At 37.5% G+C, this 72,089-nt stretch overlaps 1 protein-coding gene across 4 annotated transcripts; it reads right to left on the bottom strand.

Moving 5' to 3' along the window:
• Positions 1–40,389: 40,389 nt before the first annotated feature.
• LOC123640014 (NKG2-D type II integral membrane protein-like) lies at positions 40,390–58,071 on the bottom strand. 4 transcript variants are annotated; one of them, XM_045554333.1, is made up of 8 exons: positions 57,934–58,071; positions 56,358–56,457; positions 54,935–55,042; positions 48,201–48,293; positions 47,951–47,986; positions 47,368–47,519; positions 46,945–47,048; positions 40,390–40,837 (listed from the first exon to the last, which is right to left on the bottom strand). In XM_045554333.1, exons 3-8 carry the CDS (start codon positions 55,038–55,040, stop codon positions 40,720–40,722), a joined length of 609 nt encoding a protein of 202 aa, XP_045410289.1. In that variant the 5' UTR covers positions 55,041–55,042; positions 56,358–56,457; positions 57,934–58,071; the 3' UTR covers positions 40,390–40,719. The 4 variants fall into 4 exon arrangements, with proteins under 4 accessions (XP_045410289.1, XP_045410293.1, XP_045410290.1 ...); XM_045554337.1 differs by lacking the exon at positions 48,201–48,293; XM_045554334.1 differs by lacking the exon at positions 56,358–56,457.
• Between the last annotated feature and the right edge of the window lie 14,018 nt (positions 58,072–72,089).

The following is a 72,089-nucleotide window of genomic DNA, read 5'->3' as shown; positions in this document are numbered from 1 at the left end:
TGTATCATTTGGCACTGTGCTTAGCTCATGATAGGTGCTCAAGAAATATTTGTTCAATCAATATGTAATATACTCCCCAAAGTGTATAAAGCTTAGGTGTTTGTGGTCATTACTAATTCACACAAGCAAATATAGACTTAAATGGTTTTATTCACAGAATAACTAGGATAAAAATATGCATTTTACAAAATTTGGAATGCTTCAGCTAAAATGCTTAGAAGGGAAGAAAGATGTGAGCTGTAGATATGGTCCATGGTAGAATTAAAGCTATGATGTTGGTTTCCCTGGCACTGTGCCTTCATAAACTGACTTCTTAGCTCTAGGGGTCTAAAGGGAATTACTCAGGGACACAAGCTATACGGTCTTTACACTACTAAGCAAGTGCAGTCAGTGCACTCTGGACATGTAAATCCAGATGTGGACGGAAGGAAGCCGGCCCAGGCAGGGCCAAGGGAAACCACTGCCTCATCATCTGCACTTTGCGCTTCCTGCCAGGAGAGGGCGCCAGTGAGGATCGCAGTCACCTTTGCCCTGGGCCCCGTGCTGAGACGGGTCATCGAATATAAGCTGGGAGCCACCATGAAGAAAGAAGTCTATAAATTTTTGATCCCACTCCTATTAAGCATTTCAGGACAATACAGAGGTGGTCAAGGTACACTGGTTGTCTCTGTCCTGCCAACCCCAGGCCGGATTCATGCCCGTTTGTGCCAGAGCAGAGCCCTTTCCCTCTGGCTCTCTGTTCATGAGCCGGGCCGTGCACGTTCACTCTACAGCCACCTCTTTGGCATCCTCTTCTGGCTGACTCTGAGCACTCTCACCCTCTCTTTGTGCTGCAGCCCCTGGCCTGGACAGCCACAGGAGTGGGGTTTGAGGGATTCCCTTCTCTCCACCCATAGGCCTGTGGCGGGGCCCTGACTGTGGGCCAAGGTCACTGACTGGTCATCCCTCACCCACACCTTCCAGCACACCACCCCCAGTGAGGACCTTCAGATACTGGATGAAACCTGCTAAGTGAGAGTTTCTGAGGAATCTAGGTCTCAATGTTCAACCTGAGGACACAACAGCGGGCTCAGTGGCAGAGGGGGCAGCTGACAGATACTTTCCTTCAGCTCCCTGATTGTCATTCTTTAGCATCAGCAAACTCAGTTTCAGTATCAAAAATACATACCATCATATATTCTTCAACATTATTTTTGATAAATACATAATATTAATTTCATCGTATCAATGGACTTATGAAACAATGTATTTAATCACATCATTACTTTGAATATAGGGATTATGTCATCTCTTATTTTTATGAGCAAGGTCACAGTGGTTAAATCTCTGCATGCCATGTTGATTATTTTGTAGAGATAAGTAGAATTGCTGGACCCAAAGGGTATGCAAACTTTTAAGGATTTTGATGGTTATCCCCAAACTGCTCCCTAAGGTTGAATCATTTTCTACTCCCACCAGTACTGTATGTGAGTATCTATTTCTAAAGACATTTGCCATCCCTAGGTAATATTTGTTAAATCATGACCAATTTCATAGGTGAAAAATAGTGTCTTATTGTTTTGATCAATAATATTTATCAGCAGCAAGGTTAAATCTTTTTTCGGTTTGTTGGCAATGCATATTTCCTTTTTGTTAATTGCCTTGTGTCCTCTGTCCATTTTCCTATTGATGTCGGAGCCCCATTCAGGTTAACAACCTGGGCTCATGCTCCCCTTGTTGCCTGTCAACAATTTTTGAGTCTCAGTAACTCTGAGGGGTTTTGTTGTTGTTGTTGTTGTTGTTTTTTACCAAGACACTGCTATCTAGGCTGCAAGTCATTTCTTAGATGTATTCCTTGTTATAACTCATTGACAAATTATCTCGTTCCCTACTGATCCTGGGGAAAGTGGTGTCCCAAAGGTCTAGAATTTCTGGAATGACTTTACATCTGTCCGATCTTTAGGATTCACAATTAAGTGGATAAACATGAATTACATACGTGAGGATGATATGCAGGTAATAAGACTCTGGGCTCACGCTCTACTTGTCACATGCTGATGATAATTTTTGAGTCACAGCCCCTCTGAGGGTTGATTGTTTTACTAAGACACTGCTATCTAGGCTGCAAGTCATCTTTTAAGTATACTTCTTGCTTGAACTTGTTCACAAATTTTCTTGTTTACTACTGAACATGGAGAAAGGGGAGGCCCCCAAATCCAGGAATTCTGGAATGATTTTATAACCATCCTGTGTTTAGAATTCACAGTTTAAAAAATAAATATGAAAGAAATACACTAGGAGGACATGCAGCTGATATGGAATGGTAAGTCCAGGCCTTGTATCTGGGTTCTGGGTGAGGGGATGAAGTGGGATAGAATGGAGGATGGGGACATTTCTTAAGGGAATATTTCATTTTATTTTTATCATTATCATTACAATGTAGAAAAGTAGAAAATAGCAAAAGGTAAGAGGACGAAAACAATTTTTTGTTGTCCTACTGTGAGACAAAACACTGCTAATCTTTTGGGGACATATCCTTCCAGTCAATGAACACTGATGATATGGTGTATGTAGGTGCTAGGTGCTTATACTACAATGGTGTTCAAGACAGACACAGTTCCTGCCTCTAAAAATCTTGCAGATTTTTGTTCTATTTTATTGTATTAAATTCCTTTAAACATTAATTTATATTTAGAGAAGAAATACACACATATAGCCTCTGTAAAAAAAAAATGTTATCGGTAAGGGCAAAGTCCAATGTATACTCCCCACCCCTCCCCGTTTCACCCCTAGCCCTGCCCCCTGCCTATTTTCTGTAGAGTCTTCTATTCTTTTTCTGTGCATATATATATATGTAAAAGAGAACAGTTTCTGCAAGTTGATTTTTTTCTTTACTACAATGTGAGTATTAAGTTATTAAGTATGGAATATCCGATTTCCTTAAATACTAAGTTTGGCATTTGATATCTCCAACATTTCACTTTGACACTTCTTTTTTTTTTATTGTAAAGGTAAATAAAACACATTCTTTCAAACACATGTTTGGGCTTGTGACTATCTTTTCTTTTCCATTTTTTAAATTTCAGAATATTAGGTTGGTGCTAAAGTAAGTGCAGTTTTAGCATTGTTGAAATTTGCCATTTGATATTGGAATACATCCTTAAATAAATGTAGTTATGTTATACATCATTTTAATGCACATTTCTCTCTTTATGTTTTTTTGCTAATTGTTTATTATTTACTGTTTATTTTATAGTTATTTAAGACTATGGAAATGCTGTTAGACAAAAAGCAAATTCGAGCAATTTTCTTATTCAAGTTCAAAATGGGTCGAAAGGCAGCAGAGACAACTCGCAAAATCAACAACGCATTTGGCCCAGGAACTGCTAATGAATGTACAGCGCAGTGGTGGTTCAAGAAGTTTTGCAAAGGAGACGAGAGCCTTGAAGATGAGGCACACAGTAGCTGGCCATTGGAAGTTGACAATGACCAACTGAGAGCAATCATGGAAGCTGATCCTCTTATAACTATATGAAAAATTGCCAAAGAGCTCAAGGTCCACCATTCTACAGTTGTTGAGCATTTGAAGAAAATTGGAAAGATAAAAGAGCTCGATAAGTGGGTACCTCATGAGATGACTGAAAATAAAAAAAAATCGTCATTTTGAAGTGTCATCTTCTCTTCTTGTATGCAACAACAGTGAACCATTTCTTGATCATATAGTGATGTGTGATGAAAAGTGGATTGTATATGATAACCAGCAATGACCAGCTCAGTGGTTGGACCAAGAAGAAGCTCCAAAGCATTTCCCAAAGCCAAACTTGCACCAAAAAAAGGTCATGGTCACTATTTGGTGGTCTGCTGCCGGCCTGATCCACTACAACTTTCTGAATCCTGGCGAAGCCATTACATCTGAGAAGCACTGAAAACTGCAATGCCTGCAGTTGGCACTGGTCAACAAAAAGGGCCCAATTCTTCTCCATCACAACACCTGACAGCATGCACATTGCACAACCAATGCTTCAAAAGTTGAATGAATTGGACTACAAAGTTTTGCCTCATCCGCCGTATTCACCTGCCCTCACGCCAATTACTACCACTTCTTCAAGCATCTCAACCACATTTTTGCAGGGAAAATGCCTCCACAAACAGCAGGAAGCAGAAAATGCTTTCCAAGAGCTTGTTGAATCCCGAAGCATGGATTGTTATGCTACAGGAATAAACAAACTTATTTCTCATTGGCAAAAATGTGTTGATTGTAATGGTTCCTATTTTGATTAATAAAGATGTGTTTGAGCCTAGTTATAATGATTTAAAATTCCTGGTCCAAAACTGCATTTACTTTTGCATCAACCTAATATTATTGCATTTGCACCACCACCCGAGTCAGAGCTACAAGTGTGCCCCTCCCCTAGGCAGCCTGCGCTGCACACATAAATAGGTGGAAGACCATATCATGCTCATAGATTGGCAGAATCAATCTTGTTAAAATGTCTATACTATCCAAAGTGATCTACAGATTCAATGTAATCCCTATGAAAATATCAACATCATTTTTTGCAGATTTAGAAAAAATAATTCTGTGCTTCATATGGATCCAGAGAAGACCCTGTACAACCAAAGCAACCTTAAACAAAAAGAACAAGTTGAGAGGCATCAATTTACTAGACTTCAAGCTATACTACAAAGCTATAGTAACCAAAATAGGATGGTGCTTGCACAAGAACAGAGACATTGACCCATGGAACAGGACTGAGAACCCAGATATAAAACCATCCTCATACTGTCATCTGATCTTTGACAAAGCAGACAAAAACGTACATATCAAATGGTAGTTCTACTTTTAGTTCTTTGAGGTATCTCCATGTTACTTTCAATAGAGGTTGTACTAGTTTGCAGTGCCACCAGCAGTACATGAGTGTTCCTATCTCTCTGCATTCACGCCAATATTTATTGTTTTGACACTTTTTGATAAAAGCCATTCTCACTGGAGTTAAGTGATATCTCATTGTGGTTTTGATGATCAGAGATGCTGAGCATTTTTTTCATGTTTTTTGGCCATTAGTCTATATTCTTTTGAAAAACTTAAGTTTCTGTTCATGTCATTTGCCCACTTTTTAATGGGTTTTTTTTTTCTTCCTTGTTGATTTTCCCGAGTTCTATATAGATTCTAGTTATCAGTCCTTCATTGGATGTATAGCATACAAATATTTTCTCCCATTCTGTAGACTATTTGCTCTAATGATAGTTTCCTTGGCTTGCAGAAGCTTTTTAATTTGATCAGGTCTCATTTGTTTGTTTTTGTTTTTTCTGTGATTGCTATGGGGTCTTCTCCATAAATTCTTTGTATGGGCCGATGTCTATAAGAGTTTTTCCAACATGTTCTTCTAGAATTCTTATGGTTTCATGCCTTAGGTTTAGGTCTGTTATCCATCGTGAGTTGATTTCTGTGAGAGGTGAGAGATGTGGATCCTGTTTCAGGCTTCTATATGTGGCTATCCAATTTTCCCAACACCACTGATTGAACGGGGATTCTTTTCCCCATCTCTAATCATCAGGAAGATGCAAATCAAAACCACAGTGAGATACCACTTAACTCCAGTGAGACAGATTCCTCACCCTCGAGAGGTTAATAGTCTCATGGGGGAAAAAAAATAAGTAGACACAGATTCAGTCTAGTAAAGGAAGCTGAATAGACTAATGAGAGAGAATAAGTGGGAAGGACCCCTTCAGACAGGCCAGTAAGGGAATGACTCTCTGAGAAGGTGACATTTGAGCTAAGATCCAAAGCCTGAGAGCCAGTCATGTGTAGGGCCAGGGCAGAAGCATTCCCAGTGGGAGAGGGGTTTATTCATGCTGTGGAAAGTTCCAGTATGGGTGCAGCTTCTGGGGAGGGGGAAGTATGCAGCCACCATTCACGATGTAGATCACCCTGGGAGAACCAACTCCTTCCTGTGCAATGCTGGAAGTGAGATGGCCATTTTGTACAATGACATTGTTATTCTGGAGAGCCACCACGCAGCCTTGGCCTTCCAGCTGACCACTGGAGATGATAAATGCAATATCTTTGAAAACATGGAGAGGAATGACTACCGGACACTGTGCCAGGGCATTACTGGCATTGACCTAGTCACAGAAATGACAAAGCACTTCGAACATATTAACAAATTTGTCAACACTTTGTCAAAGTCTCTGGCATGAAAGCCCAGGAAAGAAGGAAGCACCTTTTCAAGTTTATAAAACAGGAAGGAGATAATGAAATTGGAAAAAGAAAATTGGCAACTGTTTCCAAAGACTTCTAAATGCATCGCACAAGTGGCACAATAGAAAAGTGAAAAGTGCTATACTTTAAGAGGCTATATAAATAGCCAAGACACAAGCACAACATCTCGAAGTCCACCTAAGGCTGGGCATGGTGGCTCATGACTATAATCCCAGCTCTTTGTGAGGCCAAGGCAGGAGGATCCCTTGAGGCCAGGAATTCAAGTCTAGCTTAGGCAATACAGTGAGACCCCAACACTACAGAGAATTTTAAAAAGTCAGTCATGGTGGCACATGCCTGGAGTCCTAGCTACTCTCGGGAGGCTGAGGTGGGAGGATCACTTGAGACCAGGAGTTTGAGGTTGAAGTCAGCTGTGACCACACCACTGCATTACAGCCTGGATGACAGAGTGAGACCCTGACTTAAAAAAAAAATAAATCTGTCTACATTGGGTATTTAAAAAATACTTCAGTTAGGTACAAAACTATTAGTATTGTTATCTCTGGGGCTGAATGATTCTTCTTCCTTTCTTTTGGGAAAAATTGTATTTTAAATGTTTCATATAATGAAACATGTATGGCTTTGAGCATGACAAAAATTATTATCCTAAATGGAATAATGTCATAATGACCTAGCACACAGGGTGGAAAAGAACGGGGTTTGGGTCAACAGTCCTTAAGAACCTGGAGTCTGAGTTGACCTCTTTCTTGTTTCAGATCTTGAAAGTCTAGAAAGTGATGGGGAGCAACCCATGAAGTCTTTGGCCCAAGCTGTTTTGGAAGAAGTTGAGAGCAATCCTGCCTCCCAATTCCCCCCTACTTCCAGAATAGCAGAATGAGTAGCAACTTTGTCAAAGCCTCTGGCATGAAAGCCCAGGAAAGAAGGAAGCACCTTTTCACATTTATAAAACAGGAAAGAGATAATGAATTTGGAACAAGAAAGTAGCCAAGTGTTCCCAAAGACTTCTGAATTCATTGCACAAGTGGCACAATAGGAAGGTGAAAAGTGCTCCACTAATAATAGGCAACTTATACAACTGAGGCACAAACATCAATGTCTAAAAGTCCACCTAAAAAAGGTGAGTCTGGCTAAAAGCTAGTTGTGAGTCACTGTAAATATTTAGAGCTGGGGACTAAAGCTTTTTCCAGTTGTTTGTCAGATGTCAGGGAGACTACTCCACAGTAGGCTCCCCCACCTGTGGTCCAATGGGATGGGCTGCTCAAAGGTAAACCTGAAAGGGTGGATTTGATCTGGGGAGATATATTACGTTTGCTGTTGGCTAGGAGACTGTTGTCTTTCTAAGAGACTGTTGGCTATCGGCATGGATATTTGCCAATAAAACTTACTTTCTCATTCTACAAGATGGCTTCCATCCCAGTTCTTGGAGACTGGGGATAAGACCGAGTGACAGGAACAGCTCTGGATGCATCTCCTCGTTCAACTTTCAGGAAAGGTTTCACATGAGGAGTAGGTTGGCAGGACAGCATGATACTTAGTTTTCAATTGCCTTTTCTACCTCCACACGTGTTGGATGACATTGACATACTCGACGCATTTCCATGGGTATATTCAGGTTGCAGGAGAGAGGATAAGCAGTTGGGCTGTGGGTTATACACAGTGGAGTGCCCAGAACTCCAGCCCTCCCTCTCTCACACCAGAAAGCACATCAGTTTGCTGTAGAGCAAGTGACATTATTGTTGGGATATCTGGCGTCCATTCTAATTTATAGTCAAAAATCATTCTGAAACTTGGGTTTGAAGCTGTGTTCCCTCTACCAAGAGTCGTAGGGTATCCCAGTGTCTCTTACTTTTGCTCTGTCCTGACTGAGAAACACAGAATGCCTCAACTGCTCTGTGACCTGACCGGCTGCATGCTCTCCTAGGGCCTTGAATATTCCCAGACATGGATAAAGGTGTTGAGTTTGTTGCCCAAAACACTGAAAGAAACTGGCCCCTGCCCCTGAGCCCAATTCCTTAAAGCCTCCTTTAAACTCCATACCAGGAGCCCGTGGCAGTGGACATACCTAGTGGAACACCTGTCCCTCTCCTGTCTACTGCAGGGAGGGCTGCAGCCCACTCTTTATGTAACTTCCCCTAATAAATGCGCTGGACTTGTCCCCCTGGTGTCTAGTGCTTCTTCTTTGGAATCCCAACCAGCCTCATGTCTGGATGGTTTTGGAAATGCACTTGCAAGAATTCTGCCAACATTTTGTGGTGACTTAGCCACTGGTTTGGCCAGCCAGAACTCAATTATTACTGACTAGTTCTTTCATGCTACTTCAGAGCACTGTGGTTAACTTCCTTGTGCCTGACATCTCTTCTAAAAAGTGGTATTTATGCTGGGTGCAGAGGTTCATGCCTATAATCCCAGCACTTTGGGAAGCTGAGGTGGGAAAATTGCTTGAGACCTGGAGACCAAGACCAACTTGAGCAACATACCAAGGCCTCATCTCTGCAAAAAAATTAGCCAAGTGTAGTGGCGCATGCCTGTATTTTCAGGTCCTTGGGAGGCTGAAGTGGGAGGAGCAGTTGAGTCCAGGAATTCGAGGTTGCAGTGAGCTATAATCATGACAAATTACTCCGGCGTGGTTGACAAAGTGGAATCTTGTCTCTAAAAAAAAATAATAATAATAATAATTATATTTATAATACCTTCTGTGTTTATTGTTCCTCCATACCCTTCTTCCTTTTTCTTAAAATTATGCATTACGGTACCCAGAATAGAGAATATCTTCCCCATCTTTCCTTACAGGTGGGTGTAGCCATGTAACTGAGTTCTGAGTTTAATTGGTATGTATTTATGCCTTCCAAGAAGTATTTTTTTTCTCTATTTTTATTTATTTATTTTTTAAAGTAAGAGACAGGGTCTCACTCTTTTGCTCAGGCTGGTCTCAAACTCCTGGGCTGAAGCAATCCTCCAGCCTTGGCCTCCCAAAGTGCTGGAATTACAGGTGTGAGCAACTCTACCCATACCCAAGAATTATACTTAAAGAGAAAGGGCTCATTCACTTTTGTCCTGTCTGTCTTCTCGACGACTAGAATGTGAACATTATGGAGGGAGCTAAATCTCTGTCTTGCACCATCAGGAGGAAGTGATATATTAAAGATGGTAGAGCCAAAAGAAAAATGGAACCTAGATCACTTATGAGAGTAGAGCTGTTTATCAATTTTGATAGCTTACCTTCAGATTTTGTTCATGAGAAGGCCATTTGTTTGAGGTTTCTATCACAGGCAAACCAGATCCTCATGGGTTTACTCAACCGTTCAGTATTGCTGCAAGGATGAAAGGAGATAATAAATATAAAGTGCTTAGCAGTTTTTCTCACACGAAGTCAGAGGGCAACAATTTTTTTTGTCAAAAGTAATGAAACATTTAGGCTATTGGGACTTGGATCTGATAACTTTGAAAGATATGGAGAGAATGAAGACCTACTTTATACTTTGGCCGGAATGGACTGTTTCACCTTTTTGAAGTTGGCCATGATCAGAATGGTTTGACTGCTTCTTCTAAGTTTTATGCACTTTGGGATACAAACATTCTGAGACTTGGTTTCCTCATATTTATAAATGAAAATATTTAAACTTACTTTACAGGCTTTGCGAAATTAAATGAACTAGCGCTGAGTACTTGGAATATAAAACATGCTTAATAAATGGCTGTAATTATTACCCAGGTGCTATCGTTAATTTTATGTGTCAACTTGGCTGGGCCATAGTGTCCAGATATTGGGCCAACATTATTCTGGATATTTCTCTGAAGGTATTCTTGGATGAGACTGACATTTAAATCTGTGGACTATAAAGAAAGCAGCTTGTGGGTGGGTTTCATCCAATCAGCTGAAGGCCTGAACAGAGCAAAACTGACCTTCCCTGAGCAAGAAAGAATTTTGCTTGTAGAAGGACTTCAGGCTTGAACGAAAATATCACCTCTTCCCTGGGATCTCCAGTCTGATGGACTGCCCTATAGATTTTGGACTTTCCAGCCTCCATAACTGTGTGAGCCAATTCTTAAAATAAATCTCACTGTACACAAACACATACACATACACAACCCCCCCCCCCAATTGGTACTATTTCTCTGGAGAACTCAGACCAATAAATAAAGTGCAACAAACAATATTTGTGACTACCCAAAGTTCACATGTTGAAATTCTAATCCCCAAGGTGATGGCATTAAGAGGTGGGACCTTTGGAAGTGCATAGGTCACGAGGATAGAGCCCACATGAATGGGATTGGTGCCCTTATAAAACAGGCCCTAGAGACACCCCTTGCCTTGACACCATATAAAAACATAGTGAGAAGGTGGTATCTCTGAACTAGGAAGAAGGCCCTCACCAGACACCAAATCTTCCTTGATGTTGGACTTACCAGCCTTTATAACTGCGAGAAATAAATTTCTGTTGTTTATAAGCCATCCAGCTTAGGGTATTTTATTATAGCAGCCTGAACAGACTAAGATGCCAGGCATGTGGCATTACCCTGTGAATCAGTAGAGAGGTGACAACTTTTTAGGATGAAAGAGATGTAGTTAGTGGGGTTTGTTAGATAGCTGGAACATGAAAGCTGGAACATGTAGTTAGTGGGGTTGGTGAGATAGCTGGAACACTACCCTGATTTTAGCTTCTGAACAAAGAATTGAGACTTCCATTGCTTTATACAGTCATGCATCAATTAACAACAAGAACATCATCTTAGAAATGCATCATTACACTGTGTGAAGGTTACAAAGGATACTTACAGAAAAATAATGATGTAGCCTATTAGACACATAGGCCATATGGTATAGCCTTATGAGGGTGAGCGCAAGCTTCCCTATCACCCTGGAGGGTTTGTTGAAAGATCAACTCACAATAAGGCAGATTAATAAGAGAAAGAGATTTATTTACCATCCACAGGAAGAATCACAGAGTGATTACCCAATATCCCAGTGGGGTCCAGAAATATATATACCCTCGTTTTAGAGTGAAGGGGAAGATGAGGAATATAGGTAATTCAGTTTAGGGGCAATAAATGGTTGCTAGGGAGGATAAATAGATACTTGGGAGAATGAATGGGTAGGGGAAAACAGATTGACTTTTAAATGATTCTCTTTCCAAATTAAATTAGATGGTATTATATTTAAAATGAGTTGGGCCAGGTCTGGTTGCATTCTTGATCTTCTAATTCTATAACATATTGAGATAACAGGGGAAGGGAAGTCAATTTTTCTTTATGATGGGTCCAGGTGGCTTATGCAGATAGAGGAAAGCCCCTTCCAAAGCCTGCTGATCACTAAAAGCCTTTAATTTAAAATACTCTTTATACCAAGGAATCATATTCTGAGGTGAAATTTCCTGAGCTCCTTAAGCCTATTACTACTAGGTTACAACCAGCATATGTTCCTGTACTGAATCCTGTAGGCACTGGAACACAATGGTAAGTATTTGTGTATCTAAACATATCTAAACATAGAAAAGGTAGAGTAAAAATATGGTATGAAGATAAAAAAGTTATACCTGTACAGGGCACTGCGATATTATAATGTATATATATTGGTTTTTGTCTATGGTCCTGGCTCATAACTGCCATAGTTCTTGTTCCAGTCTTTTGTTATAGTGTTGGGGTGCGTTGGGCCCAAGAAGCAGGCCTCAGGATGCTGAATCTGTCTCTCTGGCTTTCTCCTGCCTTCCCTTCACCTGCCCAAGCCTGGACTCTAATCTGCTTGTGGGTCACACAACCCTCATTCCAGAGAAGTTCCTGCCCCATGCCCTAGAAGAAGGAATACTGCACAGAGAGGCCAAGAAGAGTCTATGGACAGACCTAGCTGGGTTTCCACACTCAGTTCATTAGTATTAGACCATGCCCTTTCTATCCAATCACATTTCTACATGGTTGTCAATCATGTATATCCAATAAAGTCTCCATAAAAAGCCCAAGAACACAAGGTTCAGGGAGCTTCCAGATAGTTAAACTCTTCTTGGAGGCTTGCAGGCACTTGGCACACCCCAGCTCCACGGGGACAGAAGCTCCTGTGCTCTGGATGCCCTCTGTATCTCTTCATCTGTTTATTTTTTTGTGTCATTTAAAATATCCTTTGCAACAAACCAGTAAATTTATTTTCCTGAGTCCTATGAACCATTCTAGCAAATTAACTGAAGCCAAAGAGGGAATTGTAGGAACCCCAACTTGAAGCTGGTTGGCCAGATGTTCTGAAGGCCCAGGCTTGTGACTGGTGGGAAGGAGGGGGCAATCTTGGGGACTGAGCCCCCAACCTGTGGTTTCTGACCCTGTGTCCAGGTAGACAGTGTTGCAATTGAATTAGAGGACACTCAGATGGTATCTGCTGCAGAACTGATTGCTTTCTTGGTGTGTGGGGACAAACCCCCTCACATTTGGTCACAGAAGTCTTCTGTGCTGACTGTTGTGGTGTGAGAGCAGAGGGAAAAACGTTTTGTAACAGAGTAGGTGCTCCCCCTCCTCCCATAGATATGAAAGGGAAATACTGACAGTGGGGAATATGTAACAGAGGGAATGACCTGAAAAATAAAATGGCAAAAATGTTTTCTGTCTCTTTAAACATTCTCACTCTTTTAGAGAACTAGGACCTGCATCCCTGCCTCAGGTCAGCCATCAGAGGGGCAGGGCAATGTCTGTTGTTCTTTGTGCTACAGGAGATGGCTCAACCCAGAGCTGGTGGAGGGAGATCTTTGGCAGAGGTCAAGGGATTGTCTTCAGCCTGAGATGGGATGATCAGGATCATCCACTGTAGTTGAACAGCAGTTGCCTGAAGCTGAAAACCCACCCTTTTAAAACTCTGTATTTATGCTTATTAGGACAATGGCATTTCACACAGGAGCCTCCATGCTCCTCATTTGCTGGTAAATTAATAAATCTTTATCTGTTTATTTTTTGTGTGTCATTTAAAATATCCTTTGCAATAAACCAGTAAATGTATTTTCCTGAGTCCCATGAACCACTCTAGCAAATTAACTGAGCCAAAGAGGGAGTCGTAGGAACCATTTATCCTTCAGTGGACACGTGAGTACTTCCACCTTTTGGCTGTTGTGATTAATGATGCTAAAAATCATAGGTGTTCAAAAATCTTTTGAAACTCTGCTTTTATTTCTTTTGGTTATATACTCAGAAGTAGAATTGCTGGATCATAGGGTAATTCTATTTTTAATTGTTTTAAGGAACCACTATGTTGTTTTCTATAGTGGCTGAACCATTTTACAATTCTACCAGCAGTGAACAAGAGTTCTACTTTCTCCATTTTTTTGCCAGCATTTTCTCCTTTGTTTCTTTGTTGTTTTAAATAGTGGCCATTATAATGGGTTGAGGTGGTATCTGATTGTGGTTTTGATTTGTATTTCCCTAATGATTAAGATGTTGTTCTCCTTTTCAAGTGCTTGTAGGCTACTTGTCCATCTTTGTGAAACGATGTATTCCACATCCACTACAGGGTAGCTTAATGAGTGAAAGTAATATATCTGAATAGACATAGTAATTCAAATGTTGACCTAAAAGAAAAGAAGCTGAGGCAAAATTAATACAGAGTGCTTAGTAGGGTCAAGGTTGAGGACTACAGCCTGGGACACCCTTCCAAGTTGCTTTGGGCAGTACTCTGGAGAACAAAATAGAGGCTCAAGTTTTTCAAACAAAAAGGACAAATCAAGAGAAGAGGTGATTACAAAAGTTGTCCACTAGGAATGCTCACTGGTTTACAGAAATAACATCGGTTAGTGATTGGCAGTACATTGTTGAACTACAATACAGGGTGTATGGCATTTTATAGCTACCTGGTATCAGTTCATCTAGAGCCTCTGTCATACCAAGTGGCTTCAGGATGTAATCATTTAGCTCAAAGGAGAGTGAGTCCTGACTGCTATTACATTTTAAATGCCTTTTCTGGGCCTGATAATTTAAAGGGGCTCCCACAGTTCAGGTAAAATGTGTTTTTTTCTTAAAAACAACAACAACAACAAAAAACTAGGGTTCGGAGAAACTAATATTATTAGGGTGTTTCTTGAACTGTTCCAGGATGAGGCACATGGGGTCTTGGGGGCAAGAGCAATCTGGCCTTTAAAGAGATATTTTCTCTTATAAGGCAGGACTATTTCATGGGACTTTCCCAGTACTTAGGTGGTAGAGTTTGGATATGGTTTGGATATGGTTTGTCTGGCCTGCCAAGAATCACACTGAAATTTGGTCCTCAGCATTGGAGGTGGGGTCTGGTGGAAGACCTCTGGATCCTGGAGGCAGATCCCTCATGAATGGCTTGCTGATTCCTTGTCCTCATTCTTGCATGAGTGATTGAATTCTTGCTCTTAGTTCCCTAGAGAACTGGTTGTAGAAAAAAGCCTGAAACCTCCTGCAGTTTCTCTGTCTCTCTCCCTACTTTCTGGAGTGGGACTCCTTTTCTCCTTCTGTCCCTGGACATCAGAACCCAGGTTCTTTGGCCTTTACACTCCGGGACTTGCACCTATGCCCTCCTGGGTGGCTTTCAGGCCTTTGGGGCGGGGGGCGGCGCTGTACAGTCAGCATCACTGGTTTTGAGGCTTCCAGACTTGTGACTTGGACTGAGACATGCTACTAGCTTTTCTCATTTTCTAGCTTGTAGACAGCCTCTGTCATGGGAGTTTGTCTTTGTAATCATATGAGTCAATTCTCCATGATAAACTCCTATATATATGTCTTATTGGTTCTGTCCCCCTGAGTAATACACTAGGATATGTGTCTCACTCGAGAGCCTATGTTTTCTTTGTTCTGATCCTATGCTCACCAAGCCATCTTCTAATTCACATTTGGCTTCCCAAATAGGAAGAGAGAAATGAGCTTATGCTCACTGGAGACAACTCCTTTATAAATGAATCCATTGGCATGAATGTAAATTTAGTGATCATGCATTTGTAATGAGTCTGATAGTTTCTGAGTTTACTAAGATAATTCAGGTCTGGACTGATAATCAGTTCAGATCTTCTGAATGAATGAATGCCAAGGCTAGGCAAGACCCTGAAATAAGCTGCCCTTGAGAGGTCCTGGTCCTGCCCATAATACGGCTGACTCTCTCACCCAGCTACTTGCCCACTAAGGTACAATCATTAAAGTGTATAGCCTTAAATATCTCAAAAATAGAATATTCATATTCCCCCTCAAAACACATTAGCCCTCTTGACCTCCTTATTTTTGCTATTCCAATTGCCAAAGACCTAAATCTCAGTGTTTGATTCATTCAAAGGCAGGACCCAACTTATTCAAATTTATTTAGTTTCAGATCTATATCACCACTATTTCTAAAATGAGATTTAAAGAAATTTATAATAAAAGCAGAGGGACACCAAAACAAAACCCAAATAGTAATAGCTAACATTTGTTGTGCTTTTACAATGTGGCATATGAGCGGAAAAAAAAAAAGCTCAGAGCAGCACCTCCAGAACCCCTGCCCATGCACTGGGGCAACTGTTTAAATGCATTTTGTTCCTGGCTATCCACTTCGCCCATTATCTTCATGTTCCTGGAATTTGCAATGCAAAGAACAATGTATAGCCAATCAATAGCTTATGCTCATGTAAATTCCTGGTAACAATTTAGGAACTGCCTCTTTTTTCCTTAATGACCCAGTTATGACTGCTGCTAATCAGAGTATATATTCAGGGAAACTTGAATCTATTCTCTGGGTGGTCATTTTCAATGTCTGGGCTAGAATAAATTCTATACTTAACGATGTTTTCTGATTCTCAGCAGTTAAGGTTCACACAGGCAAGGTGTTGAGTCCTGTATGTTACCAGGATTATCTGATTTATCTCCAAAGTGACAACTCAAAATAAGTGATTGAGGCAAAGATCTCAATCAATACAGGTTTATTAAACCAAACCTTGAGGACCCTCCTGGGAAAAACACAAGCCACAGATGCATCTTTGACTGATTTTTTTCAAAGAGAGATTTGGGAACTTCAGTATTTAAGAGAGGGCATATGGAAGAAAAATGAAGAGGGGATGGGTAATGGGTAGTGAGTTGAATGGTTACATTCTTGTGAGTACCAGGAAATCTACATTTTCCATAAGATAATGTAAATATTTGAAGAAACAAAGGGACTGAAGGAAGAATCAATTATGTAGATGTTACTGGGAGGTGGAAGAATGATTGCTCTTGTCTCTGTCCTGCCCTGGGAAGATAAACTTGTAATCAACATTATTAGTATGGAATCTAACAGACTTTAGTTTGCTAGATTACAAACCTAAAGTTACAATTTGCATGTCCTTGTTTATGAGAGGCCAAAAAGGAATTCCTTTATGAACAATCTCTGGGGGCAGTTCTTATAGATGCCTGAGGCCTTTTATATCAATGTTCCTGTGGGGATCTAGCTAATGCATAATGTTTGCAACAGCTATTAATTTGGAATAGGGTATTGCATGACTCAGTCTCCAGGCTTGACTTACCCTTTTGCATAAGAAGTTGTGGGTGGTACTGAGATTTTTATTTTCCCTTGCATTTCTCCCCTCCCCTTGTTCTTCAAAATTTTTCTGAGAAAGCATGTAGAAGACATGAGTTCAAGGTCGTGTGTTTAATCTAATCTCACTGCGCTAAGAAAACTCATTTTTAGGATATCCTGTCCCACAGAAAGGAGTGATTTCTTTTTTTTTTTTTTTTTGCCTGTAGAGACAGGCTCTCACTATGTTGCTCAGGCTGGTCTCCAAACCCTAAAAGCTTCATGTCTTTAACCAATTACAAGTCAAAGAATCTTTAAACCCACCTATAACTAGTAAGCCCACCTCTCTTCAAAATAAACCTCTTTAGGTTATTTTAAAGAGTTTGTCTTCTCTTCTGTTGACATTGCATTAGTGTATTACTAATATTAATGGTAACCTTATAAACAAATTCATCTAATTTTAATTAGTTTGACCACAAAGTAAGATTTTTTTGAAATGTTTATAATCTTTTACAATTAAAAAAATTTTTTAAAGTCTCTAATCATTTAGTGTAATCATTTTTTTGCTACTCAACAGAATTCCTCCTCTCCCCCCTCCTATAACCTGTTTTGTCATGATCCCAACCTCTATTCTTTCTGTTACCTCAAGAACGTATATACTCCCTCATTGGGGGTTTGGGACTTTATTTTGAAGGCTCCTATATATGAACTTTAAATAAATTTGTATGCCTTTTCTTCTATTAATCAATCTGCCTCCTGTCAGTTTTAGCAAATCTCCAGTGGAGCCAAAGGTTTTGGCCCCAAAAGACAAAGCCCAGGGTTTAATGTTAGGAGTGTAGCTCTCTAAATATTAGGAGAGACTAGATAGACAGGTGAAGATTCACAGGCTACTATTAACTGCCTCTGTCATCTCCATTCCTATTGTCACTCTTGAAGTCTGAGTCCCTATGGCATTGTCAGGATCACTGCACGGTCTAACTTGGTTGCTTGCTTCTAGTCTCTTCCTGCCAAACCATCATTCACACTGCTTCTGGCTTTATATTTCCAAGGCAATGCTTTTGCAATTTTATTTCTCTGTTTAAAAATGCTTCAGTGATTTACAAATTGCTTACAGTATAAACTTAGAATTTACCAGTGTAAAAGAACCTAAAAATCTCAGGAACACCTCCCCAATTCCTTATGCAAAAGGGAAGGTCAAGCCTGACATTATGCTTTAGCCAGAGCCCCAGGGAAATGTAAAAGGCCTCAGGCATCTACAGGAGCTTCCTGCCCAAGTCATTCACAAGGAAATTCTTTGCTGGCCTCCCAGAAACAAGGACATGCAAATTGTAGCTTTAGGTCTGTAGTCTAAAAAAATAAAATCTGTTGGATTCCACACTGATAATGTTGATTCCAAGCTTAATTTCCCAGGTGCAGAACAGAGACAACAGGGGATCAATCATTCCTCCACCCACCCACAGACATCTGCACAATTGATTCTTCCTTCACTCCTTTTGTTTCTTCAACATTCACCTTACCTTAGGTAAAATGTAGATTTCCTTGGCACTAACTAAAGTCTTGCAAGAATGTAACCATTTGTCTTTCCTCCAACCTGCCACTCTCCCCACATGCCAACCTTCTCTAAGGAAATCTATAAAATGTACAAATATATAAAAAATGGGAAAAAAAACCCAGTCATACATGTCTATAGCTTGTGTTTTTCCTGGGTGTGGTCTAAAACTGATTTAATAAACCTACATTGACATCTTTGCCTTAGTCAATTTTGGTTGTTCATTAGCTTGCTATTTAAAGCCTTCCACAACCAGACCCCTACTGACCCCTGACCCCCCCAATCACTATCCCAAACTGGAATAGTCATAACCTAGGAATGGGGGGGGGTGATGCAACAGGGCAAAACCTAGTGTATCTTTTATTCTAAAGTGTCAATTTACCAGATAATAATTACTTTAGAACATTATATTTATGCTAAAACAGACATAGATGTCATAGGGTAGAATGCAACATTTACATGGATTTTGAAGTTAAAATTATGATTTTTAAAGACTTTTTAAAGATTTTGCTGGGCCACATTCCAAGACCCTGAAGAGTACGAGTTCCTTGCCCCCTCCCAACTGCCCCAGTCAGTAGTAGTTGGAAACAGATGAAAAAAATTGACCCTGGAATCACCTTTTGGAAATTCCCTCCTCCAAGCATTTAGACACGGCTCCTCTGCCCGAACGCCTTTCCTGCAAGGCCCAGCACATTCACTAAGTCTGCCGGAAAGTCACCCCAAATACTGATGTCACTCCAGGGGAGCACCTAGCATCTAATGCTCCCATTGATCATTTCACAGAACCTCACTTTCAGAAAAGTTGTCTGGCGCAGAGTAAAATCAATTCCACAAACTTACCCCGGAAAGAGTGCTTGCCCTTCACCATCGCTGCCCGTCCTAGAGATACTGAGGTGTGCAGGGCGGGTACCATCGGCTTTAGAGGTAAAATAATCGAGGCCCAGACATACTAAGGCCTGAGAAGAGCCGGGACCAGAACAGAGGCCAAGTTTGGTAAACATCGGCCAATTTGATCAAGCCAAGCAACTGTCAAAGACTCCAACGACAGCCTCTGAAGAGCCGTTATGTCTAGAGTGCGCAGGCGCAGGCGGGGCCTGGCTACGCTGTCCGTCAGGAGACGCGGTGTCCGTTAGGAGAGCAACCGACGGCTGTGGGCCGGGAAACTCTGCGTGCAGAGGGCGGGGCCAGACCAGAGCGGACAAATGATGAGGCACTACTGAGGCGGAGCCAGTGTGTGATTGGCAGGCGACAGACCAATGAGGGTGGAAAGGTCAGGCCAATGAAGGCGGCACTTTCAGTTGAACTGGAATGGCGGTTAGGAGTTATGACAACTGGTGGCGTGTGTCAGGGTCTTCACTTTAGGCCAGCTATGCCAAGCGCTTTCATATAGTATCTTATGTAGACGTCACTGCAACGGTATGAGTGAGCACTATCACCCACCTCTGTTTTACAGATGCGGAAACTGAGGCTCAGAGATACTAACCTAGGCAAGAGCACAACTGGGATCCCAAACGTGGCCATCTGACCCTGCAGCCCATCCTGTTAACGGCTCTACAGTTCTGCTGGCCCTGAGATCTGGGAATCAAGGCAGAGCGGGGTCCAGTTAAGAGGCCTGGGGTGAATGCACTTGACCAGATTGCTGACAGAAGTGTTGAAAAAGTGGACATAAATACCAATAAATAGCTGGCTGGGTCCTACACAGTGTGAGAGCTCAGGATGGAGATGGGAGGGAGACAGGGCAGAGCAAGGGGAGAATGTGGGTGTCGTGGGCCAGGCTGTCCCCCAGCTGTGCAGCCTGGCAGCACCGCAGTATGACGTGGCTCTGGGTTAACAGCAGGTGCAGAACAGCTGTTCTCTTGGGGCTGTGGTATTTTCCAGGTGTGAGATGTTAAAGAATTTTAGGAGCATAACAAGTAGTATATGTGGTACCTGAAACAGAAATGTCTCAATTTGCTGAGGTGGTCATACAAAATACCATAGACTGGGTGGTTTAGAAGACAGAAATTTATTTTCTCACAGTCATGGGGAATGGGAAGTCCGAGATCAATGTGCTGGCAGGTTCAGTTCCTGGTGAGCCCTCTTCCTTGCTTGGAGATCACCACCTTCTGTGTCCTCACATGGTGGACAGAGATCTCTGTTTCTTTCTCTCCTTAAAAAGCCGTCAATCATATTGAATTAGGACCACACCCTTATGACTTCATTTAACCTTAATTATCTTCTTAAAAGCCTTATCGCAAAATACAGTCAGATTGGATTTAGGCCTTCAACATCTGAGTTTGGGGGGGACACAGTTCAGTCCATGGCAATAGTTTGTACTCAATGAGTATGTAACGAGTGATAATACAGGACTGAAGAAAATGACACTTTGAGAATTCACGTGTACCTGACGTACTTTCCCAAATCTTAACCTGGTTTAATGGGCATGAGATTTGCTGTGCTGGTGTATGCCTTAGCAGTGGGGGAGCATTCTGAGGAGAACTTGGGTGAGAGGTCATGGTTGTCCTCCGCACAGCCACCCTGAAGAGGTCTGAGAAAGTCACACCACATGTCTACTTGATGGGGCTTAGTGAATCCATTATTCTCAGATTTATCTAAACACTTATTTAAATGTTATGTAGCCTATGATACTTCTTGGATAATGAGATCCATCATGACCACTCCCAGGGAAGTGAAATATTAATTAGTTTTGTTACATATTGTTCCAGTTGTCATCCTAGAGTTTGGATGGGAGGAAGAGTGATGCAGTACAAAGCTCAAGGGCTTGGGGTCTGGGAGTTATGATTCCAATTCAGCGTCCAACCACCTGTTGAGTAACCTTGGGCAAGTCACAACTTTTCTAAATCTTAGTTTCTTCATCTATAACATAGAGTTAAGAAAAATACCGACCACACAGGGTTGTTGTGAAGTTATAGGAAAACAGTTTGAAACCATTAAAGAACTCACCCTTGGGCTAGATATTGAAGTGAAGGGACATCTCCTTCCCACACCTCTGAAGAAGAAACCCTCTACCTAATGGCCTCATGTCTGGCTGGCTGTTCAATCACTCATCAGGATTTTATTGAATACCTGCGAGGAGCTGAAGCACCTACTTCTGAGACCCAAGGGCAGGGAAGAATAAGACAGACAAAGTGCACCTGTTTTTGTAGTTTATATTCTAGTGGGGTAGCTCAAAAAATAAAATAAATTCAGATAGTGCTAAGAGCTATGAAGAAATTAGATATTGGGTACTGTGCTAAAAGAGTGACTGAAAGCTTGGGTATGTGTGTATGGGGGTATCGAACCACTACTGGGTGGCCAAATAGAGGGGGAAGCCTCTCTGAGGTGAGCTGAGCCCTAAACGTTAAAGACTCAGCATTCCCCAGGCAGGGGAGCAGCAAGTGCAAGGCCAGGCTGATTGGATCATGTTGGGTGCTTGGCCAGACAGTGTGTAGGCTGACCAGTGCTCAGTCTTAAAAGGAGAGGAGATCCTGATCTGGCTTTTCTCTTGGCATTTGGAATTAGGAAGCATGAAACGAATTTTCACTTGGCAGGGGAAGCTGAAGCTAAAAGGTAGAGGGCTGAAAGTTTGGGGTGAGCAGAAACTGAGTCAGCTGACCAAGTCAGATCACACTGTTGCTCCATCTGGTACCTGACTGAGCAGGAGAATGAAAATCTGTGGGTATTTACTTGTAGATGGGGGTCCTGGAGCTGTCTTGTAATCCAAGCCACCTTGCAGTTCTAGTCTGCAAGAAATCTCACCCTGTCAATGGCTTCTGTTCTTGGTGTTCCCAGATAGTCTCAATTCTTATTCTCTCACTATCTATCATTTCAGCTAACCTCTCTTTTACTTATGCTATTTCTCTCTTGCAACTAGATGAACCGGACTGAAATAGAGACATGTGGCCCTGAGTTTGAATCCCTGGTTTTCCTTTTGCTAGCTGTGCCTTTGTGTAATTATTTAATATCTGTAAGCATCAGCATCTAACAGCTGTATTATTGCAGTGTTGTACAGATTAAGGAGATGAGAAAAGGAATAGGGCTTGCAGAGGGTTTAGCACATAATAGGTGCTACGGATATGTGCGGTCCCTTTCTTCTTCCCCTCTCCCTTATGTTTTAGTGGTTTTGTGAGGACATACCTCTTTCTTAGTATTGAATTGTCCTAGTTTTTTAAATCACTCTTCTTATGGTAACCTCTCAACCTCTGCATGTCTTTATTCATTTTAATTGACCCTAAAATAACTTGAGAACATCATCGAAACTACTTTTCATCTTCTAAATGGATTGGCACTGTCATAGGTCTTATTAAGGCCAGGGTAGTAAAGATGGGTTTGAGGTCTATTAATAATAATAAAAAGGAGTTTTATACTTATTAACATTTGTACTTAGTGGGTCCTGCCAAATAGCATAGAGAAGTGGCTTCCAAAGAGGGAGCTGTGGGAACCAGGATGGAAGAGTCAGTCCTCCAAATGGTGATTCAAGGAAGAAAGGGCAGGTAAAAACCATCCTGGAGAAAATTAGGTTCAGAATAGGAGAAAAAAACATGACATAAACATGGAGCAGAGGTTTTTCTTAGACCTTGGCCTAACCCGGAGGTAGAAAACTGGTGGTTTCAGTACTGGTGGAGCTCACTGGCTGTGAAGAGAGCTTTCTAGTCTGGAGCCTAACAGACAGCTGTTATTTCTTGAGGCCAGAACAATTCTTAGAAGGAGGCCTTAGTTTGTGCTGGATATGGAGTCTAGGATGAACAAAGAAGCAAACTAATGTATTGTATTAATGTATTGTAATGTATTGATATATATGTTCACTTGTACCATCCAAACAAGCTGTGCTCATGCTCTGTATCTGTGTGCATGATTTTCCAGGTCTTCACTGCAAGGTAAAGTGAAGCAGCTTTGACATGCAAATGCTGCATTGCAGACAGGGGAGAAGAATGCTGCAAAAGTAATTATGGCCAACATCCTTGATCCCAGGGGGTCACATCTTAGAGAGGACTAAGAGGACAGCTCTAAGCCTTTTGTAGAGGCATTAGGGAAGTATCCCAGCAGTGGTGGGATGGCAGGGGAGACTCAGTTTAGGGGCTGTCCTAGGCTGCATTCTAATGTCCTAGGCTGCATTACATGACTCTGGTGTGGCTTCCTGTGAGTCTGCAAAGGATGGAGAGAATACAGTATGGAGAGAACATTGGGGGTGGCAGTGTTCAGTCTCTCTTCCTATTAGATTAGCTGTGAAATCTTCCATTATTGCATATTAACAGCCTATTATGGGCCAGCACTGTGATAAGTTCCTGCGCCACAGAGCTTAGGGCCCAGTGCAGGGGATGGGGATGAAGGAAGAGACAGAGGATTAAGCTGATAGTTGCAGCACAATGTGAAATGTGCTCTTGTAAGTGAAGAAAAGGGCACAATGAGAACGTTACGAGAGAGGCTTACAATGTGGACCTAAGGCACTGAAAAGGTCTTCTAGAGGAATGGCTTCTAGAGTCAGTGGGGTCGTGGTTGGAGCTGGGGAGAAGGTGCTTAAGCAAGACTGGAAGGGACAGGGCTGTGGTGCCCGACCCTGCAGTGCACGGGACAGGAGAAAACAATAGCCTACGCTTGAGAAGACACAGAAGAGGCCAAGTCCTCACATTTCCACCAAGGAGACAAGGTGAAAAGGCATTCAAAGAAGATCTGAGGACAGAGGGAAGTTTGTGTAGAGCGGAAGCTTTTCTCAGGGCCTCATGGAGAGGTGTGAGGGGCTGGGGCAGATGGGTAGGATGCGGAGGAGGCACAGAGCATTGTGGCACCTCCCTCATGCACACAGTGTTCAGGAAGGATGTGCTGAGGGCCTCCTCTAGGCCACAGAACAGTGATGAGCAAGAACTGTCAGGCTCCCAGTTTCAAGGAGCTCACATTTTAGTGGGAGGAGACACACCATAAACAAGTGAGATCATCCAGTGGCGAATGTTGCAGAGTATGAAAAACCAGACTGCACTAGAGAGTTCCTAGGAAGGAGCTTCTTTAGGTTGGATGTCCAGGCAATCCTCTCTGAGGAGGTGACATGTGAGTCTGGTAGGAGGTGAGTGTCCTATGTAGAGGGGACAGGAGAAACAAAGGGAAAGAGAGTGTGGGACAGCACAGATGCCTGGGGGGCTTATGTCTTGGGTGGTAAGCAAGGATAGATGGCTTTAGCTTTCACAATGTTAGGGGAGAATTAGTCATACTGGCACCTGGCTTCCAGTGAGTGGATGAATCTTCAGCCCTGGAGGCATCATACTTCTGAAGGAGCCTTCTTACAGACCCTCTTCTTGGGTCTCTGGCAGGAGTTTAAGCTACTCTGTATTTGGATTGGTCATCTGGGCTCTGGGAAGAGGCTACAAACACTAGGCTAGGGGCTGGCAAGCTATGGCCAAGTCCTGTTTTATTAGGGCACAGCCATGCTCTTTCACTCCTTCATTTATGTTTTGTCAATGTTTACTTGAGTGAGTTAAGTAGTTGCAACAGAGACCAAATGGCCTGCAAAGCTTAAGGCTTTTACTATCTGCCTCTTGATGGGAAAGGTTTGCTAAGCGTTGCTCCAAACTAGCAAGCAGCTTTCTGGGAGGTGGTGCAGGTCTAGTCTGTGTATGCTGAGAACACAGGCCTCTCTGAAGCTGGATCTCTGAAAGCTCAAGTCCATCTCAAGTCTTGTAATTCTGTTGGGCATTAGGCTTGTTAACATGTGGTAATCTATGGTAGGGTGCTGTGAGCTCCAACACAGAGTGCCAGGCTTGGATTGGCTTCCCTGAGTGCTCTGCAGGCTCTGCCACTTGCTGCCAGAGGCGTCTTCCCAAATTACCACCCTAAGCATGTCCTGCCCTGCTCAGCAACACCAAGGGACTCTCCATTGCTACCTAATGAAACTCAGATGCCTTAACCTGACCTCCACATGTGGCCCTCATGTATCATTCCAGCCTTAGTTTCTACCTCTCCCACCCATTAAATGCTTCGGCCAAACCCAACCACTCTGCAGACATACTTTCTCCACCATGGTGACCAGATCATTTGGGGACCACTTATCATATTCAGTTTCCTATTCTTGGTTATTTGGGTTCTTGTCTCCTGTACTCTATCAAGGTTTTAAACTTTGTCAGAGTAAGTTCCACATTTCCATTCATCTTCATATGCCCACTGGGCTGTCTTTTAGGAGGGAGTTAATGGTTACTGGGTTATGTGTCCCATTGATACTTAGCACTGTTTCTCCTTTCCCTTCTCTCTCCTCCCCTCCCCTTCCGTTCCCGTTTTCCTTTTCCTTTATTTTAAAGACGAGGTCTTGGTGTATTAGTGATCCTGGTCTCAAATTCTTGGCCTCAAGTGATCCTCTTGCCTTACCTTCCTGAGTAGGTGGGATTACAGGTGCTAGCTGCTATGCCCTGCTAGCACTATTTCTTGAATTCATTTGGCACTCAGAAATATTCATCTGTGAAATGAGGCTTTGAAAGTGATGCTGTAAATCAGTTAAGGGTCCACTGTATTAATATTTCTATCCCCAGCACCTAATACCTGGCACATAAGAAATGAATGGAAAATAATGAATGAATAAATAAATGGTCTCCAGTATTCCTACAGGTGAGAAGAAAGGGATCCTGTTTACTACGAGTGACAGGGAGACCTCTAGAATTGTTGGCTCTGCCGTTGCATGATAGGTTTGGGGTGCTGAAAGTTGACATTTCCAAATTCTAAATGTGAAATTTCAATACATTACTGCCAGGTGAACAAAGGTACATGGGCTGTGGCTTTTGGTCAAAATAATGTACTTCTTTTAGGTGTGATTAATTGAAAGGAAATATAAAAATTAAAAACGTTTGAGTGCTGTCAGCCATGGTGATAAAGTTCTCTTTACACATTATCTTATTTCACACTCATTATTATACAAACCCAGATTTTTTCATTTGAAAAATGAAGATTTTTCAAAAACCTTTTGATTATGGAGCATTTATTTGCTTTTATAAGGGATCAATTTCAAATCTAGCACCTGAAGCTATACAAGGGTATGCTTTATAAACTTCAGGGAAATGTTGTCCCCATTCAGTAAACTGGCAACTGTGCAATTCCACTTAGTATCTCAGAGTCAGGCACATACTTTTGAATTGTTTAAAAACAATCCACAGATTTCAAAACAAAATCAGAAGCCATCCACAATTATACTAATGGCGAGTTAAAAGTTTTGCACTTAAAACTTGATATAACATCCAGTATCCAGTAGGGTAGCTGATATCTAGTAGCCCAACCTTTTTGGCACTGTTTCATGGATGACAATTTTTCCACAGGGTGGGAGGGCGGATGGTTTGGGGATGATTCAAGTGCATTACTTTTACTGTGCTGTCAAGCCTCTCTGCTAATGATAATCTGTATTTGCAACCGCTCCCCAGCACTAGCATCACTGCCTCAGCTCCATTTTAGATCATCAGGCATTAGATTCTCATAAGAGGTGCACAACCTGGATCCCTCGCATGCACAATTTACAGTAGAGTTTGTCCTCCTGCGAGAATCTGATGTTACTGCTGATCTGACAGGAGGTGGAGCTTATGTGCTGATGTGAGCGATGGGGAGCAGGTGTAAATACAAATGAAACTTAGCTTGCTCACTACTGCTCACCTCCTGCACAGACCAGTACCCCTCTGCGGGCTGGGGGTTGGGGACCGCAGTAGTAGGGGATATTGAAAGTGATTTCAGAGTCCATCCTGTTGTACTCTATTGGGAAGGTTTCTTGGGTAGATGTGTGACTAGCCAAAGTTAGGTACAATTCGGAACAAACTAGCAAGTAAATGTTCCACTATTGTTTCCATTTTTTTTCTTTTGTCAGTTAAAAGTGAGCAGTGAGAATTAAATACTTGTCTTTACATATACACAAGGTATTCTGTGAATACATATTTACTTAAAAACATATGAAAGTATTTGTGAACCAGTTTGACAAGAAAATAATATATAAAAGTGTGTAGTAAAAACATCAGTCATCTCTGTTCCTGAAATGATAAATTCCATATTTTATATTACAGCAAACAAAAACAGTTTTAGGTTTTTTGAATCCCTTATCCAGAAATACTTGAAAAGGAAGACAGGCAGAAATTACTCATTTTTACCCTAAGCAGGGCTGTAAAAAGGGTTAAATTAAAAAATTAAGTATACTGAAATGCCTAAGTCCAGAAAAAGTCCAAATATTTGGCCACAGAGAATATTATCATCTTCAAGAGTAGATGTAATAACACAGGCTTTAAAAGCAGTTTCTAGTCCATAAATACAATAGGCATTTTGGTATTTTGGCCACTGGAAAACAAAAACTGTAGCATCAATAAAGGTCTGAGATGTTTCACTTATATAGATTCAAGGGATTAAGATGCAGACACGGAAGGTCCCTACACAAAGCAGTGTGTGCTGGATGACCGGGCACCTCGCCTAGGTATTTTGGAGGCAGCAGGACATAAGAGAACAGTATAGAAGGGCTCCTGAGGGTTTCCTGTTAGCTTTCAGTCACAGGTGGAGGCAGTCTGGAAGAAATCTACACGTTTCTAAGACAGATCTCAGAGTACAGGATGGTGATGAGTTTTCGATGATTTAATTGGGAATAAAGCAGATCTGGGTCTCCAAAGACAGGGACACAGGAAGGACAGCAGTTAGCAGGCGGCTTACTGCAGCGGTCCCCAACCTTTTTGACACCAGGGACGGGTTTCCTAGAAGACAGTTTTTCCACAGATGTGGGGTGGGAGCAGTGCCGCCTCGCTCTTCCTCAGATCATCAGGTCATCAGACGCTGGAGTCTCAGGAGGAGCCGGCCACTTGGATCCTCACGTGCACAGTGCAAGGGCCCCCAGGGTGCCTTGTCCAGCCTGTGGAGAGCTCGGACACTAGAAGAGGGGCTGCTCCCAGGCCCACAGAGGGGCAGGATCACAGCCCTCCCCTCTGATGTCCTTGTACTGAGTGGGTCCTCTGCTCCAGGCAGCCTACCCGAGGACAATTGACATCGTAGGGTTGGAGCCCAGGGCAACTGTGGGCGTGGCAGGTGGGACTGTTAGTTTTCTTGTGCACACAGGGGCCACCTACTCTGTGTTGACCTCTTACGTAGGACCTCTCTCTCCCGTGTCCTGTCTGGTTATTGGAGTGACTGGTGAGAACAAACAAAAACCTTTCACCCCTCCAGTGTGCTGTTTGTGGAGTGATCTCCTTCTCACTCATCAGTTTTTGGTAATGCCTGAATGCCCCACTCCCTTACTGGGACAGGATCTCCTTTCAAAATGGGGTGGAAATGTCTCTCTAGGTGGTCAATCCTCCTTCCCTGTCCTAATCCTCAAGGAGAGAAAGTTGGAACAACAGTTAGATCCTCAGTTTCTCCAACTAGTTAGTGACATAAATGCTTAGCCTTTTCAAATTCGACTGACTAACCCTAAAAAATAATTTTGTCTAGTTCAGAAGTTATTTATAGGTTGATTCAAAATAGAGAGTCAGAAAGAAAATTAAAGCAAGAAGGAACCAGTAAGTATGGGAGAGAGAGAGAGATGTGGAGAAAGGTAAGGCTACAAAGATGTATTTTTTGATAAGACAGGTGAAAAAGAAAAGGAAATAATTTTGCATGGGAAAGGATCTTGTAAATTTTTGTTCTAAAAAAACTATTTATTTAAGAAAGAAAAATTTAGGACAAAACAGGAAGTCCACGCATGTCATAGATGGTCTGTGTAAGTTGTGATAAGGTTTGTGAAAGGGAATTTATGAAGAAATTTTGTATGTGATCAAGTTGGCTATAATTGGAAAGAAAAATTTTGGTTAAAACAACAAGATTCTAAGTCTTAAAAGGAGGGAGGCCCAGCTAATCAATTGTCCTCATTGTGTAAAGATCCCTATCAGGTAATTTTATCCACCCCCACAGCCTTCAAGGTGCCAGGAATACACAGTTAGATCCGCCATACTCGAGTAAAGCCCACAGAGCAAATCTCAACGGACATCTCCTGGTCTACATATATACAGTGGACCTGTAAGCCCACTGAGGGATTGAGACTTCTGTTCAGAAACCACCCTCCCCAAGGCACTTAAGATGAGTACTATGGAATATAAACTTTTGTTGTACCTGATTACTCTTCTCACATTACCATTGGCAACCAAACATCCTTGGGAACTGCTGTCTTCCAAGTTTCCAAAATGTTAAATCTGAGTAACTGCTGGGTATGTCCTAAGGTGAAGGAGTGGATGAGGACACCCTCTCTTGGGATTCCCGGTCTCTTTAGAAACAATCCTAAATTGCACAGGAAGGTATGAGGAGTTGACTATACCCTGTGTACTGAAACTTCAGACAAAGGAATAGGTGGGGGACCTCTACTCCATAATCCAGCCTGGGTACAGGGACAAAAAGAAGCTGAGCTGGTGGGTCAAGCCAGGAGGCTGGTGTCAGAGGCTAGTATTTGCTTTCAAAGCAGTGGTCCACCAGATTACCCTTTTCTGGGATTAACCAGCCTAGTAGACTTCAATCAAACCATAGAATTTAACTGCACACACTACTCTCTACAACCAGTCAATAATGATACCTAGTTTAATGTGGTTGAGTATGAAAATGGCACTCTCTGGTGGAGAGTGCTCAAAATGGCTCAGCGATGCAAAAATGGCTCAATAGTCTTTAAAGTGGATGTTATTCCCCGGAGCAATGCTACTAATAATACCAGTTGGGGAATAGGAAGCTTTACTGGATACCCCTCGTTAAACCAAAGTACAGACTACACAACAACAAACCTTTCCCAATGCATGCTGTTTGCTCTAATATACCACAATTTGAGGTGCCAGCATAACCACACCCATATTGCTACCTTTCCCTTCCCCTCTTATCACCTTATGTGTACGGATGACTATTGCTTAGGCCACCGACTCTCTTCTTTTGACCCACGGACCCCATGGGATCCATCTATCGATGCCGGCCAAATGGCCATTTCTAACCATCAGAATCATACCTACATCTGGCTTCAGAGAGACTACAGCAGTCTCCCTAAAAAGCAGTGGACCAATCTATACCTAACTCTGCCAAGCCAGTAGCAGGGCAGGTGTGCTGTGATCATGGTGTGTCCAGATATAATTAAATTTAATCCAACACAGTTTGCCATGTCCAGTCAAATCCCCAACATGGGTTCTTTCCTCCAACAAGCTTTAAGATTGCAACCAAAGAGAGACTTGAGCCAGTGTAATTGTAGAATCTTGGCCATGGACAATCCAATCCTAGAACAAAATGGACTGGGGCACCATCTCTATGAGCCTCTTCTGGTTTACGGGAATTCCTTTGCTAGAGAGATCAGTCAGGATCGTCTCGATAATGGTTCAGGAATACTGGAGGCCACTGTCCTGGCCATTGAAGCTCAACAGTAATCAATAGATTCTGCGGCTATGAGAGCTTTCCAAAACAGAAGGACCCTTGATGTACTAGTGGCTGAGCCTGGGGGAGCATGTGCTCTAATCAGTGAAACCTGTTGCTTCCTCATATACAGTACAGGACAGGTTGAAGAGGGATTAGAAGTAATAAAAAGGATATAAAATACTTGAAAATATTAAATAAAGGAATATTAGAACCTCACTATTGAGACAAAGCTTTGGGTCCCTCAGGGGATGGCCAGGATCTTGGCTAATACCGATTATGTCAGCTACAACTATAAAAATAATGGTCCTAATTAATCTTAGGCCCCTGTGTTTATAATCTTCTTGTTAAGTTTTTCTCTTCCAGACTACAGCAATTCTAGACAAGACTTCTGGTGATGCAGGGTTTTCAGCCAATTCTCACAAGTGATGAGTCCCTAAATGCTTTAGATTTAGCCACAGAGCATGTCTACCAACATAGCCCCTGAGCTTAACCCCTCTGATAGGCAGCAAGGACTACGGGACCTGACCCAACTTTGCCCCTGCCCAGCAGACAGCAAATCAATGTCCATAACCCCCGAAAGAATTCAGGGCCCCAAGTCCTTGAAGGGGAATATTAATAAGGTAGGAAAGTGAAACACCAGCAGAGGCAGTACAGAACGGGCCGTGTGAACAAACAGCCTACTGAGTATGAAAACACACTGCAAGATAAGGGTAACCACAAGTGTCACAGGATGTTAACGTAAGCAGGAAAATGAGACATGAGCAGAGAAAATACGAAGGCAAGTAAGGTAAACAAATGGGATGCTGAACATCTGTGGGATCACTGAGTCTACTGTATCCAGCTCTTTGCACAGTTTACCAGGTTCCCACTGAGGCTCCACTCAGAGAAGTTCATGGGCGACCACAGAACGTTGTGCAGAAGATCCAGGTGCAGACCATGAGAAGCAACACCACCATGGAGTAGTCACTTTGTGAAATACTCAGGGCTCCTGGGTTCCTGGGACCTGTTAACAACGGGGCTGTCGGTCCAGAGACTGAGCCAATAGTTAGTAGCCAGGGCAGCAACAAGGAGGGAAGTCCCAGGACACAGACAGCTTGACCTCCCTGTCTGACCCTCGTCTGCCTCCATCGGTTTCCAGGTTCCTTCCATCTTGACCCCAGATTTCTGCAGCTCAGCCATGCTGCTGTGCTGTCTACTGACATCTCTGCTGTAGGAGGAGGAGCTGCTGAGCTGTCTTTGAAGCTGCCTGTCCATGGTGTCCATCATCAGCATGCCATTTTCCACCTGCTTGGCCTCTGTTTTCCTGATATCTGTCATCCCATCATCCTCCGAGGCTTGGACCTGCTGTGTGCTGTCAGATATGCACAGGAACTCGGCAAAGGCCCTGAACCAGGCCAGCAGCTTCTGGTAGGAACCCATTTTGGAACTTGAGATGTTCCCATTTCGGTATGACAAGTCTTTACCCAGCCTGAAAAGGTATCTACTAATACCAAGTGAAACTGCCCATCATTGAAAGGGTTGCCCTCCACCGCCATGTTGGGCTCCCTGTGCAGTGGGCTGCCTCTCTGTCCTTGGATTGTTTCAAGCACACAAACAGTTTGTTGCAAACAGGAGCTTCCCAATGAGGTCCCACTGAATCCGTTAAGGCAAGCACACAAACAGTCCACTGAAATAGGGTCTTCCCAACTGAGATTCCCCAAATCCATTAAAACATTTACGTAGGTGTCTTGTAAGAGGCTGAACCAACACTTCAGGTAGAAATACGAGTCCATGAGAATTCTGTCTCCACTTAGCTGTGCCATCCCAAATGGCAGAGTTCCAGTCTTTAGCTTTAAAGGGGATCTAAATCTAGCTGGGGTCCCCAGAAAACAGATCGCCTCTAGCAGCCTCCTTAGTAGCCCTGTCATTAGCCTGATTTCTTTTTGCCATGTTGGCCACCTGCTTGGGCTTAGCCATGGCCTGTATTGAGGCCATTATTTTAGTGGCATACTTAATATTCTTATCTCCTGCTGTCAGAAGACACCTTTTCTTTTAAGTGACACTATGAGCATATACAACCATAAAAGCATATTTAGAGTCCATATGAGTGTTTACCTTTTTCCTCTCGATAACTGTAACTCAGCTTCCTGGGCTGAAGTCCCAGGTAGCAGTGACACTGCTGTCATTGCACATCCAGTCCCTTGTCCATAAAACTGTTCCATCAGTGAAAAAAATACCAACCTTGCTCTGGCATCGGCTGATCTGACAGATCCATCCTGCTAGAATAGAGTCTCCAGAACCTCTGAACAGTCGTGCTGTAAAGGCAAAAGGGTGACAGGATTGAGAACAGAGACAGTCAATCGATAAGTAGCTGTTACTGTCGGGAGGCAGAGAGGCCATCCTCTCACAATATTCAGTGACTGTGACGTTACACAGGCCATGGGATGCCTCTCAGCATCTATACTAGGACTCCTAAGGCTCATTCTCTGTTTTCCTCCATACAAGGGCTTTACCGTCAGGCGGAAGTCTGGGATCCAGACGCCATTCCTGGGAACCTCGGATAAGCCAAAACAAATTTACAAATCTGTCCGATTGCAGGCTGTGCAAATCCCCTGCTATGCTTTCATCAAATAGGCCAGGAGAGCCCTTTCTAAAACTTCTAACACAGTCCAACAGCACTGTAAAGCCACTTCAGTCCCACGATCCTGTCATTTAAATGTTACTAAGGACCAAGTTATTAAGTACTAAGTTCCTCAGCCCCAGCTTGTCTACAGCTGTCTCACTGCTGCCTGGCCCCTGCCACACCGCTCTCTGGCAGGCGCCCCGAGTCACCGCAGGGCAGCCAGTGCCCGGTTGGGGCTGCGGGCTGCAGCCAGTGGAAGGAGCTCCCTGGACTGCTTCTGTCCACGTGGTTTGGCACCATGGAATCCTCACTCTCAATTTTTCCCAGGGCTCCCGTGGGGACACTTGGAGGCAGAGGGCTCCAGCCCCCTCCTTCACCATCTGAGTCCTGGACTTAAAAAAACAATTTCTCTCCTGGGGGCTTCTTGCTACCTGCAGACTTTTGTAACTTTTGGGCAATGCTCTTTTTAATGTCCTTCCTTCTCACAAAAAGCATACTAACTATACATAAATTGTCTTCCTCTGGTTATGGAGTGACCCCCAGCCAAATTGAGTTTTCTGCCTGGTCCTGGAAGTTGAGACCATTCCTAGTCCCAAGTTACAACTTAGTGGGCATGTGACTGAAGAGTTCCAGTCACACCCTCCCCTGCCCACCTCACAGTGCAGGCGGCATGCAAATAAGTGAGAAGAAATTTTAAAGAATACATTAATTTTCAGGATGTCCCTAATACATCTTAAGTCCCTGCTCAGGTTCTAGGAAAACACCAAAGGCAGACATTTTCTCAGGATTCATCATTGTTAAGAGGAAATCAGATTAAGGAAAACTCAGTTTAAGCCAAATAGGAATTCTGCCGATGAGGATTGCCCCAACCTGGCCACTCCCCACCCTGTTGCGTGCATGCCTGGGGGTGAGGGTGGGGACAGTCAGGTAACAGGTGCTCCCTCCCCGCCCTTCTCCATTGCCACAGGGTGGCAGGCTGTGCTCCTCGGTCCCCTCTCCTACGGCGTCCGCCTCCCGGGCTGCAGTCCCACACAGAATTTGCCCTGGCCAGAGCTGAGCAGTAACCTGGAACTGGGGTGGGCTGGCTGTTTTACAAAGTATTGCAAATATCCCACCCAGTACAGACAGGTCTCTCTCCTGTACCATTAACTTAATCTCAGACGTTTAACATTGGTATTAGGTCATTAAATATGAAATGTCTGACCTCCAATCAAACAAGGAAATTGGACATATTTAACATTATTTATATCACCAAAATAACATAAATAACACTTGGACATATTTCTTTCAAATCATGTTTTATATATAATTATATAAGTACATACACAGAAAATATTAAAATAATGTGATATATATTACTTAAATAAATTTTCTTATATTTTCATTTAGCAAAATGCAGGTTTACTCTTATTTTCATATGCTATAAAATGCAAATATTCATGTATGCATGCATAAGTATTTATATGTTTAGATTTTCAAAAAATTAATATAGGTATTAATTTTGCATTCTGCTTACTACTATCACTCATATTAGGTCAATTTTTCACATTATTAAAGGATTTCATAAGATGTAATTAAACTGGCCACATAATATTTCATTATATGAATTTAATTAACTTTTCTGTTATTTAGAAATTAAGCATTTCTTTTTTTCCTCATTCTCTTCCTCCTCCTCTCCTTATACTAAATTACATATCGTATATCTGATAATCCTCTTTGGGTAGATTAATGGATGTGTGAATATTGAGCATTATTTCATGCTGCTTCATATATGTTGTATGTATACCTTTACATATCTTTAAATACTTTTTTGTAAAACCTATTTTAATGACTATGTACTCTAGCATCAAATCAATTTACCTTAATTGATGTCATTATCAATATATAGGATTTTCTAACTTTTAGTTTTATAGATAATACAAAATTAACACAACATTTGAGGCAACATTCTCATTCCTACTCCAAATCTTAATAGTAAACTAAAGTCAAATAAATCTTTAAATATATTAGTCTAATTTTAAAATATGATCTCTACTATGAAATTTTTTGAATACAATGTTGCAGATTCTTTGCAATGTGCCCACGCTTAGCAGAGATGATTTTCCAACGCAAGTCCTGTGTTCAAGTTAAGACTTTAGTTTCACATAGAATTCTAAGCAAATGGGCATTCATTTCTAATTGCTGTGCTTAATGTAAAAGACGTGTGTCCTCCTTCAGGAATTATAATGCATGTTTTATGAAACTTTTCCTATATTGTTCTGGTTCTTAATGATATATTCAAATATTTTGTCTTTTGAAATTATTGCCTATACTTTAATATATTTTTCATCATATGTATTGTTAGAGAATCAAGAAAGTGGCATTTCTTCTTGTTTATAATTATATCAAAATATAATGAATTTTTAAAATACAATTGGTATATCAAGTATTTAATAAATTCACATTTAATGTGAAGTATTTTCTAGGTTTCAACTTTCAGATCACAAGAATGCTAATAATAAATTCATACATATAAAATATGACCAGATAATTGGTGAAGATTGCCACAGTAATGGCTATTATATTTGTAAGAAAAAAACATATCCTGATTAAATAAAATATATCAGAAAGACAAAAATGTGAACACCTAAGATTTTCCAGTGTTGCAACTTCAATTATGTAAATTATTAATCTAACTAAAAGTAGGTATCACTAAACACTGAAGTCCACATATTATTCTTTATTCTTTAACTTTAATTCTAAATATTTAGCAGGATAAATTCAATAAAGAAGATATTAGAAACATAAGAAATAATGCAAAGAAAATAAGGAATGTAAAGGAACATTACTGGAACAGAGACATTAAATAAATCCCTTGTGGATCCAGTTTTAAAAATTTCTAATCTTCTAGTAATTTCAAAATAAATTTTGCCACTATATTTTTATGCTAATGTCTAGGTTTTCATAAAATACTAGTCTTTCTTTGCCTCATTATGGTCATCTATGGTAAGAATGAATAGTTAGGGTAAGAAGATTAATTTGCCTAATAAAATGAATCTCAAAGAAAAATTATATTTTAGATAAGTTAGAAAATACTGGTTTAAAAGAGGTTATAGACAAGCAGGAGATATCAAAACTTTATTAGCTATATAAGGTGGAAAGAGTATGAAAATGAATAGTTTTCATTGGAATTTAATTCATTCAACATCGTTTTTTTTTTTTTTCTTCTCTTGCCAATGGACAGGCATTGAGTTTTAAGTACTGGAGATACACAGTTGTACAAATCAAAGAATTATACCTGCTTTCATGGAACATACAAATTAGAGGAGGGTATAGATATTAATAAGGTAATCACATTAATAAATAGCACAATAACAACTGAAACAAATTTTCTCCCAAAGAATGACAAGATGGTTACTAGACTATTACAAAGAACCTGAGCTAGACTGAAGACTTCCCCAATGTAATAATAAATATGGAGAAATCTAATAAACAAATAATTTTTAAAAAAATTTCAGAATATTATGGGGGTACAAATATTTCGGTTACATATAATGCCTTTGCCTCGCCCAAGCCAGAGTTACAAGCGTGCTCTTCCCCCATACAGTGTGCTCCACATCCATTAGTTGTAAGTTTATCCACCCCCACCACCCCCCTCCCACCTGACCAGGGGCGGATGAATAATCTTTCCATGTGAGCACCTTAGTGTTCATCAGTTAGTACCAATTTGATGGTGAGTACATGTGTTGCTTGGTTTTCCATTCTTGTGAAGCTTCACTTTGAAGAATGGGCTCAAGCTCTATCCAGGATAATATAAGAGGTGCTAGATCATCATTGCTTTTTGTAGTTGAGTAGTAGCCCATGGTATACATATACCACATTTTATTAATCCACTCATGTATTGACAGGCACTTGGGTTGTTTCCACATCTTTGCAACTGTAAATTATGCTGCCATAAACATTTGAGTGCAGATTTCTTTATTATAGGATGTCTTTTTTTCCTTTGGGTCGATGCTTAGCAGTGGGATTGCTGGATCAAATGGTAGGTCTATTTTTAGCTCTTTGAGATATCTCCAAATTACTTTCTACAGGGGTTGTACTAATTTGCAGTCCCACCAGCAGGGTAAGAGTGTTCCAATCTCTCCACATCTACGCCAGCATTTATTGTTTTGAGACTCACTGGAGTTAGGTGATATCTCACTGTGGTTCTGATTTGCATTTCCCTAATGATTAGAGATGTTGAGCACTTTTTTATATGTTTGCTGGCCATTATTCTGTCTTCTTTTGAAAAGTTTCTGTTCATGTCCTTTGCCCACGTTTTGATGGGGTTGTCGGATTTTTTCTTGTTAATTTTCTTAAGTTCTATATAGATTCTTGTTGTGAGCCCTTTATTGGATGTGTAGCATGCAAATATTTTCTCCCATTTTGTAGGTTGTCTATTCTCTCTAATGATAGTTTCCTTGGATGTGCAGAAGCTTTTAAATTTGATCAGGTCTTATTTATTTATTTTTGTTGCTGCTGTGATTGCTTTGGGGATCTTCTTCATAAATTCTTTGCCTAGTCCGATGCCTGTAAGAGTTTAGGGAAGGGATCCAGGAGATTAGAGTGTTTCAAAGAGAAATACAAACAAGTAGCATATGAAAAAGACCTGTGTTAAAACAAAGGTCAGGTGACTCTAACCCAAATTTGAAAGAGAAAAATGTTATGATATAATCCTGGAGAGAAAAACAAACAAACAAACAAACAAACAAACAAAAAAACCCACTAGAAAACAGACATCTTTGAAAACTGTGAGAAAGATTTTTACATTTTGGGGTGCTCTAAGTCCTTAAATTCACTCAAACTAACACGAAAAAATGAAGGCTTCCTACTATTCTCCAGTACATAAATTCCAAGAGCTGTTGAAACCACCAGATGATGTTGGGTCATGGACAAAAACTACTAGATACCTGAGGAGAACAAGTATTCTTAAAAAATAGCAAGATAAAATTTCTATTTTCTATGATATCATCAGTAATAGATATTTAACAAATTTAAAATAGCCATTATTTTTTATTTTTTTAATTGATTTTATTTATATATATATTTTTTCATTTAAGAATATTATGGGGGTACAAATGTTTAGGTTACATATATTGCCTTTGCTCCCCCCCCCCCCCCCGTCAGAGCTACAAGTGTGTCCATCCCCCCCAGACGGTGCTATTACAGGTGTACAAATGCTTTGGTCACATAAATTGCCTTTGCACTGCCTGTCAAAGCTTCAAGTGTGCCCATCCCCCAGAAAGCATACACTACACCCATTAGGTGTGAATTAGCTCATCTCCTCCTCCCCCTTCCCACCTGCCTGATCCCGATGAATGTTACTTCCATATGTGCACATAAGTGCTGCTCAATTAGTAAAAAAATCCCCAGGGAGATAAAGGAGAACATTTGTAAAATAAAGCAGGAACTTAACAGATAACATTTCTGCTTCCAGATAATACATGGTAAGGAAAAGTAGAAATGGAAAAAGAAGGGTTTTTTTTTTTTTCCACAAACTTTAAAAACACATTTTTAAGGCATCAGAAATCTATGGAACCAAATGACTTCAATTCTAGAGCAAGAAAAATAAATTAGCAAACTAACACTGCTCTTGTTATTGTTTTTCATCGATCAAAGCCTGCCCAAGGCAGAGAATCCATGATTAGGAAAACAGAAGCTGACAACATTTTTAGTGGTTATGTGGACTTGAGTGACAATACTGGATATTTGAAGGTCTTTGCTATGGTGTGAAAGTATATCCCCAACCCTTGGGTTGAAATTTAATTGCCAATATAATGGTATTGGGAACTAGGGCCTTTAACAGGTGAGTAGGCCGAAAGGTCTCTGCCTTTATGGGTGTGTTTAGTGCCTTCAAAAATGGACTTTCAGGTGTGGGTTCTCCCTCTCCCTATCTTACCTTCTACCATATCATGACATAGTAAGATGAAACTCAACGGATGCCAGCACCTTGATATTGGACTTCCCAGCCTGCAGAACTCCAGAAAGTTAATAAAGTTTTGCTCACTATAATTACCTGGTCTGTGGTATTCTGTTATAGCAGCACAAAACATACTAAGACAGCACTCAAATCTTCATTTCTCCTATAAGCCATTCTTCTTGGCTACTATCATAAAGTGCCATAGATTGGGTGGCTTATAAACAAGAGAAATTTATTTTCCTCAGTTCTGGCAACTGAAAGTCCAAGAGCAGGATGCCAGCATTGTTGGGTTCTGTTAAGGGCTTTCTTTTGGATTGCAGACTTGACTTCTCTTTGTATCCTAATGTGACATAAAGAAGGCTAGAGAGGTCTCTGAATTCTCTTTTATAAGGGCACTAGTCCCATTCATTAGGAATACACCCTCATTACCTATGTTGAAGTCATAATAAAAATGTAGAGATGAATCTCTAAATTACATGATTTCTTTAATCACATTAAAGCTGTATGCCTTGTTTTTCCAATTATTCAGCCTTTTGGGAGTTGATCTTCCAGTGAACCCTCAGAAAGCAAAGGGAGAAATTTCCTTGGTTCCCCTACACTTCTCAACTTTGCTTTATTTGGGTATGACAAGAATGACCCAATTCTTGTGATCAACTTTCACACCTAAATTACCTCCCAAATGCCCCCTCCTAATACCATAACATTGGGAGTTAGGATTTAAAATATGAATTTTGAGGGAACACAAACATTTAATCCATAACATTCTGCCCCTGGCAAAATTTATGTCTTTCTTGCATGCAGAAAACATTTATTCCGTCTCAACAACCCTAAAAGTCTTAACTCCTTTCAGCATCAACTCTAAAGCCTAAAGTCCAAAAATCTCATCTAAATATAATCAAACCAGATATGGGTGAGGCAAAATTCCTTTCCAACTGTGTACATGTGAAACCTAACGTGTCATATACTTCCAAAATACAATGGTGGAACAGCCATAGGATAGACATTTCCACGGCAAAAGGGAGAATAGGGAAGAAGGAAGGGCAAATGGTCCCAAGAAAATTCAAGACCTAGCAAGACAAACTCCAGGGGATCTTAAGGGTTCAGAATAATTCTCATTTGTTTCATACTCTGCTCTCCAAACCCACCGGGGCAGCAGTTCTGCCTTCTTGACCCAGTGGGGTGGAGCTTCTACCTTCTAGACTCACTGGGGTGCAACACCACTCCCACAGCTGCACAAGGCACTGCTCACACTGTGTGGCTCTCTGCTGGGACCCTGCTCGGGCAGCAGTTTTCTGTGGAGGTGGCAGTTGTGCCCCCAGAACTCCGCTGAGCCATCTCTCCCTCGCTGTTCCCAAGGGTGTTGGTCTCACCCTTTGAATCAAGACTAGCCCCCTCCCCCAGCCCATGCACTCTGGGCCAGTGGTAAGAGTGGCAGCCTTGACATCTCTAAATTGCCTTCAGGGTCCTTCTTCCTTGTTTTGGAGAATGTTCACAGCTGAATTGCTCTATGGTTTGGTCTTGTAGGTTCTAAGAAATCTGATAGTCTTTTTTCATGTTGTCTTGTTTTTTCTACTTTCTTTAGTTCCAGGCAGCAGTGCTTCTGCTGGTATAGTTCTTTTTATTTTTCTGGCTTTTGTTGAGATGGTTGACTAAGTCCTTATGCAATCCTCCGCATACAAATGTACATGTATGGAGTGGAACAGTTTTCTGTATAGCCTTTGAAACTTGAGCCATAGACCACACAGGTTCCTTTCTGCATTTCAATCACTGTTAGTCTAGATGAGAGAAAAATTACAAATTATATTTATGACTTTTTAAATGTAGTAATATAAAAATGAAATATTTATTGGACTTCAAATATAAGAATTTAATATAATTTCAGATTTTAGGACCATATCTGGCCCTTCTAGTTAACAGATAAGCAAAATATAGCCAATTAAAAATAATAAAAGTAAAAATTCCATTCTCTTGTAAATAATGTGCCATTGTTTTTTTCCATACATTGGAAATTCAATTCAGAAGTCTAAAATCTCTCTTCATATAAGTACTCGAGTTAAAAACTTTAAAATGTTTATTTAGAAACAAATATTTAGGTAGAAATAAATTCAGAATTCTACTTAAATGCAACAGACACTGTGTTTTGTGCAAAAATAAACAATTTAATTAAGATATATGCAATTTTACTTGGTGATGAAATGAAAATAAATTGCAAAATCCTCATGTAAACAAACATACACTAGCATGTGTGTGTATTTAGGCATTTCATCCATATACATATATATATGTATTTTACTGTGGGATATTGAATGGATTATATGAGTACTATAAGAATAGTGGTTTTTTTTTTTTCTTTCATAACAGGTGGCAAATAAAAAATTGACAAAAGAGTGACAATGTCATATCAATGTGAAAGTGACAAAAAAATAAAAAGACTATTGTCTGATTCTATCTGTATTTAAAAGAACAAAGAGAATGAATTCTGTCCATATAGAAACAACTGGCCACTATAAGGAGAAAAAAATGAAGGTATTTTTAATAACTCATCTTATGGGGTCTCAATCTAAGCACATTAGAGTCTTATTCTTTCTAATCTCACTTTCTTTGTTATTTCAATTTCTGTGTCTGTTTTTGATATCACTTTCACCACACTTCTGTCAGAATATTGATTACACTGGATTATACTTATTTGTGTATAACTATATCTTTGATTAGAGTGTGAACTTCTTGAAGGAGTTATGTTCTACTCATCTCTGTAGTTACCTCTGCATAGTTCCTAGAAATTGGGTAGCACTAAACAAATATTTAATACATACATAAACAGAAATTTAGTATGCTAGTTGTTTTGTTTCTGAAAGGAAGTTTTGCACTTGTAGATTGGAAAATATTGAGATAATAGGATACAAAATCTTAGTATTTTCAGAAAATATTTTTTTTGTTAAAAATAAACTCTCAAATCATATAGAAATGAGGCCATCCTAGATCAATTCTAAGGTTTACTGAGCTGCCAAATTACGAATATATAATAAGGTAGGAAGGTAAGTACTTTCTGTTACAATGGACATAAGGGGAATATTGAAAGGAACACATAGCAGCAATGGATGGTGCATTGATCATTGCCAAGTACCCAATAATATAGCAAAGTAAATTAAAATATTTTTAAATCAGTGAAAATGGTACCTTTTTAAGTCATTTAATGCTAATTCTGGCTCTAGAGTCAGAAATACATACATCTGAATCCTCACTGCAATAATTACTAATAGGTGAGTTATTATACACTCTAAAATTCTGTTCCTTACCAGTCTATTAGGTTAAAAATAAAACCTGTTACATAGGATTATTAAAAGTACTTAATTAGAATATATATATATATACACACATACATACACACGTACATACACACACACACACACACACACACATATATTGCTTAAAACTGTCTGACAGAGAGGGAGCACCTAATTAACCTAATGTTAACATTACTATTGTTACTAACTGGAGAATTAGAGATTCAAATAACTACAATATTTACAGCTTAGAGAACTTCTGCAACATTTGTGGTAGGAGATTGAAGGAAAGGAAAAGCAATAGTGACCAAAAACTTAGGTTTTATTCCTGATTTTGTGCCTGAATGGAGAAATTATTGAACAGTGTAATGATAAGCAGATCTTTCAAATGATAGAAATGACCTGTACTGAGAGCTACTCTAGCTTTCACCTGAGGGATTAAAGCTATATTCATAAGCTCAATCAATGCCGAGATTTTGTCATTTCATTTAGTCCTGGTGTGCAGAGTTTAACCACAATCAAGTGGTTAAAGGATTAGGTGACAAAAACTTTATACGTGGGATAATTGGGAGTCCAGGAAGACCAAGACAGCTAGAGTTCACAGGTCACAGAAATTGAGATGACAAAGTTGAACAAATAAAGAAGTCCAAAGACATGCAGAAAGCCCTCTTTAAGTATTCAGCAGAGAACTGACTGATGCATGTGTGTAGAAAAACCACCCCAGGATGGAGAAAGAACTGTGTAAAACAGTTAAGAGGAAACAGTAACTAGTGCTTACATAGGGTCAAGAACCATGCATGTTTCTACCAGCCATATTGTAAAACCTTGTATTTCAAAAGGAGCTGGATAAATTACATGGTTTATATAGATTACATAGATTACCTCTTGACTCAGTATTGGGGAATAATTAACTCTAGGTAGAATGTCTTGACTAATAATACTTAAAACCAAGACCTAAACATATAAGTAAAGTTACTTGCTAAAGACACAGATAAGTATCCTAGAAAAATACTCACAGATTATTTTAGGAACAAAAAGTATGCAACATCAAAAAAGATAAAATTCACAGTGTATGGAATTCAATAAAACAATCTGGTAAACAAAGAAACAATAATATCCCATAATTAGGAGGAAAGTCATTCCATCAAAATGGATCTAGAACAAACATATGTTACAGTGATCAGACAAGAAGATTATAATAGCTATTATGACTGTGTTTCATATGTTCAAAAATTTAAGGAAATACATGGAAGGTATAGAAAATATCAATGAAATCAAACTTCTGGATATGAAAACTTTAGTGTCTGAGATAAGGTACACATTGATAGGATTAATGAAAAAGTAGATGTTGCAGAAGGAAAAATTAGTGAACTTTCACAATGATAAACAACCATCCAAAATGAAACACAAAGACAAAAGAAAAAATGAACAGAGCATCAGTGAACTTTGTCACTATGTAACTATAATCAGAATACCTGAAGAACACAGAGAAATAGGGGAGGAAAATATTTTAGTTTTAGTGAAAATTCTAAACCCATAGATTCAAGAGTCTCAACAACAGAAATATAAGGAAAACTAAAACAAGGCATATTGTAAACAGATTTCTAAAAACAAGTGACAAAGAAAAGCTATTAAGCAATCCAAGAAAAAAAGAGATATGTTACATACAGTAGAACAAAAATAAGAATAACAGCAGTTTTATTAGAAAAATAACAGAAGTGAGGAGAAACTTATTTAACTATTGAAACAAACAAAAAACAACCCTTCTTAACCCAGAAGCCTATAAAGAACAAAGATATTTTTCAAGAATTAAGGTGAAATAGACTTTTTCAGAATAAAAGGTGAAATAATTCATGATCAGAAGAAGCAGATTACAAGTAATGTTAAAAGAAGTCCTTAAAGTAGAAGGAATATAATACCAGATGGAAAAATGATCTAAAAAGAGTAAAGTGCGCCAGAAATGGTGACTACATAAATAAATATATAATGTGTGTAATTTTTATTAGTTAAATAACTTAAAATGTAACTTTAAATAAATAATACAGTGTGAGATTTATAGTATTTGTAAAGGTAAAATGTATGACTAAAATAGCACTAAGTTTGGGAAAGGCAAGATGGGAGGGTAATACTGCCAAAATCTTACGCTGTACATGAAGTAACATAATATCAATTGATAAGTTAAAGATGTATGCAGTAAACTCCAGAAAAAACTCTAAAATCACAAAGCAAATAGAAATACCTAATATGCTATGAAAAGAGACAAATGTTAGCATAGATTAAAATATTTCTAAGAAACTAGAAAAGGGAAAACCGATACATATCAAATGGAACAAGTAAAAACCAAATAACAAGATGACTTAAACCCAACAATATAAAAATCACATTGAATGTAAATGGTCTAAACACCCCAATTTAGAAAGCAGAAATTGTCACATTAGATGAAAAAGTAAGAGTCAATTGTATTCTGTCTGTAAAAGACTCAGTTTTACTATAAAGACACATATAGGTTGAAAGTATATACCACATGAACACTAAACAAAAGGAAATCAAAGTGGCTATGTTTATCTTTAAGTAGAATTTCAAAGCACAATACATCATTAGCTAAAAAGCTCATTATATAATAATAATGTCATAAATTTATTAATTTATAATAAAGTCATAAATTCATTAAGACAATACTAAACATTTTGCATCTAAAAACAGAGTTTTGAAATACATCAGGCAAAAAAAATTGTTTGAACTGCAATGAGAAATACACATATCCATAATTATAGTCAAAGATTTCAATACTTCACTTCCAATAATTGATAATTCTGTCAAAAACAAACAGATGGACAGAAAATTAGAAAGATAGAAGACTTGAGCAACACTCTCTACCAACTTCATTTAATTGATGCTTATAGAACACTCTACTCAAGAATAGCAGGATAGACATTTTGTTCAAATGCACATAAAACATTTCCAGAGACAGACTATAGAGCATCATCTAGTCCATAAAACCAATCTCAATAAATTTAAGGGATGACTATATAAAGTATTCTCTAATCAAAATGGACCAAAATTAGAAAGCAATAACAAGAAGATATCTTGACAATTCACAAATGTTCGAAACTAAATAACACAGTTGTAAATGATCAATGAATTATAGAAGAATGCAAATGGAAAATATAAACTATTTTTAACTGAATGGAAATGAAAAAGTATTTCTAAATATATGGGGGTGTGGCCAAATCATCTCACATATTAATAACATAAAAACTTTTATTAGAAAAGAAGAAAGGTTTCAAATCAGTATCTCAGCTTTCACCATAAGAAACTAGAAAAAGAAAATTTAACCCAGAGTGAAAAAATAGTAAATAACAAGGATCAAAGCAGAAACTAGTGAAATAGAAAAATTTTAAACAAGTGGCAAATAAGCACAAAAAATCATACTCAACCTCATTAGTCATTAAGGAAATGCAAGTTTAAACAAACCATAGTATATACCAATACACAATTATTAGTATCTCTAAAATTTAAGAGGCTAATCAAAACAAGTGCTGGCTGGAATGTGGGGTACCTGGCCTCTCAAATTTTCTTTTACATACTGCTAGAGGGAATGTAAAAATTGTGAAATTTCACAACCACTTTGGATAACAGTTTGGCACTTTTTAAAAAGTTAAACATATACCTATCATATGATTCAGCCATTCTGCTTCTAGATATTCAAGTAAGAGAAAGGAACATCTTTGTTCATACACAGACTTGTACACAGATATTCACAGGAAGAAGCTTTATTTTTATTTTTTAACATCTTACATTTTTCTACAAGTAGCTTTATTTGTAACAGCTGGGAACTACCTAAATATACAACAACAAATAAAAGGATAAATAAATTGTGCTACATCCGTAATGGAGTACTTCTCAGAAATAAAAATAATTTAACTATTTATTCATGTAACGAGATAGCTGAATCTCAAAATAATTTTGCTAAGTGAAAAAAGCAGACATTAAAAATGATACATACCATAAGACTGCATTTATATTAAATTCTATGAATTGCAAACTCATCTACAGTGACAGAAAACAGATTAGTTGCCTGGGAACAGACAGAGGTAACTAGAGAGAGGCACAGAGGAGGGATCACAAAAGTACAAACAGAAAGTTTTCCAGGTAATTAATATGTTAATTATTTTGATGTTATTAAGTATTTCATGAGTGTATATATTTTTCAAATCTTACAAAATTTTATACTTTGTATATGTGTAGTTTATTGTGTGTCAGTTATAGCTCAACAAATCTGGTAATAAATTCAAAAAGAGTACATGTGATACTTAAACTCTCTGCTTCAGTCTTCTTATCTGTAAAATGGATGTAATAGTAGATATATCTTCCACAGTATTTAGCATATAGTTTACAAAATATGTAACTAGTTATTATTTGTCCTGGATGCTCTGCAACCAACACAATACTCTTAAATTTTGGGCCTAAGCCCTTTTTGCTAAATCTTTTAGAATGTGGGAATGTCCTGGGATGGTGTGAAATGAGAGATCAGAGTGATCACAGGGGTAGCTCAGGAAAAAATACAAAACCAGAGACCTATTGGGCCACAGACTTACTGGTTAGGTGAGAGAATGGCACCATCTTCCCACTGCCAGGATCCATTTGTTGACATTTGTACTAGTCCCATCCAATGATATGACTTCACCAATTTAAGGAAATACTGTTTGAATAAAAAATACACTACAAATGAAACCACTGATCATAATTTTTAGTAAATACAAGGCCATAACCATTTAATAATTTTTCCTACATTTGTAAAAAAATGAATTTTCTTCCCTAACTAGCATAATTCCCACTTAAGCAACACACATAATACCTGCAAATTCTGTGCTTATTTATTTTTAATGAGAGAAGATTTGGGGTGGATATTAGAATATCTAAGTCTTAGTACTTCTCTTACGTTCCATGTTCATACTCCAGTGAGCTGCCTCATGTATTAGAACAAAATATAAAACGTAGAATTAAAACAAATACTCAACCTGGTCCACTCTGCTGTATATCTTCAGAAGGCTGGAATTTTGAGATATGCAAGAAGCTTGGCTCTCATACCAGTTTTTGCTCTCATTAAAAAATTGGTAGCAGTTATTTCTATAACATATCCAGTCTTTAGGACATGGGCCACAGTAACTTTCTAGAAAGGGAGAATATATTATGAATTCTTCACATGTCTAAATATTACAGCAGATTTTGTCTAGACAAATTAAAATCTTTTGTCATTGAAACTCTGAAATTTCAGATCATTAAGCCATATGGTCATACCCAAAGACATATCTTCATACATTTATAGAAAAAGAGATGCCAAACCTAAATATTTTATACTTTTTACAAATACTCTCATTGTTAAAAGAAAAACAAAAGCTACAGTGAATTATGGGCTAGATTTAAACATTTCTTTTCTACTTTTAAAACACCATTAGATAGATATTATACTTATATAAGGTATATATATATGCATATATACACACATTATATATAATACTTATATATAGATATTATACCCTGGTGTTCATGTGTGTGTGTATACATAATTTATGCTTTAAAATATTTAAAAAATTCACTTACCTTTCAAGGATATTGGAACTTCTTGGTTGACTAATGCTATTAAAATAAACATAATTATTAAAAAAGATTTGTGTTGATAGTAACTTACAGTCTAAGCAAATACAGTTTACAAATTTCTAGACTAAAAGCAAAAACATGATAAGGACACAATATTACTAGTTTATTTTTCTGTGTTTCTGAATACTAATCAAAGTAATACACTGGAATTCTTATATCAACAATGCTGCAATTTACTTCTGTTATCACTCACAATTTATGAATATGGCACTCAATATTGTTACCATAATAATGAAATGGATTCCCAGAGCTATAGCAATGGAACGGCAGAGAAAATATGGAGTTGCTGTCAAAGAAAAAGAAAGGAAGTAGAATATCAGAAAAAATAATCACAAATGGTTTAGACATCTTTGTATTTAAAATAAACATTATTTTTTATTTTTTTATTAGTCCTTTTTCTGCTTTAGTTTTTTCTTCAGAACAGATAACGTAAGTACACTGTAAATAATTAAAAAATAAAAGTACAAAAATGTAATATTCCCTCCTATACTTCTCTACAAGTTCACCAATAACCCCCCCAGAATGTTTTGCTTATCATTTATTATTTTCTATGCAGATACAATAATAAATATAGAGAAAAAAGAGAGCATCATAAGATGGCTGACTAGAGGCACCTAGTACTCACCTCCACAAAGAAGGATCAAAACAACAAATATATAACTACATATTGAGTGGAGTGTCTAAGGGAGAACACTGGAATTCAGCATGAAAAAGAAAAAGACTCTCTGAGGCGCAGAAACTTGGGGTGGCAGGATAGAAAGGAAAGCAAAGCAGCTGACATGGACCAGCTTGGAACCAAGAGAGACTGCCCACTGTGGGAACATGGTAAGCAGGAGATCTGTTACAGCCCACATCCCTATCATAAATACCTGCAGTCCTGGCTACAAGAGAGCCCCACAGCCCTCACAGGGCCTGAGTCCAGTATAGAGAACATTGTGGAGTCCATGCAACTGCATTATTCCAGAGTGGAAATTTACTCTTGGTCCTCCTCCTTCCCCAAGATCCAGGCTAGGGAAGCACTGTACCACTTTGGGAGTGTAGTCACCACCAAAGTAAAACTTTCCCTAGGGCAAAATAGCTCCTATATCTTCACATACCCAAAAGATTTGTCTAACAAGATACACTAAAGGGAATTCTTCAGTTAGAAAGACAAGGACACTAACATGCAATAAAAAAACATTTGAAGGTATAAAACCCCCTGCTAAAAGTATACACAAATTCAGAATATTCTAATATTATAATTGGATGTATAAACTACTCATATCTTTAGTATGAAGACTAAAAGATAAATCTATCAAAATATTAATAACTACAACAATTTATGAAGATATAGGCAATATAAAAAGATGTAAATCCAGACCAAAAAAAGTTAAAATCAGATGAAGTTGAACTATAGGACTTTTAGTTTTTTCTTTGTTTGTTTCTATTCTTTTCTTTGTGATCAAAATTAAATTAACATCAGTTTAAAATGATTGTTAGAGCTATAAGATGTTTTTGTAAGCCTATGATAACCAAAACAAAAACATATAATAGATACACAAAAAATAAAAATCAAAGAATTAAAACATACTACCAAAGAAAATAACTTGACCACAAAGGAAGACAGTAAGAAAGGAAAAAAAGGAAGAGAGTTGCTAGAAAACAACACAATAGCAATAATAAATCCTTACCTATCAATAATAACATTGAATTAAAATCGACAAAATAGTCCAATGAAAAGACATTGGACTATTGTGTGTGTGGACATTAGACTATATAGTGTGACTGAATTAATTAAAAATAATCAAGACTAAAGTATATGCTGCCTACAATAAATTGACTTCACCTAAAAATTATAGAGAGACTGAAAGTGAAGGGCTAGAAGAATGTATTCTATGTAAATGGAAAACAAAAAGAGCAGGAGTAGCCATACTTGTATCAGTTAAAACATACTTTAGTAAAAAACTGCAAAAAGAGACAGGGAAGATTATTATATAATGCTAAGAGGTCAATTCAGCAATACGATATAACAATTATAACTATAGGTGCACCCAACAGTATATTAATAGATCTCAAGGGAGAGTTAGATTGTAATACAAAAGGGTAAAGGACAATATCACCTCCCTTTCAGCAATGGACAGATCATCTAGGCAGAAAATCGACAAAGAAACATAGTAGTTAAACTACAATCTATATCAAATAAACCTAACTGACATGTACAAAACATTTCATCCAACTGCTGCAGATCACACATTGTTCTCATCAGCGTATGGAACATTCTCTGGGATAGATCATATGTTTGATGCCAAGTCTCAATAAACTCCTAAAAGTTGATATTATATCAAGCCTCTTTTCTGATCACAATGGAATAAAACTAGAAATTAATAACAAAAGGAACTTTGAAAACTGTACAAATACATGGAAATCAAACAACATGCCCTAAACAATGGGTCAATGAAAAAATTAAGAAGAAAATAAAAAATTTTCTTGAAACAAATGAAAATAGAAACACAGCATACCAAAACCTAAGAGATACAGCAAAAGCAGTATACAGAGGGAAGTTTGTAGCAATAAATGCCTATGTCAAAAAAAAAACCCAGAAACACTTAATCAATTGAATGATGCACTAAAGAGACTAGGAAAAGTATGAACAAACCAATACCAAAATTAGTAGAAAAAAGAAACAATAAAGATCAGAGTAGAAATAAATAAAATTGAAACTAAAAAAGATCAATGAAAAGTGTTTTTTAAATAAAAAAAATTGACAAGTCCTTCTAGACTAAATAATAAAAAAGAGAAGACACAAATAAAATTACAAAAAGGAGAAAGGAAAATTTGTATAACAGAAATACAGAGGATCATCAGAGACTATTATGAACAAATATATTCCAACAAACTGGAACATCTGGAAGAAAGATATAAATTCCTGGATACATACAATCTACCAAGATTGAACCATAAAAAAAAAATGGAAAACCTGAACAGAAAGAACAAGAATGAAACAGTAATAAAAAGACTCTCATTCATGATGGATTCACTGCTGAATTGTAGCAAAGTTTTAAAGAAGAACTAATACTAGCTCTATGCAAACTAGTCAAAAAAATAAAGTGGAGGGAATATTTGTTCACTCATTGTAGGAGGCCAGCATTACCCTCATACCAAAACCAGGCGAGGAGGAAAAAACAAAGAAAATTACAGGCCAATATCTCTGATGAACATACGCATAAAAATCTTCAACAAAATACTAGGAAACTGAATTGAACAGCATATAAAAAACATAATACCTCATAATCAAATGAGATTCATACCAGACAGGTAAGGATAGTTTGAGAAATGCAAACCAATAAATGTGATATATCACATCAATGGAATCAAGCATAAAAACAATATGAACTTCTCAATAGATGCCTATAAAATATTTGATAAAGTTAAACATCTTTTTATAATAAAAACTCAATAAATTAGGTGTACAAAAAATGTACCTAAAAACAACAAAGTTCATATATGATTAACCCACAGCTAGCATTATCCTGAACAGGGAAAAGCTAAAAATTTTCCTCTAAGAGCTGGAACAAGATGAGTATGACCATTTTTACCACTCTTATTCAACATATCACTGGAGTCCTAGCCAGAGCAATCAGGCAAGAGGAAGAAATAAAGGGCATCCAATTGAAAAGGGAAGTCAAATTATTCCTCTTTGCTGATGACATGATCTTATACCTAGAGAAACCTAAAGACTCTAGGAAAAGACTCTTAGAACTGACAGACAAATTCAATAAAGTTGCAGAATACAAAATCAACATACAAAAATCAGTAAGATTCCCATACACCAATAAACCATCTGAAAAAGAACTCAAGAAAACAGTTGTATTTATAATACCTACAAAACTAAAATACCCAGGAACAAATTTAACCACAGAAGTAAAAAATCTCTACAATGAAAACTATAAAACACTGATAAACAAAGTTGAAGAGGACACAAAAAAATGGAAACTCATCTCATTCATGTTCATGAAATAGAAGGATCAATTGTTAAAATAACCATACTACCCAAAGCAATCTACAGATTTAATGCAATCCATATCAAAATTCCAATAACATTCTTCACAGAAATTGAAAAAAACAATCCTCAATTTTTTTGTTTTTTTCTTGAGACAGGGTCTCTCTCTCTCTCTCTCTGTCACCTGTGCTAGAGTGCAGTGGCGTCATCATAGCTCACTATAACCTCAAACTCCTGGGCTCAGAGTGATCCTCCTGTCTCAACCTTCCTAGGCACTGGGACTACAGGTGTGCGCCACCACACTAAGCTAATTTTTCTATTTTTTTGTAGAGATGGGCACTCACTCTTGCTCAGGCTGGTCTTGAACTCCTGGTCTCAAGCAATGCTCATGCCTCAGCCTCCCAAAATGCTAGGATTACAGGCATGAGCTACCAAAATAGAATGGTACTGGTATACAGACTGATAGAACAGAACAGAGAACCCAGAAATAAATCCATATATTTACAGCCAACTCATTTTCAACAAGAGCACCAAGAACATACATTAGGAAAAGTGCAGCCTCTTCAATAAATGGTGCTGGGAAAAGAGGATAACCATATGCAGAAGAATGAATCTAGACCTCTATCTCTCACCATACGCAAAAGTAACTCAAAATGGATTAAAGACTCAAAGTCTGAAGACTTAAAGACTTAAAGACTTAAAGACTTAAAGACTTAAGTCTGAAGACTTAAAGACTTAAAGACTTAAAGACTGAAAGTATAAAACTACTAGAAGAAATCATAGGGGAAACAGTGCAGGACATGTGTTTAGGCAAAGATTTTATGCATAAGACTTGAAAAGCATAGGCAACAGAAGCAACAATAGACAAATGGGGCTCTGTCAAACTGAAAAGTGTATGCACTTAAAAGGAAACAATTGGCAGAGTGAAGCGACAACCTGTAGAATGGGAGAAAATGTTTCCAAACTATTCATATGACAAGGGACTAATATTCAGAATATACAAGGAACTCAACAGCAAATATATATATATATATATGATTAAAATAGATATTTCTCAAAAACAGACACAAAATTAGCAAATAAGCACATGAAAAAATGATCAATATCTCTAATCATCAGAGAAAGGCAAATCAAAACCACAATTAGATAGCCATTAGAATGGCTATTATCAAAAAGACAGGAAAGAAAAAAAGAATGCTACTGAGGATACAGGGAAAGCAGAATGTTGGTACATTGTTGAAGGGATGTAAATTAGGGCAATAATTGTGGAAAACACAATGGAATTTCCTCAATAAACTAAAAATAGAATTACCACTACTGAGTATTTATGTGAAGAAAAGGAAATTAATATATTGGAGAGATATCTGCATCCCATGTTTATTGTGACACTATTCACAATAGCCAAGATATGGAATCAACCTAAGTGTCCATCAATAGATGAATGGATAAAGAAAATGTGGTATATATACACAATTTAATACTATTCAGCCATACAAAATAATGAAATCCTATCATTCTCTCAAACATGGATGAGCCTGTAGGACATCCTGTTAAGTGAAATAAGTCAGGCACAGAAAGATAAATACCTCATGTTCTCACTAATATGTGGGAACTAAAAAAAATTAGCTCATAGAAGTAGTGAGTAGAATTGTTATTAGAGGCTGCGAAATGAGGGTCAGGGAGGATCTGGAGAGATGGGCTAATAGATAAAAAATTACAGCTAGAGAGGAGTAATAATTTTGAGTGTTCTATAGCACTGTAGGGAGACTATAGTTAACAATAATTTATTGCATATTTTCAAATAGCTAGAAGAAAAGGTTTTGAATGTTCCCAATAGAAAGAAATGATAAATATTTGAAGTGATTACTCTGATTTGATCATCACACACTGTATACTTGTGTGTAAATATCACTCTGTATTCCATAAATACAAGAAATTATTACATCTCAACTGTAAATAAATAAAAGACCATTCCCTTCAACCACGTTTTTAAAACACATATTTAAGAAGCTATATCAAATATTCTGTTCATTTTCTTTTCACTTAAGAGGTTATTCTGATGGTTATTCCATATGATGGCTTATAATGATGCCAAATTTTTATAAATAACTGCATTGTATTTCACTGACATCTGGATACAATCTAATTATTGACAGACTTTCCAGTTTTTTCAAATGGACATTTAAACTGTTTCTTAGTTTTTGCTATTAGAAATAATGCTGCATTTCATATACCCTGTGCATATTTTTCAATCCTTCTCTGGGAGAAATTTCCACGACAGTAACTGCTGAGTTAAGGGCATGTGTGTTTTAAATTTTTGAAATGTTTGAAAATTTCAATCCAAAGAGGAATTATTGCATAGGGCACATTTGCATTCCTTAAATTAACTCTTGTGAAGTGATGCTATTTGTTAATAATTCATTTTTTAGTTGTTAATCGAAATTTATAGGTGAGGGTGGTCTGTTGTTTTCCTTTTTGTATAAGCTATTTCAAGTTCTCTTATCAATAATGTTCTGGCTCAACAAAGACATTGCGAGCATAACTTCTTTATTATGCTCAGAAACATTTCTGTAAATAATAATCAAATCATCACTTCTATATTGTTAAAGAACTTAACCACGGAGTATTTTTTTAAAAATTTCTTTTCTCTCCTGTTTTTCATTTCTATTTAGTCTTCCTTAAAGCCAGTTTCTCAGTGATCCCTTAGTCTCAATTGTCATGATCATGATAAATAATCTCAGCATTTTTTCAGGGCCTGAAAAGATCCTAGACTCAATAGTTTTTAGCACCATAATTTTGTCATATATTCCAATATTATATTGGAGTTAATGTCATTTCTGTTTTCCTCATGAAGGTAAAATTAACTGAATGATTGCCATAGATTTAATCACACAGTGTCCAAGATTCACTTCAGTATACTGAGAAGACAAAAGGAATATAGGACTTACAGTTTTCTGTACATTTGCTTGTGATTAGTGGATATCTTTGCTTTTGCCATTGTGTAGAAGTATTATGCTTTGCCAGTTTCAGGTTATAATTATGGACTTTATTCATCTCTAGAGAAAAACAAATCAGGTTGATATGAGTCATGGCTGTCAGCCATTTGGAGCTTAAGTTTTTAAAATTCAACCTACCATTTCCATGCATATACTTCCAGTGAATATTCTTTTAAATGTATAATGTGAATTTACTTTTGTTTTATATTACTTCATTATTAGGATATTTATATTTTGCTGTATAAAAAATTATATTTATTCCATGGCACAGTATTTTTAGCAAAATCTTATGTGCTGTTAGATGAGTTAATTCATAATGTATAATAAAATCCAGCATTAGAATAAAGACACTTGCAATAGTGAAAAAGACAGGAATAGAGAGATAGACATGTTTAAATCACAGATCCAAATTTATTAACTTGATAACTTCACACATAATTTAACTTTTACATCCCAGTCTCCAACTTGCAAAAGAAGAAAGAAATCAAAAGGAAAGGGTATGAACATAATCTGGTAGGGGTATTTAAAACTGAAAAAAATGTGATGAACTTATTAATGTCAATCACATAGTAAACATTTAGTAAATGTTAGTGTATCTAATTTTCTTTATAGTGAAGGACATATGTAAGCTAAAAATAGTAGAATCTAAAGTTTTAGGATAAAGATAAATGAAGGATCTTGCCTCTGAACAAAACAAGAATCATTTTACACTGTGCTTGATATTTAAATCATTTGCTAAATACTTAAAAAAATTATAACAAATGATAATACCGATTATACCTAAAAATTAAACATTGTACATATAATATATAATTTGATTATTAAACATGAGAAGTTAAGAGTACGTATCATTTTATGAATAAAGAAATTGAATCTTAGAGATGGCCAAAATCATATTGCTTATGTAATATGTTACTAACTTTGAGCAATTTATAACACTTTTAGGATAAGAAGCACTTTCAAATACATATCAGTTGATTCGAATAATAAATCCACAAAGGTAAATATGACATGTTATTGATCTCTATTTGATAGAAAAAGAAACTAAAGTGTATAGAGGTTGTGGATTAACCCATCTCTAAGCTAGAGCGTGGTAAGTTTGAGAAAAATTCAGTTCTGACTCCAGATCCTAATGTCAAGCTGGCTCAAATTGTGAGTGTCTTTACTATAAGTAGTTCATGAAATAAAGGGAAAAATGATTTCAAGTTTTGAAGATCTGGTTTAAAAATAACATTAACATAACATGAAATAAACATAAAGTTTATTGATGAATCAGAGGAAATTGCTGTCCTATGCCTTGTGTGTTTGTATAAAGTTCCGAGTATCTTCAAATTATACAGAAGCAAAACTACACATTTGTGTGGAAAATACATACCCAAACTGTGATGAACCCTCTGACCACGAATCAATTATATAATTGTGAGTACACATCCACCAAAGAGATGAATCTAAAGTCTTCAATTCACAAAGGATTCCTGAATAAAATAAAACTGGGTATGTATTTTTTCTATTTTCTTCCCTTGCAGTGAGATAAAATATTTTTAATGGAAAAGTGAAATACAGAAAAATTTCTCCCAATGCATGTCCTAAGAAAAAGAAAGACTGGAAATGACAAGTAACATAAATCCAGGTAAAATTAATTTTATAGATTTATCTTGGTTGTAAAATAATGGCTAACCATTTTAAATGTTATAACAATATAATGGGTATTTTAATTTATCTATATTAACATATTTAATAAAAACATTTCACACTGCTGATATTGAATAACAACACACATTTTTTATTTAGACTTTTATCACTTCTCAGCCTTTGGCTAAGATCAAGAGTTCGTTTTTCTTTCTTTGTTTTTTTTTTTTTTTTTTTTTTGAGACAGAGTCTCACTCTGTTGCCTGGGCTAGAGTGCCAGGGCATCAGCCTAGCTCACAGCAACCTCAAACTCCCGGGCTCAAGTGATCCTTCTTCCTAAGCCTCCCGAGTAGCTGGGACTACAGGCATGTGCCACCATGCCCGGCTAATTTTTTCTATATATTTTTAGTTGTCCAGCTAATTTCTTTCTATTTTTAGTAGAGACGGGGGTCTTGCTCTTGCTCAGGCTGGTCTCAAACTCCTGAGCTCAAACGATCCACCCGCTTCAGCCTCACAGAGTGCTAGGATTACAGGTGTGAGCCACCGTGCCTGGCCAAGATCAAGTGTTTACAGTAGTTTATTTAATTTGGTGATAATTGATTTCTTTGCAAGCTAAACTCAGATCAGATACATGAATTTTTGTTGAATGTTTTTTTCTAATACATTCTCATTCAGCTTCTGTCCATGGCATCAGCAGCAACAACAACAAATTATCATCATCACCATTATCATTAACAAAAATAATCTCACATATGTTTATATAGTAGCATCTTACAGTGTCTAGCAGAGCTCCCAGAAAAAAGTAGCTATTTAATAAATATGTATAGTGCTTAGATTTTAAAAATAAAAGTTATTTCATATTTGATCACATAGTTGGAAGGCATGGATATAACTTGTTTCATCTTGCATGTAATGCGTGTATCAAAGGTAAGTGCCTTCCACAAGATCAGAAAACTCTTAAGTTTGAGAATTCAAATTGAATCCCAACACTTCTAACCCCACATGTAAAGATTCATTCCTCTCGATTTGCTTAGAGACAGGGCTTCTTCTTACAGTAACATCATAACTTCTGATTCTTCATTAAGTATATCCTGATTACCTATCATCACATACAATGGTAAAGAATACAAGCACCTCAGAAGTGATAAGCTTTCCCTGCCCTTAGTAATTCTATTTAAATACTTAAGAAACAGAATTATCTTATGGTGTAAATATTTTTAGAAACTTTCTTGAGGATGGAATATAGTTCCTCATTTCTTGAATAACAGAAATGCGCACACACACACACACACACACACACACACACACACAGAGACACACACCTGATCAGAGGAGGAAGATCTTGATTCTTGTTGATAAAAGCCTTCTATAAAACTAGAAAATGTGGACGTGTCCTGAGTTCCTCCTAATTTAGAACTAAAAGTACAGATTTTCAGTTAATTTCAACCTCTGAGTAAGATCTCACAAATGTTAATCTCATCTTCCTGTGGAAAAACATAACACAAACCACAGCTTTATCACTGCATAAAAAAATTCACCGATGTGGTAGATGAAGTGGGATCACCCACTGCTGGATAAATGTTAGGTACTAACACATTTAGGACTTGAAAATGATGAATTTGGTGATAAGAAGTAGCACAGAGTTTTGAAAACAAATGATGGGCTGATATAATCTTATTCTCAATCAAAGGTGAAGAATTATTATAAAATGTGGTTGTAAGATCTGTGTGAAAATAAACAGAGGAGAAAATTAAACAAACATTTTAATTACCTTGTGCAAAAACTGCTATAAGTTTGGGTGAAAACAAGTATGCTGCATCATGCAGGCTGAAATTGTAGAGATACAACTATCATACACACACATATGATCATATACCTACATATAGCCCTTTAATTATAAAAATATGCAATGTATACTAAATAAATAATTCCATGATGAGCCATTGTACACCTAGCTTAAATAGTTATCAGCTTTTGGCGACCATTCATGTATAATGTATGTGGGTGTCTCACATCCCTCTGTGCATTTCTCCTTTCTCCAGTGAAACTAGTTGTTTGTCTCTTAAACTTAAGACTGAGAAAAGGAGATAGGAATAGGGTAGAAACAGAGTATTAGAATATCCTACCCATTTCATTTAGTTAAAACAGTAACTTACAGACTATGAGGGAGTGAGAAAAACATACCTACGAGGAAAGTTATTTGAAATAAATACCATGACAAAGCTAAGCAGAGGGAGATAAAGTGTCAAATAGAAAGGTCCCTAAACAAATTTGGTAGACTGTGGAAGGGATTCCTAAAGAGGAAAAATCTAAGATGAGTCCTGTCTGGTGAGTTAAAAATTTACTTAGATAAATAGTATGTTCAGAGAAACTCCAATTAATTTCTCAGTGCTGAGCATATACTAGCTCAGCAACTGTCACGATGGAGCACTTATTGGGGATTAATCATCAGTAATGGTTTGTCATGTGGAAGTGCAAAAGAGCATAGCATAGCTTTCAGAAAAAATATTTTCTAATAATTGGAATAAAACCAACAAAATGAATTTATGCATTAATAAGATTTGACTAGAAACGTGCATATAAGGGCTTCATATATACATATTTATCTGAACTCAAACTACTGTTAGAAGTTACAAAGTTTTGCAAACTGCCCTTGTTCAAGTCATCTGAGAACCACCACCACCACCACCACCACAAACTATTTAGATATTACTTTTGTCAGTTCACAATAACTAGCAAGACCTAATCAACTGGCCTTCTTGGCCAGTAAGCTATAGGCTGGCTTAACACCTCAGTGCATGAAGCCTTTCCTGAGCACCACAAGAGGAGGGAGTTCTGAGGCCACAGTGCAACTTTGTGGTGAGAAACCGTGCTCTTGGCAGGATGCTCACTTCAAGCTGTGATGCTAAACTGAATGTGGTTAGAGCTGTTTACTGGATACTTGCTCAGAAATGAAAGCATAAAGTGTGTAGTTAGGGGTAAAAGAAAATTTTGTGATCTTGACTTTTCTGTAAATGTGTTTGAATTGATAAAAGATAAGTCAAAAAAGACAAATACTAAAATTCCTATTAGTGAAGTAAATAAAAGGGACTGGGAGAAATAGAGATGAATCTTTGTATGTGCATGGGCATATTGGAGCACAAGTAAAATGATGATTAGTATAAAAGTAAAGGTTCTGAAAACATATTTTATGAAATATTTTTTCAGAACACATTATGCATTCGGCCAGGTATTAAATATTGGGGTAGGCACATTAAATATCAGCTAGTAAGTACATAGTAACTCTACGAACCCAAGGCAGAGATTTCACAAATCTTGAATGTATATTTTGGGGGAAAAGCAGGTCACCATCTTGGCAACTAATTATTAATTAATACTCTCTGGTATAGTTTCCTGAGGGAGAAATCGTAAATGAATTTTTAGCCTATCTCAGTTTAAACTTTCTATAATTCTAAAAATCAGCAATTCTATTAGAATGTCTTTTTTTAATTTTTTATTTCAGCATGTTACTGGGGTACAAATGTTTAGGTTATATATATTGCCTTTGCCCTACCTGAGTCAGAGCTTCAACCAAATCCATTCTCCAGACAGTGCACACTGTACCCATTACGTGTGTAAGTATCTATCCCCTCCTCTCCGCTCCCATCTTCCTGGCACCCGATGAGTGTTATTACTATATGTACACTTAAGTGTTGATCAGTTAATACCAATTTGATGGTAAGTACATGTGGTGCTTGTTTTTCCATTCTTGTGATACTTCACTTAGTAGAATGGGATCCAGTGGTAGCCAGGACAATAGAAGAGGTTCTAGATCACCATTGATTTTTGTGGCTGAGTAGAACTCCATCGTATACGTATACCACATTTTGTTAATCTACTCATGTATTGATGGGCACTTGAGCTGTTTCCACGTCTTTTGCAATTGTGAATTGTGCTGCTATAAACATTCTAGTGCATATGTCTTTTTTGTAGAATGTCTTGTGTTTTTTTTGGTAGATGCCCAGTAATGGGATTGCTGGATCAAATGGTAGTTCTAGTTGTAGTTCTTTGAGGTATCTCCATATTACTTTCCACAGAGGTTGTACTAGTTTGCGTTCCCTCCAACAGTGTAAGAGTGTTCCTATCTCTCTGCATCCATGTGAACATTTATTGTTTTTGGACTTTGATAAAGGCTATTCTCACTGGAGATAAGTGACACCTCATTGTGGTTTTGATTTGCATGTCCCTGATGATTAGAGATATTGAGCATTTTTCCATGTTTGTTGGCCACTGATTTATCTTCTTTTGAAAACCTTCTGTTCATGTCATTTGACCACTTTTTAATAGGGTTGTTTGATGTTTTTTTGCTGATTTTACTGAGTTCTTTAAAGATTCTAGTTATCAGCCCTTTATCAGATGTGTAACATGTGAATATTTTCTCCCATTCTGTAGGTTGTCTGTTTGCTCTCATGATAGCTTCCTTGGCTGTGCAGGAGCTTTTTAATTTGATCAGGTCCCATTTATTTTTTTGTTGTTGTTGCTGTGATTGCCTTTGGGGTCATCTTCATAAATTCTTTGCCTAGGCCAATGTCTATAAGAGTTTTTCCAACATTTTCTTCTAGAATTCTTATAGTTTCATATCTTAGGTTTAAGTCTGTTATCCACCATGAGTTGATTTTTGTGAGAGAGAAAGGGTGTGGATCCTGTTTCAGTCTTCTACATGTGACTATCCAGTTTTCCCATTTATTGAATAAAGATTCTTTTCACCAGCATATGTTTTTATCTGCGTTGTCAAAGATTAGATGGTTATATGAGGATGGTTTTATACCTGCATTCTCAGTTCTGTTTCATTGGTCTATATCTGTGTTCTTGTGACAGTAACATGCTGTTTTAGTCACTATAGTCTTATAGTATAGCTTGAAATCTGATAAATTGATGCCTCCCAATTTGTTCTTTTTGCTTAAGAATGCTTTTGCTATCTGGGGTCTTCTCTTGCTCCATATGAAGTGTAGAATTATTTTTTCTAGATCTGTGAAAAATGATATTGGTATTTTAGTAGGGATTGCATTGAATCTGTAGATCACTTTGGGTATTATAGACATTCAAACAATGTTTATTCTGCTGACCCATGAGCATCGTATTGTTTTCCACCTGTTTACGTCCTCTGCTATTCCTTCCTCAGTGTTTCATAGTTCTCCCTGTAGAGGTCTTTTACCTACTTAGTTAAATATATTCCTAGGTATTTTACTTTCTTTGCTACTATTGTGAAAGGTATTGAGTTTTTGATTTGGTTCTCAGTTTGACTATTGTTGGTGTATAGGAATGTTACTGATTTCTGTACAATGATTTTGTAACCTGAGACTTTGCTGAAATTTGTTTATCAGTCCAAATAGTTTCATGGCAGAATCCTTGGGGTTTTCTAGCTATAAGATCATATAATCAGCAAAGAGCAATCGTTTGACCTCGTCTGCCCCCATTTGGATGCCCTTGATTTCCTTCTCTTGTCTGATTGCTCTGGCTAGGCCTTCCAGCACTATGTTGAATAGAAGCAGTGATAGAGGGCAACCTTGTCTGGTTCCAGTTCTAAGGAGGAATGCTTTCAGTTTTTCCCCATTCAGTATGATGTTCACTGTGGGTTTGTCATTTATGGCTTGTATAGTTTTTAGGTAAGTCCCATCTATGCCTGTTTTATTAAGTGTTCTTATCATAAAAGTGTGTTGAATTTTGTTGAATGCTTTTTCTGCTACTATTGAGAGGATAATATGGTCTCTGTTTTTGCTTCTATTTATGTGGTGAAATACATTTACAGATTTGCATATGTTTAACCATTCCTGCATCTCTGGATGAAGCCCACTTGATCACAATGAATTATTTTTGATAAACACCTAAATTCGGTTTGCTAGAATTTTGTTGATAATTTTTGCATCTATATTAATAAGGGATATTGGTCTCTAGTTTTCTTTTTTGTTGTTGTTGTTGTGTCCTTTTCTGATTTTGGTATCAGGGTGATGTTGGCTTCATAAAATGTGTTGGGGAGGATTTCTTCCTTCTCGATGTTGTGGAATAATTTCTACAGGATAAGCACCAGTTCTTCTTTGTAGGTCTGGTTAAATTTGGGTGTAAAACCATCTGGACAAGGACTTTTCTTTTTAGGAAGATTTTTTATTGCTGCTTCAATTTCAGTACTTGATATTGGTCTGTTCAGGAATTATATTTCTTCCTTATTGAGCACAGGGAGGCTTTGTGTTTCTAAGAATTTGTCCATTTCCTCCACATTTACAAGCTCATGTGTAGAGAGGTTTTTATAGTACTCATAGATGATATTTTGTATTTCTGTGGCATCAGTTGTAATTTCTCCTTTTTCATTCCTGATGGTGCTTATTAGAGTCTTTTCTTTTCTGCTTCTTATTAATCTAGCAAAAGACATGTCCATTTTGTTTATTTTTTTCTGAGAACCAACATTTTGTTTTATTAATCTTCTGTATAGTTTTTTTGTTATCAATTTCATTTAATTTTGCTCTTATCTTTGTTATTTCTTTTCTTCTGCTGGGTTTGGGGTTGATTTGCTCATCCTTTTCCAGTTCTTTGAGATGATCCATTGGATTGTTTATTTGTGATCTTTCTGTATTTTGGATGTAGGCATTTATCTATATAAATTTTCCTTTCAGGACTGCCTTAGCTGTGTCCCACAGGTTTTTATAACTTGTATCTCCTCTATCATTTAGTTCAAAGAATCTTTTTATTTCCATCTTGATTTCCTTCTTAATGCAATAATCGTTCACCAGAAGGTTGTTTAGTTTCCATGGCTTTGTGTATAGATGAGAATTTCTGTTGGAGTTTATTTCTAATTTTATTCCACTGTAGTCTGAGAAGATGCATAGTATAATTTCTATTTTTAAAAAAATTTATTGATACATGATTGATGGCCTAGGATATGGTCAATCTTAGAGAATGTCTCATGAGCTGATGAGAAAAATATATATTCAGTGGTTTTGGGTAGAATGTTCTATAAATGTCACTCAGGTCCATTTGTTCTCAGGTTCTGTTTAAGTCCATTATTTCTTTGTTTATTTTCTGTTTGGAGGATCTGTCATGTTCTGTCTGAGGGGTGTTGAAGTCCCCAGCTATTATGGTGTTGTTGTTTATCATTTTGTTTATATCAAGTAGGATTTGCTTTATGAATCTGGGTACACCTGAGTTAGGTGCATAAATATTTAGAATTGTTATGTCTTCTTGTTGAATTGTACCCTTCACCATTATATAGTGACCATCTTTGTCTTTTGTTACTTTTCTTGATGTGAAGACTAAGTTATCTGAAATCAGAACTGTCACACCAGCTTTGTATTGGCTTCCATTTGCTTGAAATATTGTTTTCCATCCATTCACCTTGAATCTGAATGTATCCTTGTGGGTTAGATGTGTTTCCTAAAGACAGCTGATACTTGGTTTTTGTATATTTATTCATTCAGCCAGACTATGTCTCTTTAGTGAGCAGATCAAGCCATTCACACTGATTGAGAGAATTGATAAGTGGGATAGATTTCTATTCATCCTGTTGAGTTGAAATTTGTTACTTTGTTTTCTCTCTTGAGCCATTGTGGTATCTGGTCTTTGACCTTTATCTTTTGGATGATTTTACATTGGTGAGTGTTTATGGTGTTGATCCATGTGTAACACTGTTTTGAGTACTTCCTGGAGGGCAGGTCTTGTCTTGATGAATTCCCTTAGTCTTTGCTTGTCTGAGAAGGTCTTTATTTCTCCTTCACATAAGAAACTTAGTTTTGCAGGACACAAGATTCTAGGCTGGACATCATTCTGTATGAAGAGTGTGAGAATGGGGCCCCAGTCTCTTCTTGCTTGTAAAGTCTCAGTGAGAAGTCTGCTGTTATTCTCATTGGTTTTGCTCTATAGGTTACCTGCTTCTTTCACCTTAGAGCTTGTAGGAGGGCCTCTTTGGTGGTTATTTTGGTTAGTCTGATGACTATGTGTCATGGTGTCTTCCTGTTTGCAATGAATCTCCCAGGAGTCCTTTGAGCTTCTTGTACCTGGACATATAGAATTTTAGCAGGGCTTGGGAAATTTTCCTCTATTATATCCTCAAATAGCTTATCCAACCCTTGCATATTTTCTTCTTCACCCTCAGGGATGCCTATAATTCTCATGTTAGGCCTCTTCACAGAATCCCACATTTCTTGTAGGCTTTATTCTTTTCTCTTATTTCTTGACTCTGTGTCTGCCACTGACTTATTTAATTGAATGGTGTTGTCTTTAATCCCTGAAATTCTTCCTTACGTTTGATCTATCTTGTTCTTGAGGTTTTCCACTGTGTTTTGTAATTTTTTGAATAAATTCTCCATTTCCAGAAGTTTGGTTTGATTTTTCTTTAATATTTCAATTTCTTTAGTGAATTTTTCTTCCAAGTCCTGGATTTTCTTTTGTGTGTGGTTACTTTGCATTGGTTATCCATTTTCTCTTGCAGATTCTTGAATTTTCTTGTAGTCCATGTTCGAAATTCTTCTTCTGTCATTTTAGTGCTTTGAATTTGGTTGATGTGCATTCCTAGAGAACTGGTGTTCCCTTTTGGGAGTGTGCTTTATGTTTTATTCTTCATACTTCCAGAGTTTTTTCACTGACTCCTTCCCATCTGGTTCATCTATTGTTTCTTACCTTTACATTTTCATTTGGATAATGAGACACCCTGCTTATTCTCTGAGCCAGTAGGTGGTATTTGTGGGTGAGATTTGACCACAGCCTGTATGATGAGTCATTACATGCAGTAATGTGCAAAATGCAGGGTGTGCAAAATGACCTCCCTGTCAGTAGGTGGTGCTTTCTAGGAGGAGCAATCTGAAGTGCTGTTTTTAGGTCCTGTAAGTGGCTCTTGTTCCTCTGGAGAGGCACTCTAATGCCTCAGGTTGTGGGTGGGGGCATGGGACTTCTAGGTGTGTCCTTATTCTCCACCTCAGTGAAGGTTGGTGGGGGAGTGAGTCTGGGTGGAGCTGGGTTGGGTGAGACTGCCCTCAAGCTCCACAAATTCTGTCAGCAGGGGTCAAAGGTCTGTTCTTTGCTTTTGGGCAAAGCTGCCAGGGGGTGTGCTGAAATGGCCCCACTCAGCCAAAAAGTCTGCGTGTAGGAGTGGGGCTGTCTGATACCTGCAGTTTGGAGCAGGCCTCACTCCTTTCCACCCTCCCTTATTCTGTGGTTTCTTCTCTGCCTCTACTGGCAGGCAGGATGTGAAGACCTGCTGATTCACTCTGGTCTGCAGTGGCAGGAGGTGCCCTGAGGGAGCTGTGAACCTGGTACCCTGTCTGCAAGAGGTTCACAGCTCGCTAGTGGCAGCTGTCTCTGGGCTGGTGTTAGCAGGTCTCTCCAACCGCTCAGGATCCCACCAGCAGTCCAAGATGCAAGGAAGGGGAAATTTAACCACTCTACCTACCCTTGTTGCTCAACTCCAAGTTTCTTGGGGGCCTTTCTCTTTCCAGTTCTCCTCTGCAACTTGTTCCTGTGGAGTCTCCTGTAGTTTCAGGCACCCTTCCTTCCAGCCTTCATCCAATCTATGTTTGTCTGCCTGTTTATTTATTTATTTTTTTTATAGTTTCTTCTATAGTCTATCTTTCTTTCAGAGACACTCTGGCTGGTAGTTTTCCTCATCTGCCATTTTGCCCCCTTAGAATGTGTTTTTTGTTAACAAAGAAATATTTTCATCACATTAATTTAGTCCATGCTAGGACACTCATATTTTTGTTTGTTTAATTGCAATCTTTGTGGTATAGTAGAACAGAGAAGTTTTTTTCACTCTTTGGAAATATCTTTATAATTGTGAATAAACAGTCATAAATAAATAGTAACTTTTAGAAATTGCTCTCAAGTAAATCATATGCATGACTTACAGACCATATAACTTCATATTTTTATTAGCTTCCTGGTTATTTTTCTGTGATTGCTTGTTTATTAGTCATTTAATCTTACATTTCTTGCTACAATGATAATCACATTGATGAATGAATTGATGCCTTTAACAACTTCAGCATCTTGTATTCAAATGGATTTTGTGTTTCCTTCAGTGCTCCAAATATCAAAGAATTCTAGAGTTTTGAAGATGTCATAAATTTTACATATTATTCACATCAAGTACCTAAGGAAACAGATCTAGAAATAAGTCAGTATTTTTCCAAATAAAAATGGCTTATTTGTTGTAGATCTGGGTGGAAACAGTTTCTCTCAAATCACAATTTTTTTCCTATTATATACCTAGTAGCTGGGACTCAAATTTTAATTGGCTTATTTCTTTTTGCTTTATCCTCAGCAGATTCATTTGTGTACAGAGGAACAAAATAATGTGTAGTTTACTATCTATAACTCTTACATTATCTTCTTGAAGAATATGAGACTCGCTTAAAAATCTCACAATGTTCCTTTTGTGGTTTTAGCCAAGAGGCCCTTTCTATAATGCATAGTCTACAATGAATGTAGTCTTTCTATAATGTATTATTTTTTTCTGCATTATTTGACATAGAAGTAATAGCTCCAAAGCTGAACAAAAATAAAGAATAAATTGATGATATTTTCATGAAAACTATTCTCTATTTTCTGAGCTTGTATCTAGTATTGATCTCTGTGTGACAAGCATATTGTTTAGACATGTATATACAAAGTTACACAAAGTATAAAGCACAATCCCTGTCATCTAATTGTTCACAATCTATTTAAGGCATAGTCATGAACATATAGTTTTAAATTATTATGTTATTTTCAGTAGTAGAATGAAAGTGTGGGTATTTTAGAAAACAGTATCATAGATGACAATTTCCCAATAATTGGCTATGAGAAAATGGTGTTAGGGAAGGTGTCCTGGACTGGGTCATTTTTGGAGAATTTAAAAAAAAAATATGGTAGATATCAAGGTAAATGGAGTTAAAACATACAAAGTATCAAAGACACAAATGTCAAAAACATAGAAGAGAGAGATAATAAAGAGAATAAATAGAGCTATATGCAGTCCAGGATTGTTGCTTTATTAAGTGGGATTATGAAGAGCTGGAGATGAGGATGAAGCCTGGAACAACCTGGAACCCAAGAAGGGGTGTGAGTGAGAAGAAAGATTTACAATCTAACTTATGTTTTTTGAGTAGTACCATGTAGTGCCTTTGAGTAGTTTTAAACAGGAGAGTAACAAGGTCAAATTTCCATGCTTTGAGTAGACAATTTGACCAAATCAGAGGACAATGATTTGATATTAATGGAGATGAAAGAATAAATAGAAATGGTCATGGGTAATGTGCGGTAGAAATAAGTGATGTTTTTAACAGGAACTATGATATTAGAAACAGTGAAGATGATACTAATTAGGGAGGGAAACTGATTTAGTTAATGACATCAAATCTGACAATAGAGGAAGAAAAGAGTAGGAGGAGGGAAAGGACAAGGTGATGCATAATTTTTAGATTAAATGATGTGTTTGCAAAGTTAACATGAATAATCATTATTACACCTAAATAGTGTTCAAGTGGTGACTCCCAAATGTAATTAAGAATCAGAAGGCAAAATATTCCTTTATATAATAATTGATCTATTTTTAGATTATTGTGATCACATGTGTTTGTAACTTTTAGAGCATGACTCACACTTTTTAGTCTCCGAGAAGTGTTCATTTTGCTTTTTATATTTCCTTCCATATCAGAATATAAACTCTAAGAGGACAAAATGTTTGTCTTATTGACTGATACCACCATTTAGAATAATGTGTAGTATTTAATACATAGTTATACTTAAACATTAGTTGAATAAATGAATAAATTGATATAAATTAGGTAGATAATGACTATCACATGTATATAGTATAAACCCACAATATACTATATGTATATATATAGCACTATGTATCTCCACACACACACTAGAATGTTCTAAATATATATGTATTTAACTCTACATTCTCTTTTTCATGTTAACAAATGACTTAGGGGTATATCACAAGTTCAATAAATATATATTATCTAATATTTTAACATAGTCCAATATTCCAAAGATTGGAGTAATAAAGTTTATTCAATTTTTTCCCTATCAAGATAGTTTTTACCTTTTTTTGTTTTTATCAGAAAAAATAGTTCAACAAACTACTTTTTGCTTATATAGTTATATTCTGGGATTCTTATTTCTATAGGATAGATTCTAAAGTAAGTGCTCTGGCAAAAATTAAATCATATTTAATTACATTACATTTATAAGAACAAAGAACACTCCTCTCTTTTTATCTCATCCTGGATGGTAGAATATCTTAGTAATACTGTAAGTAATAAAATATACATTTCATATTTTAATTGGCATATCCTTGAAAATTAGTGATTGAGTAATTTTTTATTTTTGATTGAGTATTTGGATATCTTCCTCTATGAATTCATATACTCAGATATTTTTTCTGTTGACTTATGTGCATTTTGATTAATGACTTTAAAAACTTTATTAAACATTGATTTTATTAATATGAGTTTTGTATACTTTTCCATTACTAATTTTTGACATAACTGTTATTGTCATATATAGTTATATGTTTAAATGTTTTCGGAATTTTACTTACTGATTTTGGGGTTTACTGAGTTGCTTACAAAGTTTTCTGTTACCGTAAGTTTATGCAAATATTCTGTAGTATCACTAAAATGCCTTATTTATATATTTTATTTAAAAATATGACAAACACTACTGTACAATTATCAAGATTAAGAAATATCATATTATATGTAGATCTAAAGACCTTTTATTCTCATTCCTGGTTTCATTTTTTTCCTTTCCCTTGAGAGGATCCTTACCACCTGCATATTTGTATCTAATACATATCACTATGTCTTGAATATATTTTAAAAATTGAGAAAAACAATGTATAATGTTCATTTTTGCAATTATTTATATTGGCTCAAATTTATATTTTTGATGTTCATCAATATTGATCTATTCAATATTGAGCTATTTTATTCATTTTCCTCACAAACAATAGTCTATTCTATGAATACACTATTTTTACCCACTTTCCTTTTTAAAGATATTTAAATTCTTCCTTTTTTTTTGGTACTGTCGCCCCAAAATGCTGTTCTGAACATTCTTCAACACTTCTGTTTAATTACATGTGAAGGCATTTCTCTAGAGCATGTACTTAAAAATGCAGTTGTTGGGTGCTGGGATAAACACATTCAAAACATCACAAATACTGGCAAATTGCTTTCCAAAACTTTTCCATTACTTTTGCCACAAGCAGAAGTATATAAAAGCTTCTGTTTTTCTACATCATTCCCACGATTTGGTATTTAATAATATTTTTAATTTTCCTAATATGGGTGCAAAACTGTCTCATGGAGTTTTAATTTACATTTCTGTGATTATTATTTATGTTTAACTTTTTAAAAAAATATACATAAGAGAAATTCTGGTCTACTTATCTTTTCAATGTTTCTCCACATTTTTCCCCATTTAATGTTGAGTTCTTTGCCATTTTGTTGACTTGTAGATGTTCTTTATATACTTATTCTAGATAGCAACCTATTGTCAAGTGCATCCACCATGAGCTGGTAAATGTTTAATAACTCCCTCTTGGGGGAGAGGGAGAGACCTCATTTGTATAGTTTTTCAATTTTAGAGGTTTAAGTACTCCAGCTATGGTCAATTGAGAGTGACCAACGTGAGATCTGTGAATGCCGAATCGGGAAGAGACTTGTGGTAGTACACCATCCCATATTTTCATCATTCAGGTATAATAGATACAGTTTTAAGAGCACAATAAATGTAGCAAAATATTTAGGAAGTCATAAGTTTTGTTATTATTACTATTTTGATTAGTATAATTTATATTTTTATGTTTATAAAATTATATTTTAATGGCCGTGTCCAAAAACTAGAAACTTCCTGAAAGTTTAACAATCATCTCTTGTGAGTAGGTGTGAACCTGACCTTACTCACTGACTGTATACCTTGTGCTAGTCTGAGTGCAACTCTCCAGTGTTAATAATATTTTTATTGTCCGGGGAATAAATTTATTTATTTACTTATTCACTCCTTTATAGCATAATTTGCCTTTTTAGAAAGTTGATTGAGAAATCTAAGTTTAACCCAAGGTTTTGAGTTATTTTCATATATTTCCTTTTGGAAGTTGGGAGAACTTCTTGCATTTTTAGATCTTTGATATGCAATACCTTTCCATAGGGTAATAATTTTTTTCCAGCACCTTTATTGAATATAGCCTATTCTTTTCTCAGGATCTGCAATGCCACTTCTGCCACTACATAAACAATTGAATATAGCAATAGGACTTTTTCTCCCTAGATTTTGATTCATTTCCTTGAGCTAATAGCAGAAGATATCATCATGTTCTTCTTGAAACATCATCTTTACTATCTTAGTGTTTACCATTTTATAAAATTTAAAACTAACATGTAAAATTCCACAAAAATCATACTTTTTGGTTTTGATTATCATGCATTTATATATGGAAGAAGTTGTGAGAGCATCTATGAATAATGGCAAATTACCGAGTCTGTCTCAATTCTTTTATTTCAGTATATTTTATTTTTAATTGTTTTGTTATTGCTCTGAATGAAGGATTTTATACCTGGCTTCTTTGTCTTGAATTTGAATGAAACTTTAATGTTTAATATTAAATATTGATATATCTGACAGATTTGGGGAAGATTCCCTTTGTCTTATTAAGATTGCTATTTCCTAGTTCTCTAGATTTTTTTCTTCAAAACGTATCACATTCTGAATCTATTCAGAAAAGCATAATTTATAAATCTCCTTTAATCAGGCAATTTGTTGGATATTATCAAGTATAGTCTAAGTTTGAATCTGTTGCATTACTGAATGAAAATTCATGATGGATACTTTTTAATGCACTTTTAGAGTTCATGTGCTGTTTTGTTGAGGATTGCAATGATTTTTTACCCCAACAATTACTATTGTTATTAATATTATATATACCCAATATTATTTTTAATGTAACCTATTTCTGTTCAGATTTATTAATATATATGGGAATTATATTTCCTCTTTCATATTAGATATCCCTTTATGTTCATTCACCTGAACTACAGCAATTTCGATGTTTACTGGTGACAAACCTCAATGCCTTTATTTAATCTGAGAAACGTGGTGGTGTTTTTTATCCTACTTTATTATGATATTTGGTGCGGGATAAATATGTTGCTTTATAAATATTTTCTCCTAACATTCAGAGAATATTATTTTACTGTCTTCTTGGTTTAAATTTGGTGCCTGTTTAATCTTATTAGTATCCTTTCGTAGGTCATTCATCTTTATTCTCAATGCCTTTAAAATCCTTTCTCTATATTTTGATTTGGTTGGTTCATTCATTCATTTAACAAATAATAAATTCACAGTGTGTCAGATATATTTTTGACATTGGAAATACATTAGGAAACACCACAAAGATCCCTCTTTCACAGTTTGTATTCCAGTGGAAAGAAGCAAAGGAATATAATTAATAATTTAAAAA

Source organism: Lemur catta, chromosome 6 (genome assembly GCF_020740605.2).
Source record: "Lemur catta isolate mLemCat1 chromosome 6, mLemCat1.pri, whole genome shotgun sequence".
Classification (NCBI taxonomy): domain Eukaryota; kingdom Metazoa; phylum Chordata; class Mammalia; order Primates; family Lemuridae; genus Lemur; species Lemur catta.
Note: the sequence above shows the minus strand (reverse complement) of the source record. Positions and strands in the feature narration are given on the sequence as shown.

Bases quoted from the DNA above. Each gene is read 5' to 3' on its own strand.
- LOC123640014 (XM_045554333.1), bottom strand. From the start codon at position 55,040: ATGAATAAAGTCCATAATTATAACCTGAAACTGGCAAAGCATAATACT. The intron at 48,294-54,934 runs GTAAGTCCTATA...TTTCTTTGACAG, and splicing joins AAGCAAATGTACAGAAAACT to CAACTCCATATTTTCTCTGC. The intron at 47,049-47,367 runs GTTGAGTATTTG...TTATTCAAACAG, and splicing joins TATACAGCAGAGTGGACCAG to TATTTCCTTAAATTGGTGAA.